General features: G+C 38.4%; 1 protein-coding gene, 1 long non-coding RNA gene and 2 pseudogenes across 3 annotated transcripts; 3 read left to right on the top strand and 1 right to left on the bottom strand.

The window, feature by feature from the left end:
* Positions 1 to 782: 782 nt before the first annotated feature.
* Positions 783 to 8,401, top strand: LOC111824420. Its single transcript, XR_002827502.1, has 3 exons — positions 783 to 821; positions 7,202 to 7,290; positions 8,347 to 8,401. It is a non-coding gene; the product is annotated as an uncharacterized LOC111824420 (long non-coding RNA).
* Positions 8,402 to 15,944: 7,543 nt separating this feature from the next.
* LOC102440168 lies at positions 15,945 to 17,991 on the top strand (annotated as a pseudogene).
* A 1,403-nt stretch (positions 17,992 to 19,394) lies between these two features.
* Positions 19,395 to 21,786, top strand: LOC102441405 (annotated as a pseudogene).
* An 8,976-nt stretch (positions 21,787 to 30,762) lies between these two features.
* On the bottom strand, positions 30,763 to 38,197 carry LOC106695496 (pyrin domain-containing protein 3-like). 2 transcript variants are annotated; one of them, XM_014449817.2, is made up of 3 exons: positions 38,149 to 38,197; positions 32,701 to 33,012; positions 30,763 to 31,175 (listed from the first exon to the last, which is right to left on the bottom strand). In XM_014449817.2, the coding sequence occupies exons 2-3, from the start codon at positions 32,959 to 32,961 to the stop codon at positions 31,131 to 31,133; spliced, it is 306 nt and encodes a 101-aa protein (XP_014305303.1). In that variant the 5' UTR covers positions 32,962 to 33,012; positions 38,149 to 38,197; the 3' UTR covers positions 30,763 to 31,130. The 2 variants fall into 2 exon arrangements, with proteins under 2 accessions (XP_014305303.1, XP_014305302.1); XM_014449816.2 differs by lacking the exon at positions 38,149 to 38,197 and having other exon boundaries at positions 32,701 to 33,077.
* Between the last annotated feature and the right edge of the window lie 20,523 nt (positions 38,198 to 58,720).

The following is a 58,720-nucleotide window of genomic DNA, read 5'->3' as shown; positions in this document are numbered from 1 at the left end:
CAGGTGGATGGAACATCGCCTTATATACCATAAGGCTGAGTGTTTGATTCCAAGTCAGGGCACATATCTAGGTTGTGGGTTCGATATTTTCATATTTCTCCCTCACACTAATGTTTCTGTCTCTCTCTTTCTCCCTCTCTTGCTAATAAATAGATAAATAAATAAATAAATAAATAAATAAAATCAGTAAACATATCCTCGGGTGAAGATATTAAAAAACAAATGAAATGAAATAAGAAGTGGACTAAATCGTCAAATAAAAAAGGCAGACAATGTATGACTGGATTAAAAGACTTATTGAGATGCTTAGTACCAAAAAAAAAAACAACCAACCATCTAATTTTATTTTAGTTTTTTAAAGGATAGTTCTGAATATATTAAGTGAATTAATTCTTCATAAATAGGCCCCCTTTTTCTTTCTTTAATCTTTATTGTTTCGAGTATTACAGATGTCCCCCTTATCCCCACCTCACTTTTATATATATATGTTTTTATTGATTTCAGAGAGGAAGGGAGAGGGAGAGAGAGATAGAAACATCAATGATGAGAGAAAATCATTGATTGTCTGCCTCCTGCATGCCCCACGCTGGGTATCGAGCCCGCAACCAGGGCATGTTCCCCGACTGGAAATCAAACCTAGGACCTCCTGGTTCATAGATCAACAATGTTCAATCACCGAGCCATGCCAGCTGGCCCCTGCTGTTGTAAATGTTTCCCTCCACATCCCTCGTGGTTCAGGGTTCAGGATCTGGAAGAGGAGCCACACACAAATAAAAGAGAAAAGACAAGAGATAATTTGGGAATATTGGGGGGCCAGGCAGGTAAGTCCAACTCAAGAGGAAGGACTTCCACTGGTGCTCAGGCAGTACCACCATTTTATAGTCAGAGGTAAACAAGGTAGTGCTTACCATAGTTACACTGTTCTTGTGAATTTCACTTGTTTTGACCATAGTTATACTTCCTGCACTTCCCTCAGCCCATTAGCTTCCCAGATAAGATCTAGGGAGTGTTATAAGGTCAAGCCTAATTATGCTAAGAGGACTGTGCCCTCTAAGCTGGGACTTGTTTGTGACTTTGCCAACAGGTCAGTCCGAGGCTTAACCCTATATCAGCTCCCCACATCTCACCCTTCTTTTATTATTAAGCTATTATAATGAAAATAAAACTTAAACATCAAGAACAAGAAGCTACCATAATAAAAGTAAAACTTAAGCATCAAGAACAAAAATGTTTAAGTCTCAATTTCGATATCCAACAGTTCTGAGTCCAAGTTTCAATGTCCGACAGTTCCTTATGTGTAGATGTCAGCAATGTTATTTCATTTCTGGATGGTGGACAAATGGTGGCAATGCAGGTCTGACCCTCTCTGGTTTGATCCTGGGCAACCTGCAGCGACACACAGCTGCTGACTGCTAGCATGGCAAAGCGTCGTGAGTGTCTTCCATCTCTGAATTGTTTTTCCTCTTGTCTTCATGGCTGGAGAATTCCTGATAATTCCTCCCTGTTGCAGGAATTCACATGGTCTTGTAGTTGTTTTCTGAAAATATACAAACATATTCTCGACCAAAAGTTAATAAAGGGAGTTTTACTTGGGATCCTTTTTATATTTGCCCAAATAATTTTCCTTTGGCTTATTTTGACACCGTGTATGTTTTTCATGGGTGTCTTGCTGTTAGCATTACAAATGAAAAAATTTTTTCTAGATGTGATTTAGTTACAGGATATATTTCCTTACATGGTATTTTTCCACTATCCCCCCTTTTTTATTTAATTATTGGAGGCTTTTGGAAAATTTTTATAATGTAGTCTAGATAACTTTAAATTTTTAATTTTTTGCACAAAAATATGACTCCTTTAGGTTCATTGCATGTTAAGCAATTTTACCATGAAATGAAAATTTTGGTTAATACTACTTATTTCAATTAAACTCGTTACTGTCAAATTTAATTCTCTAACAAGAATCTTAGTTACACTGTAAATATTAATGGAAAGGATTATTTTGCATCCTTGAGAAGGCCCTGAGCATTCCTGGTGTTAGGCTGGATTTAGATATAGGGTAGCTGCTGTCAGCCAAGTCTCTGTTGTTTCAGTCCCGATCTGAGCTGGGCTAAGTCTCTTTCTGTTATCTGGGTCTGGATCTGAGCTGGGCATGGGAAGCGGGAAGCAGCCATGGGGACAGGAGACCTCCCTCAGAAGGGGCAAGTGTTCAAGCCCCTGCATAGTTGGGGGGGTGAGGATCTGTGCCCCACCTCTGTTGACCCCCAAGTTCTCTCCTGATGGCCCCTCTGCGACTGTGCCTGTCTTAGGTTGTTCCTTCCTGGAGGAATCTTACCCATCTCTGGCTAGCCAGCCATCCTCCAGGGCCAAGCAGGGTGATGTAAGGTTCAGTTCTGTTTCCTTGGTAGCCTATGCCCCTGTGGCCTCCACACCCAGCAACTGCCTTGGGATCCCCACCCTGCTGGCGGGGCCCCGGCATTGATCACATATCTTGGGGAACCCAGGTTTCTTCTCCAGGGAGGGCCCAGCTCACACCATTGGGCGAGAGACAGATCCATGGTACCAGCCACCATGAGGCTTCAACCTCAGCATGAACAGAGAGCTCAGGCAACAGCTGTGGGCAATTGGATTGTAAGAAGAGGGACCCTCTTGGCAAAAAGGGCAAGAGAGGTCAATACAGAATGCTCAAGTGCCTTCCCAGGGGGCCTTCCACACAGTGGAAGGGATTAAATCCTTTCATGTCCTTATTAAATTGCTGCCAAACATTCAGAGAATTAGTTTGTTTGTTTGTTTGGGATAAATGTACAATATGCTGTTGTAAAATCTCAAAAATTATTAATGACATTGTAGAATAATATCATGTAAGGATATTCTTTTCTCTAGGCCATGGCAATTCAATTTTAAACTGGAAATGACATTAATTAAATTTCTTCAATTAGTCTTTCAGTAACTTTACACTAGCTACATTCAGGAAGGCAAAAACCCAAATTATTTACCTTTCTATATTAAACCTAGTACATTTAATTACAGTCCTCCAGATGTTTGAAGGAAAAACATCTTTCTATTATTTTCTTGCAGAGTAATTTCCAATCAGTATCCTCGTCCTCTCACAGCTGGGTTACACTTGGAGAATTTCAATGTAAAAAAGAAAAATCTTTTTCTTTTACACCAAGTAACCTACAGGGTTACTTCTTGGATGTTGACTGATAGTGCCGCAAGGTCATGTATTTCAAGTCAAAGTCATTAAATTTGGTTGAATTAAAAAATCCTTTAAAAAGAGAGAATAAACTTTTGAAAACATTTCAGGGCCTGTGAAATGTCCCAAAGTCATTCCTTGGTTATAGTTTTGAAATCCAACTTGAACGATCATCAAATATATATGTGTATATAAGATTTAAAGATTATATTCAATTCTGTCCTCTAGATTTCGTACGAGGCACACTCAGATCAATATTTCAGCATTATTTCACTTCAAAATACCTAGGTATAAGTTTTTGTCATTTGATTCCATAAACTCCAAGGTCCCAAGTTCCCAGCGGTTCTGGAAAACCACGCTTGAGGCTGGCAAACAGGCCTGGCCCAGCCCTTGACTTTAAAACGACCATATTTTTTTCTGGGGAAAGTCAAGAAGCAAACTTGTAGCTACATTGTTTCCTGCTGGTTGCTTGCCGGTGAGAAATTTCAAAATTGGCCACGAGATCGCAGCCACGGAAACTGTTTTCTGCTGGCGAAACAAGTTTGGTCTAACCTGGTCCATTTAAATGTCAGAGCTAAGCTAGTTTCTTCCTGGGCCATTGGACCTTCATAATTAATATATTACATATGTTTTAAACGTGGTTCACTAGCATCCCAAAACTACTCTTTATCATAGAAAACCCAATCCCACCGCTAGAACCTGCCTGCACTTCTTCCTTGGGTCAAATTGGCCTTTTTCTTAGGAAATAATCAGTCTTGGGTTTTATTTTGTACATTTGCAAAGAGATTCCAGCTCAAAACTCTATCTAAATGTCCAAAAACAGGACAGTTGTGCGCATTAGTTTTAAACCTGCTTTTCTCTTTACACATGCACAGAAATCCCAGACGCATTTTTAAATTTTGTAAAACTTTTCAATTACGAGAAGGAGACTAAATTAGAATACTTGGGGAGGGGGTGTCCATATTGGATCGCCATGTGCTCCCTTCTTCCCTTCCCCGCTTTGGGGGAAGTTTCAGCAAGTGACTCAGATGGCGTATTTTTTTTTTCCCCCAAAGTCATGCTTAATAGAAAAAGACATTTTAAATTTTTTCCTATTTCGCTTTCCAAAGTAATAGCTAGCACCCAAGGTTATCTTAGCCAAAATTTAGTCATCATAAGATGTTCTCCGCTAATTTTTAAACAAAGCTAGTCTTTTTCGGGCGAGCCGATAGCTCTGCCCTCTCCTGCCACCTTTGAATCTCTCCGCACCAGAGGTAGATTCGGCAGCAGGGTTTCATTTATTATTACAGATTTCAGATTCCAAATACATATTAAGATTTTAATTTGGACAAGAAACCATATTAAGATGACCATGGCACTCTTTTTTCAGCCTGATTTAAAGAGTAACTTTTAATATTACAATTTCTTTATAATTTGGCCTTTTTCACAGGTGGTTCTATTAACGGAGAATTAAATATTTCAGGATTAGGATATGGAGGTGGAGGGAGCCATGAAGGCCATTCCTCTCATTTTTTCTTTTCTTTCTGCTTCTCTTTAGGGGCGGAGAGTGCAAGGAGAGGAGATTTATCCTCCTTGGCCTCTCTTAAAGGCTCTAGCAAATGAAATACCGTGTTCCACAAGGGAAAACAGTTTTTGGAGGCAAGTTTTTTCCTGCTGATGAGCAAGTTCTGAGTAACTTTTTGCCAAACATTCAAGATCTAATGTACCTTCTTCAAGAAACCAAGGGTTATGTTCTATAACATCAAGCAAAAATTATAAGAGATTACTTTCTGAAGCTTTAAATTCTTAAGCATGCAAATCAAAAATCTATAATAAAGTTTCTTACTTTTTACGCTGAATCCTGCCCCATTAGCCTGGCTAAGAAAACGTTCCCACCCTACTTACAGATCGCGACTTCTGCAGCTGATCGTGGGCTTTGCATGCGGTGAATTCTTTCCCACCTTTACGGTGAATTCTTCGTTTTTTTGCTCTAGGTGAAGCCTTCACTTCCAGATTTCCCGTCGGGTGCCAGATGTTGTAAATGTTTCCCTCCACATTCCACGTGGTTCAGGGTTCAGGATCTGGAAGAGGAGCCACACACAAATAAAAGAGAAAAGACAAGAGATAATTTGGGAATATTGGGGGGCCAGGCGGGTAAGTCCAACTCAAGAGGAAGGACTTCTACTGGTGCTCAAGCCGCACCAACCATTTTATAGTCAGAGGTAAACAAAGTAGTGGTTACCATAGTTACACTGTTCTTGTGAGTTTCACTTGTTTTGACCATAGTTACACTTCCTGCACTTCCCTCAGCCCATTAGCTTCCCAGATAAGATCTAGGGAGTGTTATAAGGTCAAGCCTAATTATGCTAAGAGGACTGTGCCCTCTAAGCTGGGACTTGTTTGTGACTTTGCCAACAGGTCAGTCTGAGGCTTAATCCTATATCAGCTCCCCACACCCTGCTCCCCAAATTTTAATTGTAAAGTTATAAAGGGACCAAGAGGTGTGCAAGTAAAATGATTTCTTTAAAATGACATAAAAATTCTTATAAGAAAGCTGTGGTGACTACATTAATATAAGAAAAGTGAAGTGGTTATATAAATTAACATTAAAGAAATCTTAGAACAATGAAAATCATCAGTGTTAAAAAGTGCGATTCCATAATAATGAAAAAGATCATTTCAACAAGAAGATACTCCTAAATATGTATGATTAAATAATATAACTTCAAAATACTCAAAACTGACAAAATTGAAAGAAGCAATAGACAATTCTAGAAAACCTTGAGATTTTAACACTCTCCTCTCAAGAGTGTTAGAATTTGATAGAACAAATTAGAAAAAAAACTCAACATGGATATAGAATATCTGAGCCTGAGAGTTATGGTTTATTACTTGATTTAAGTTTGTCATTTATAGAAACCTCTATCCAACAACAGTAGAGAGCATTTTCCACCCAAATGTATTGGGAATATTCACCAACATAGACTACATTCTAGGCCACAAAAATGTCTCAGTGGAAAAGAATTGTACGTTCTTTCATACAAAATATGAAAGTTTAGAATTAGAATTCAGTCAAAAAATAGCTGGGAATAAAACTACAATATTCTACATCAGGGTTGGGGAAGGTCTGGCCTGTGGGCCTTTGTAAGGCCTGAGAAATCACTGGGTCTGCCCCTGCATGGCATTAGGGGAGGTTAATTCAATGTGTGACCAAATATAACAGGCTAATTTTTAAGTTCATAACTTTGTAAGTTAAAAATATCCAAATGGCCCTCAGTATAAAAGGGTCAAAGACAAAAAATCACAAGAAAAATTAGACTATATTTGGAACTGAATATAAACACAACCCATTAAAATTTGTGGAATGAAATTAGGTAACTAAGAAAAATGTTGTTATATTAGATGCAAAGAAAAGCATAAAGTCAGTAGCCCTAACTGCCACCTTAAGATAGAAAAACGAGCAAACTAGGCCCAAGGTATATAGCTGAAAAAGTTAAAGACATGAGTACTTGTGAAAGAGTAAATAAACTAACACTATACAAATGTACTGAAACCAAATATTGTTTATTGGAAAAAAATCAATAAATGTTATCCAACCCTAACTAGACTAATCAGAAAGAAAAAGAGAAAACACAAGTTACCAATTTAGGTTTGAAGTAAGTGACATAAATAGTTTCCTAATACTAGACGCCACAACTTAGAAAAATTGTACAAATTCCCTGACATTCCCAAAGTGCAGAAACTGCCTGAAGAAGGAAGAGAAGGAAGCAGCATGGCTGGGACCTGAGGGGAGAGGGGAGCAGGGGAGGAGCTGAGGGTGGGGGGAGGTGGGCTGGCTATGGGGTTGTGGTCGGGATGAGAGCTGGTGCCACAGTGAGGCCAGCTTTCTCTGCTCACTTTTGTCACTTGGAGTTTTGTTTCTCCGGGAGCCACAGAGCCCCTAGGCTCCTGTCTAGAGAGCAATGTGCCCTGCTGGCTCTCTCCTGTTCCTTCTTCTGTGCTAAGCTACTTTTGTTTTGCTCTCCCCAGCTTTACAAAAGCAATGATGTGTGTTAGCTACGGAGATACCTGTGTAGAGCTGCCGGTCGGCTGGACTGTCCTCCTGTGCACATCAAAGGGTGAGGCTGGGATCCCAGCAACCAACCCATGTTTCTCTGTCACATGGATGTTTCTCTGTCTGTCTCCCCTTTCTCTCTCTCTATAATTAGTGATGATTAAGTGCAGACACACACATATATAGGCAGTTTAAGCTTGGGGAAAAAAACATGAAGAAATATCATGTGAGGAGGTAGAAAAATTCTCTCTTATTTTTGAGTTTTTTAATGATTAAATAAAGTGGAACAACTTTCTTCGGATTTAAAATGAGGTCAGGGTCTGGACGCATGGTGTTCTAGAAACCAGAAGTTTATGTTAATGAAATTGTGTCCCCTGTAGGTAATCTGAGAACGTCACAATATGACAAATGTTACAATTTCAAAGAGAAAAGCTTTTGATGGCAAATTCTGGAAACTAAAAAATCAAGCTCATTGATTCTTAGTTACAGTGTAGAACAGTCCTTAAAGAGTGAGCATTTGAAAAGAACAGCAACAATCTCCAGGTGCCTGCAGTTTCTCCCAGGGGGTCATGTTCTTGGCAGGGAGCACCTGAGTTTCCTCTCTGACCCACATGGCACTTGTGCGGTCAGCCTGTGGTGCTGGCGTCCAGTGACTGTCCTGCAGCTCAGCCGGGCCAGGAATCGAGCCCGAGACACTTCTCCTGCCTCAGGTGGCGCCATGTTGCTGAGCCTCAGCAGACATGTAGAGGCATCTCCATAGGCCCTGGGGCGTCTCCACAAACCTGAGGAAAGATGAGGCAGGAAGATTGTCTGCCTACAGAGGGCCAGCAGGGGGTGGCTGGTGTGGGAAATGGTGTGTGTGTTAGTGTATTGTGTGCTGTGATATAGAGAGTTTGGGTGAGGAGTGGGGTTACTGAACATAGATTTATTCATGCTTTGCTTTGAAGTATGGTAGCAATCATCGCAGGTAGAAACTGTAGTTTAACTCTAACCCTGCTGTTTGGCTTAACAATAGAAAAGTTATTTTGATTTTCTGAATTATATAAATCATCCCATTTGATTGAATGCCTTATTGATTGTAATGTGAATATCCCATTGATTGTGATCTTACTGGTTTTAGAAAGCAAATTCCTCTGTACCTGGGAACCAGGACAGCACAATTATCCCAAGACCTGAGGGTTCCGGATAATGTTTCCCTGTCAACTCAGTGGTCCCAAGACCCGAGGGCTCTAGATAACGTGTTCCTGTCAACTCAGTGATCTGGAGACCCAAAAGTATAATGAACATGCTTAATTCTGCTTCTGTAAACTGCTTTTTTGCGAACCAGGTTCCTCATTACAAACCCTGGTATGTAATCAATACCTTTGTGATTTTTGCCTATATAAATCTGGTGTTGCAGCTGGGAGGACACTGCGAGATTTGGGAGAGTGAAATGCCCCCTCGTAGTCCCGGATTTGCAATAAATATGACTCCTTAATTCGACTTCTTGAGGTGTGATTCACGGGTACACTATAACAGCTTCATCTTATAGAGGAACTAAAGACATTGGGACTTCAGTGGAGCCTTGACTTATGAGTTTAATTCGTTCTGTAACGGAGCTCGTAACTCAAATTACTCGTATGTCAAATCAACAGTGAATGAATGAGACACGTGATGCTGGGCTGATGTTGTGGCATTCACTGTGACGTTCGCTGCGCCAACTAGCGGTGGGGTATCTGATCTGGCTCATAACCTGAATTTTAGCTAGCAACTCAAAGCAAAAAATCGGCCGAGAGAGAGCTCATATCTCGAAAAACTCGTTAGTCGGGACACTCGTAAGTCAAGGCCACACTATTAGCAAACATGTCCTGTGGAACATAAAAAATTGTACTATGAGAAAGTTTATTCTAGAAAGGAGTTTGTTCATGCATTTACCAATCTAAAGAATACTGGTGTCACAAACAATTCACATTGCTTATGAAGGGATCAAAATTCTGCCACCCTGATGTCAATAATTGGAATCTTGATCTTAAGCTGTTTGTGGAGGAGCAGGACTCAGAAAGAACCTGTGGCCCCGCCCTTTTCCTGCCCAAGGAAATGCTCTTCTCTGCTGCCCCCTAGTGTACACATTAGAGATAGCATCTCCTAAAGCATCTGCTCATCATTTTGCAAGGACTGGAAGGCCCCAAGCTCCGAATGCCTTGTGTACCCACGTTTTCTTTTTGATTCAGCCTCTCCTGCAGGCAGGGTCTCTGACTCCTCATGTATGTGAGGGGCCTATCCACACGTGTGTCTTACAGGTGGTTATTTTCTGTTGCTAATCTGTGTCATATCTATTTGATTATTAGACCAGAAAAGAACCTTGAGTTTAGAGGGAAGTTTGTTTCTCCCCCACATAAGCCAGTAACCTGATATTTCATAGAGTGTAAACTTTGGAAGTACATCTACTTCACCCTGTCCTGAACTAAGATTTATCAAGTTATCTAAAGAAACATTTTTGGGACTGGATGATTTTATCAATGAAATTTGGAACAATCTACTAATTTAGTTTCTGAATGTAAAGCTTTTATTTACCGTCCAAAGGTGGGAATAAAGAGGACACAGCCTTGCATTGTGCATGTTGATTTTAAATTGTCAGGTAAGTTAAGAAAGAACCTGTAGTTCTCCCCCATTTCTTCCTAAGAGGTTTCCATGATGATACCTGGTTCCAGGAGGGAACATCAGCCTATTTGCCTCAGCTTTAGGCCTTAAGGCTCCAAACAGGAGCCTGTTGACCACCCCCACCTGTACATGTCCTGTTGTTTTGGGGTTGTCTTAGAAACATAACCTGCCAAGTGTGCTGCGCTTTTCCTAAATATCACCTTGCTCCACCATTTCCCAAAGTGTTTTATATACCAAATATTACCTCATTGTTCTTCACATTCATTTGAATGCAAATTAACTGAACAGAATAGAAGGTTTAGTAAGTTACTAAAATCCATCCATAAATTTTGTAAGATAAAGATGTCTCCTTAGATCAGTTGTGAAAATGTGCCTTATAAAATAAACTAGAGGCCTGGTGCACAAAAATTTGTGCACCCAGGGGGATCCCTCAGCCTGGCCTGTGCCCTCTTGCAGTCTGGGACCCCTCGGGGGATGACCACCTGCTGGCTTAGGCCCGCTCCCGCCTAAGCTGGCAGTCAGACATCCCTCTGGCAGTCCGGGAGCCCTTGGGGGATGTCCACTTGCAAGCGGGGAGCAGGCCTAAGCTGCAGTCGGACATCCTTAGTGCTGCTGAGGAGGTGAGAGAGGCTCCCACCACCACCGCTGTACTGGCAGCTGTCAGCCTGGCTTGTGGCTGAGAAGAGTTCCCCCTATGGGAGCGCACTGACCACCAAGGGGCAGCTCCTCATTGAGCATCTGCCCCTTGGTGGTCAGTGTGTGTCATAGTGACCAGTTATTCCCAGTCATTCTGCTGTTAGGGTCCATTTGCATATTACCCTTTTATTATATAGGAGTGCCTGGCCAGCCTGGGTGAGGGGCTGATGGCTGTTTGCAGGCTGGCCACAGCCCCTTCAGGGTGGGAGTCCCCCATGGGGTTCCTGGCCAGCCTGGGGAGGGGCTGAGGGCTGTTTTCAGGCTGGCCATGGCCCCCAGCCACCAAAGCTCCAAGTGGAGGCTTGCCAGCCTGGGTGAGGGGCTGATGGCTGTCTGCAGGCTGGCCACAGCCCCTTCAGATTGGGAGTCCCCCATGGGGTGCCTGGCCAGCCTGGGGAGGGGCTGAGGGCCGTTTTCAGGCTGGCCATGGCCCCCAGCCACCCAAGCTTCCAGTGGAGGCTTGCTGGAAGCAGGTATCTGGGATTTATTTAGCTTCTATAATTGAAACTTTGTTGCCTTTTGCAGAGGCCACAGCCAGCTCAGGGCACGCGGGAAGCTTGGCTTCCTCCTTTGCCTGGGCAACCAAGCCTCCTGCTTGCTCCAGCTTCGTGGCTGCCGGCTGCCATCTTGGTTGGGTTAATTTGCATATAGTCGCTCTGATTGGCTGGTGGGCGTGGCTTATGGCTTAGCAAAGGTACTGTCAATTAGCATCTTTGTCTTTTATTAATGTAGATGGTGTTGGGACATGGGGCAAACAGTAGGTCACAGATACAGGACGACTAGCAGGATTTTTCCTGATTCGAGAGGCAGGTGGACATTAGTGAACATTTCCTGTGGGACCACTTTTCATGAGCATGTCCTGCAGCTGACCACCAGCATCTGGAGTGCACTGCTTCCCTGTCAGTCTAGTGAGCTGCGTGGTCCCATCTTATAGTCTCTCTGGAGGCAGAGGGAAGGCACTGAGGCTCAGTCTGTCAGCAATAAATGTTCTAAGCTATAACACAGGAGAATTTGGCCTGGCTGGTATTGTTCAGTGGTTAGAGGGTCAGCCCGCATGGGAAGAGTCGCAGGTTTGATTCCCAGTCAAGGGCATATACCTGAGTTGTAGGTTTGATCCCCCATGAGTACAGGAGGCAAATAATCGATGTGTCTCCCTCACATTGACTTTTCTCTCTTTTTCCTGCTCCCTTCCTCCCTTCCACTCTTTAAAGATTAATGGAGAAAATATTCTCAGGTGAGGACTAGCCAAAAAGAAAAAAAGGATTTTTTCCAAGTTACAAAATGAAAACCCTGAGAAATCTGTTCTGTGTTCAAAAGAACATTGCTTATAAATGTTAGAACCAGGCTCAGGTAGATTCCAGGGACTCCAAGCTTTAGGGGTTCCCTTTCTCAGAACTGCTGGGATTGCACATGAAGAGGTGCAGATTATGAAAGGAGCCACTTTGGGCTAAACAATTAGGAAGAATTTTTATTCTCTTTAGACTAAGAGACCAGGCTTGGTGAGCAAAGAAAAAACTTGTGTTGCCATCACAACAGTCTAGCTTATCATTTATAAACTAGAGGTCATGCATGAAATTTGTGGGGGGGGGGGTGTCCCCTCAGCCCAGCCTGCTCCCTCTTGCAGTCCGGGAACCCTCCGGGGATGTCCTACTGAGGGGCCTAAGCTGTCAGTTGGACATCCTTAGCACTACTGTGGAGGTGGGAGAGGCTCCCGCCACCACTGCTGCACTCAGTGGTGAGCCCATCTTCTGGTTGAGCAGCTTGCCCCCTGTGGGAGCACACTGACCACCAGGGGGCAGCTCCTTCATTGAGCATCTGTCCCCTGGTGGTCAGTGCATATCATAGCAACCAGTTGTTCTGCCATTTGGTCAGTTTGCATATTAACCTTTTATTATAGGACTAGAAGCCCGTTGCACAAAGATTCGCACAATAGGCCTTCCTTCCCTTGGCTGCCAGCACCGGTTTTCCTCCGGCACCCAGGACCCAGGCCTTTGGTCCGGCTGCAGATAGGCTTGGCTTCTCTGCTGCGGCTGCGTCTTCGCTCCACACCTGCGTATGCAAATTAACTGCCATATTTGTTGGGTTAATTTGCATAGTTGATCTGATTGGCGGGTGGGTGTAGCGGAGTGACACCAATTTGCATGTTTCTCTTTTATTAGTGTAGATTATCCCATGTTTTCCTCTAGAACATTTTTCCTAAAATGAAAATAGCTTTGTGTGTGCAGTTTACTTAAGCAATAAAATATAGAGTTAATTCAAAATTCTACCCTAAGAGTTAAAAAAACTGCTATCATTTTAAGTATATCCCCCTTCAGACATCTCTACTTGTGCACATTTTCTTTCTTCTCTTTTCTCTCTATTTAATTTACTATTTTAGATTTTAATATGGCTGCAAGAAATGTAAATTTTCAACTTTTATTCCTAATATGTGCATTTATGAGTGCACATTTTTTCATAAGTTTTGGTATGTGGTATTATCATTCAGTTTGACTTATTTTTTAACTTGAATTGTGATGTATTTTTTGGGTTAGACGTGTATTTCACAACTTTTAAATATAAGGAGTTTCTAGGTACCTCTGTTCCTGATTTCTGGATTAACTACAATGACAACAAGAAACATTTTGTATATAATTTCAATTCTTTGAAGTTAGTTGAAACCTGCTTCATAGTCCAGCAGGTTCATGTAAAAAATAATTGAAGTGCTCCTCCCCTGCCGTCTCATGTGCATCTTGGGAGTAGCACCTCAGTGCAGGTCAGCAGGACAAGGGGGTGGCTATAGTGGAGCATCTCTAAGTGCTGAATGAAATGCTATTTAGGAGTGTGTTTCAGAACTTTTAAAACTAAGAACTTTCCTATCATCAACAAACGACAAGTGCTGGCAAGGATGTGGAGAAAAAGGAACCCTTGTGCACTGCTGGTGGGAATGCAGCCGCTGTGGAAAACAGTATGGAGTTTCCTCAAAAACTTAAATATGGAACTCCCATTTGACCCAGTAATCTCACTTCTAGGACTATATCCCAATAAATCAGAAACACCAAGCAGAAAAATTATATGCACCCAGCACAATTTACAATAGCTAAGATTTGGCAACAGCTAAGTGCCCATCAGCAGATGAATGGATTAAAAAACTATGGTACATTTACATAATGGAATACTATGCAGCTGTAAAAAAGAAATAACTCTTACTATTCACAATAGCATGGAGGGACCTGAAGAGGGGCCAGTCAGAGAAAGACAAATATCACGTGATCTCACTCATTTGTGGAATCTAATGAACAAAATAAATTGATGAACAAAAATAAATCCAGAGACAGAGAAGCATCAAACAGACCATCAAACCTCAGAGGGAAGACCAGGGAGGGTGGGGGCAAGAGAGAGATCAACCAAAGGACTTGTATGCATGTGCAGCTTGGGAATAACATCTTCATGCCTTTAGCAGGAAAGGTTGTTGGGTGCAGTGGGTTATCTGAATGTTGAATGCAGTTTGCTGCTCAGGTTGTTGAAGTGTTTTACATCTTCACTGAATTCTTTGTGTGAGGCTATTGGTTCTGAAAGAGGTATGCTCTGTCTCCGAAGGAGAGAGGTGTATTAAATTTATTATGATTATAAATGTATCTAGTTTCCCTTGTAGCTCTCTTGTATGTACTTTGATTTCATGTTATGAAGTGCTTGTGAATTTGGATATTTCTGGTAAAATGAAATTATTGATATGAAGTGCTCTTTATTTATAGTAATGCTTTTTGCCTTTGAGTGTTCTGTGTTATCATATACTTTTTATTTGGCTTATGTTTGCTTAATATATTTTTTCCATTCTTTCACTTTTGATATCTTTGTACCCTTGGGTTTTCAGTAGCTTTCAGTTTTTATATTAGTTATGAGTAAAATGAGTTTATTTTGGTTCAGTATTTTTCTCCATTCAGTTCTTCTAACATTCTATTATATAATGCATATTTTCCCACTGATCTAAGGAGATATTTTTATTTTACCAAATTTCCATATGTATTTGAGTCTATTACTGGACTTTGTTTTCTGTTCCATCAGTTTATCTATTTACAGGACATTGCCCAAGTTTTTAAATTACTGTAGTTTATAACACAATACATTGTTCTATCTGGTTGGGGTAGCTTTTATTCATTTATTTGTTTTTCTCAGAATTCTATTTAAAAATATGTTTATTAATTTCAGAGAGGAAGGGAGAGGGAGACAGAAGCATCAATGATGAGAGAGCTGTCTCCTGTACGCTCCCCACTGGGGAGATCAAGCCTGCAACCAGGGCATGTGCCCTGACCAGAACTGTAACCTCCTGATACATGGGTCAACCACAGCTATGCTGCCTACGCCAGAATTTTCTTTTACATTTTTCATTTTAACATGTGAACTTAAATGAGCTTGTTTTGGTCTTTAAAATCTTGCTGATATTTTAATCAAATCATAATAAATTTATAATCAACATTGGGAGATTTACATCATTATGATTTTTCTTCCCAAGAATATGATGTTACTGTCCAGTTGTTCAAGGTCTGTTATTGGGTAGCATTTTAAAGTTTTATTTATACAGATTGTGGATCATTCCTAGGCATCTTATGTGTTTTGTTGCCATTGTACATTTTCTTTGATTATATATTTTATGTACTGTTTTAAATGATATGTATTTATATGCATGTTATCTCTCCCTTCCTTTCTGAAATAAATAAAAAAGATATTAGATAAGTAAGATTATTGATTGTTAGTAAAAAAATCGATATGAACTTTTGTTTCTTCACCATATAAGCAAGTATTCAGACATTTTGGAAGTACGTGTCCATCACCATTTTCTGAACTAAGATTTTAAAAAATATATGGTAATATTGATTTTCAGAGAGAGAGGAAGGGAAAGGGAGAGAGAGACTAAAACATCGATGAGGTAGAGCTATCACTTCAATTGGCAGCCTCCTGCATGCCCCCTTCTGGGGATTGAGCCCACAACCCTGGCATGTGCCCTGACCAGGAATCAAACCAGCGACCTCTTGGTGCCTGAGAGAATACTAAATCCACTGAGCCACACCAACCAGGCTGAACTAAGATTTAACAATTAAACTAAAGTAACTTATTCTCAACTGAATGATTATGTCAATGAATGTGGAACAATCTACTAATTTATCTGTGGATGTAAAACTTTTATTTAAAGTTTCAAAGGTGGGAGCGCAGCGTTGGACCTGTAAGGATATAAGCCGTTTGAGGAAGGGGGTGGGCAGACCACCTTGGACAGCGCCAAAAGTGGTGGTGCTGAGTAGAGGTAAGAAAGAGGCGGCCAGCCAGTTCATTTGGCTGCAGCTGGCCGCCAGGTAAGATGCGTTCTCATCCCTCTCTGAGAGGCGGCCCATTCTATCCAGTTCGGTCAACATGGATTTCAGGGAAATTCTCATGATAGCTTCGAAAGGACAAGGAACCAACAGCACACTGAAAAGGTATAGTTTGGCAGTGGGTCCTGCCAAAAAGACCCAAAAGTTAAGGGTGTCCAATCAGCAGTGTGCAAGCTTTTCTCAAAAGAAAAGAGGAGGAGCTCAGAAGAAAAGCCATACAGGAAAAGGAGAAAAGAAGAACTACTCAAAAAGCGAATTGAGCTAAAACATGACAAGAAAGCAAGAGCTATGGCCAAGAGGACAAAGGACAATTTCCATGGTTAAATGGGATTCCTGTTGAGGAAAAATCAAAGAAAAGACAGGCAATGGAAAGCCACACTAGTCAGGGAACAGACCAAGAGTATGACATGGAAGAAGAGGAAGAATTCTTAGAACACAATCAGGCAGCATCAGAGCAGGAGTATGAAGAAGAGCAAGAACCTCCTCCCAAAGTTGAAAATAAACCAAAGGTCCCCCTTAAAAGTGCCCCACCATCATGACTTCACTGACCTACTCAGGCTGGCTGAGAAAAAGCAGTACAAACCAGTGGAAATCAAGGTAGTGAAAAAAACTAGAAAAGTGGCCTATGACTGCACAAGAACTTAGAGAGGGAAGGAAGACATATGAAAAAGGAACCTGAGGCAGATGCAGGACTGCCTCTGACCAAAAAGGTGCCCTCTCAGACAAAGTATGGGCACGAAACCTAGCAGAGTTTCTGGGGACAAGCATCCTTCTCCCAAGGGCACTGCCCTTCCTCACGCTGAAAAGAAATCTAGACCCAGCGCAGCTAATAAGAAACATTTAGGTTTGTTTTCATCCAAATCTATGCCAGGAGAGAGGCCCAAAGTAGGATCTAGCAACTGCTCCCAACCCTCGTTTCGGGAGGACCATGACAGGCCTGTTTTCAATGGGCCTGGAAAGACCCACTCGAGCACCTATTCACCAAGTGTTCCAAAGGCTTCTGCTAAAAGGACTCAGAAATCTGTTACTGAGCACAAAGCCAAAAATCTCCTCCCCATCCTAGCCATTCCATACCTGGACCCATGGTCACTCCACATAAGGCTAAGAGTCCAGGTGTCAGGCAGCCAGGCAGCTCCAGCCCAGCTCCTGGGCAGCCCAGCACAGAGAGTGTTTGGCCTACAGTTAGTTCTGGCTCCATGCCCAGGTGCCAGAATGGCAGCCTCAGCTCAGGACCTGAGCGATCAATCAGTGGGACCAAGAGGCCAGCCAGTGACTCAAATCCTCCTGGAAGACAGTCAGTAGTACAGGGGGCTCTGGATGACCCATCAGTGGCTCAGGTGGTTCTGGGAAGTCAGAGGTCAGTCCTGGTGGCCCTGGGTGGCCTGTGCACAGTCCACATGACCGATGACCAGTGAGTGGCTCAATGCCCCCCCCCTGGGAGGTCAGTCAGTGGCCCTGGGGGATCAGTAAGTGGCTCAGTTCCAGCTGGATGGCCTATCAGCAGTTCAGGCCCTAGAAGACCAGTGAGCAGCTTGGGACCTGGGTGAAGAGTTAGTAGCTCAGATCCTCCCCATAAGCCCAAATGCACTTTTGTCTCAGAAACAGTATCTTCTAAGAATATCATTACCAGCCCAGCAATGGACAGATGAATGGAATGAAGCCTTCCTTAGCTGGCTACAGATCTGCCCAAGGTCCTGAAAAGTTTCCCTTCCCTAGAGGTTACAAAAGACTCTGAGAATGTGAAGAGGAGGAACATGAAGACTATGACTCCGAAATGGAAGATTTTATCGAAGATGAAGGAGAATCTCAGGAAAAAATATCCATTGGCTATGACCGAAAAAAATACAAAGATAAAAATACAAAGATGAAAGTGATTATGCCTTATGTTACATAGAGAGTAGTTGGAGAGAACTGCAGAAGGAAGAAGCAAAGAGCAAGAGGACTTTGAGGGAATGAGACAGGAGGAAGAAGCAACGAAATGCAGAGAGGTCAAGAAGCTGAAAAGACGTTAGCTGCTGCTTTTATTTATTTTTGTGAAACTCTGGAGACACTCTACTGCAAAGAAGTCCTGCCTTCGGACTGAAGAAGCCCATTATCACTTTAGATTTATACTTGGGACCTCACGGACAAGGAATGGATACATATATTTTGAGCGTAAAGTATTTTCAAATACCTTCCAGGGTAAAAGCTGTAGTGCAGATGACATAACTGCTCACAGGTGCTGGCCCTGATCCTGATGAGCTATGCACTCTAACATGGGGCCCACTCAACAGTCAGCCAATCTTCTTTTGTTCCTTTGCTATTTTAAAAAGGAAAAAAGATTGCCTCTTGACTTCCATAATTCTGTTGATGGGTGAGTACGACAATGGCCGGCTCCCAATCAAACTTATTTTGTCTTTTTATGAGGAATCTGGCCCTTCCATGAATGTTGCCAGGAATAAAGTCACCTGTTCTAATCTATATGTTTGGATTGAGAACTTAAAAATATAGAGTAGGCTTTATAATTATATGGATGTCATCTCTGTGGCTTTGAAGTAAAAAGTAGAATAAATTATATTGTATTCTATATTCATGGATTGGATGCTGAGAATTCTTATTCACTGATTTAGGTGTTTAGGCAATTAACCCAAAAATTTTAAGTTAAAAAACAAGTTATTCCATTTGGTGTAAGAATATTCTTTTCCAAATTTTTCTTTCAGATTTATTGTAAAATAGATAATGTTACGGTGCTGATTTTATTTAAAAAGTCATTTTATATTGTAGAAAAAATATATTATTCAAAGATTAGAGTTGAAAGAGTAATAGTTTAAAAAATAAGCAAGTGACACGTGAGGCTTCTCTTACTCCCCCACTATAAAGATATTTTGGAATCCAAAGTGCCCTTGTATCTCGTGATGTTAATGACTTCGCATTTTTATCTTAAAATTCCTTAGCAATTAATGACAAAACCCAAAAACTAAATTCATGTGTATCAAGAGGAAATAAATATATAAAGTTTAAAAGGTGGGAATGAAGAGTACCAAAATTTTGCATTGGACATACTGATTTTGAGCTCATCGTTAAGAAATAAAAATGAGAAAGACCCTACAGTTGTCTCCAATTCCTTTCTAAAAGATTTAGTTGGAAAAAAACTGGTGTAGGAAGAGAACTTTACCAGGAGTTTCTCTAATTTTTAAAAATTCTTTATTGTTTAAAGTATTACATATGTCTTCTTTTTCCCCCATTGAACTCTCCCCGGCTGCTCCCACCACCAAGCACATGCCCTCACTCCCTACTGTCTGTGTTCATTGGTTATGCTTATATGCATACATACAAGTTCTTTGGTTGATCTCTTACCCCACCCTCGCACGCTCCCCTGCCTTCCCTCTGAGGTTGGTTTATTCATCAGTTTATGTTGTTCATTATCTTCCACAAATGAGTTAGATCATGTGATATTTATCTTTCTCTAACTGACTTATTTCGCTTAGCATAATGCTCTTCAGGACCATCCATGCTGTTGCGAATGGTAGGAGTTACTTTTTACATCAGTGTAGATGTACCATTGTGTAGATGTACCACAGTTTTTTAATCCACTCATCTGCTGATGGGCATTTAGGCTGTTTCCAATTCTTAGCTATTGTAAATTGTGCTACTATGAACATAGGGGTGCATACATCCTTTCTGATTAGTGTTTCTAGTTTCTTGGGATATATTCCTAGAAGTGGGATTACTGGGTCAAATGGGAGTTCCATATTTAGTTTTTTGAGAAAACTCCATACTGTTCTTTACAGTGGCTGCACCAGTCTGCATTCCCACCAGCAATGCACGAGGGTTCCTTTTTCTCCGCATCCTCTCCAGCACTTGTCATTTGTTGATTTGTTGATAGCCATTCTGACAGGTGTGAGATGGTACCACATTGTTGTTTTGATTTGCATCTCTCAGATAATAGTGACTTTGAGCATGTTGTCATATGTCTCTTGGCCTTCCTTATGTTCTCTTTCAAAAAATATCTATTTAGGTCCTGTGCCCATTTTTTGATTGGGTTGTTTATCTTCCTTTTGTTAAGTTGTATGAATTCCCTATAAATGTTGGAGATTAGTCCCTTATCGGATGTAACATTGGCGAATATGTTCTTCCATGCAGTGGGCTTTCTTGTTGTTTTGTTGATGGTTTCTTTTGCTGTGCAGAAGCTTTTTATTTTGATGTAGTCCCATTTGTCTATTTTCTCTTTAGTTTCCATTGCCCTAGGAGTTGTATCAGTGAAAATATTGCTTCGGCACATGTCTGAAATTTTGCTACCTATGGGTTCTTCTAAGATTTTTATAGTTTCCAGTCTCCCATTTAAGTCCTTTATCCATTTTCAGTTTATTTTTGTGTATGGTGTAAGTTGGTGGTCTAGTTTCATTTTTTTTCATGTATCTGTCTAATTTTCCCAACACCATTTATTGAAGAGACTTTCTTGACTTCATTGTTTGCTCTTGCCTCCTTTGTCAAATATTAATTAAGCATAGTGGTTTGGGTCAATTTCTGGGTTCTCTATTCTATTCCATTAATTGATATGTCTGTTCTTGTGCCAATACCAGGCAGTTTTGAGAACAGTGGCTTTGTAATACAGCTTGATATCTGGTATTGAGATCTCTTCTACTTTGTTCTTCTTTCTCAGGATTGCCACAGCTATTTGGGATCTTTTTTTATTCCAAATAAATTTTTGGAGAGTTTGTTCTAGGTCTTTGAAATATACTGTTGGTATTTTAATGGAGAGTGCATTGAATCTATAGATTGCTTTGGGTAGTATGGACATTTTAATGATGTTGATTCTACCAATCTATGAACATGGTATGTTCTCCCATCTGTTTATGTCTTTCTTTATCTATCTTTTTTTTTCAACATTCTGTAGTTTTATGAATAGAGTTCTTTTACCTCCTTAGTTAAGTTTATTCCTAGTATCTTAATTTTTTTGTGTGCAATAGTAAATGGGATTGTTTTTTTAATCTCTCTTTCTGTAAGTTCACTATTGGTGTATAGAAATGCCATAGAATAGTGCTCAGTGTGCCTTCGAGCCCAGTGACTTCCCAGCATTCAGATCCTCGGACTTTCCTCACAGCATAGCCCCCAAACATCAGTCCCTCACTCCCATCTCAAATGAAGAAACCAAAACTGCCTCCAGCCCCCAAGCCAGAGAAGAAGCCGACCCTTAGGATGTGCCAAAGGGAGAAAAAGAACAGCAAGATGCAATTGAACATATTGATGAAGTATAAAATGAAATAGACTTAATGAATAAGCCAGTGAGGAGATTTTGAAAGTAGAACAGAAATATAACAACTCTGCCAACATTTTTTCAGAAGAGGTCAGAATTGATTGTCAAAATCCCACATTTTGGGATAACAACAGTTGTCAACCATCCACAAGTGTCTGCACTGCTTGGGGAAGAGGATGAAGAGGCACTGCATTATTTGACAAGAGTTGAAGTGACAGAATTTGAAGATATTAAATCAGGTTACAGAATAGATTTTTATTTTGATGAAAATCCTTACTTTGAAAATAAAGTTTGCTCCAAAGAGTTTCATCTGAGTGAGAGTGGTGATCCACCTTCAAAGTTCACTGAAATCAAATGGAAATCTGGAAAGGATTTGATGAAACATTCAAGTCAAACACAGAATAAAGCCAGCAGGAAGAGACAGCATGAGGAACCAGAAATCTTCTTTACCTGGTTACTGACCATTCTGATGCAGGTGCAGATGAGTTAGGAGAAGTCATCAAAGATGACATTTGGCCAAATCCATTACAGTACTACTTGGTTCCTGACATAGATGATGAAGAAGGGGAAGGGGAAGAAGAAGATGATGATGATGAGGGGGAAGAAGGAGAGGAAGATGAAGGAGAAGATGACTAATGAACACTGATGGGTCCCAACCTTTTTAAATTTTTTCCAGTCCCTGGGAGCAAGTCGCAGTCTATTTATTCTTTTCCTTCTCCTGCCCCTTGTGCTCAGTCGCCCTGTTTTTGAGGTCTCTTTTCTCTCCTTTAGACCATCTTTACACCATGGTTCTCACCTTCTTTGGGGGGAGGGTGTACCTTGAGCAGAATACAGTGGGAAAAGAATCTGTGCCCCTTTCTGTTCCAAATTCATTTTTATCCCTTCCTGTCTCAAGAAAAACTTAATGGAATCAACACCACCGTGCTCTGTGGGAAAAAAGGAAAACCTTCGCTCCCTTAGCTCTGCTGGGAGCTGGAGGTTGCTAGGCCCCTGTGTAGTATTGCATAGAATTCTAGCTTTTTTCCCTCCCTTCTCTGTATATTGGACTCAGAGATTACACTGTGTCTCTGTAAATATGGACAGTTAGCATTTACCAACATGTATCTGTCTACTTTCTCTTGTTTAAAAAAAGAGAAAAAACTTTAAAAGGGGGGGGTTCAGCAAAGGGGGATTTGAGATGTTTGGGTGGGTTAAGTGGGCATTTTGAAAACATGGCTTCTACTTTGGCATGTTTAATTGTGATGTCAAACAGGCATCATTGCAGTCTAAGATGACACTTTTAAAATAGAATTCTCTTCTAATGATTACTTGAACCCTGCCACTCGATGGGAGAATAAGCAGAACCTGTAGGATCTTATTCGGAATTGACATTTCTCTATTGTAATTTTGTTCCTGTTTATTTATTTATTTTTAATATATTTTATTGACTTTCCACAGAGAAGAAGGGAGAGGTATAGAGAGTCAGAAACATCGATGAGAGAGAAACATCGATCAGCTGCCTCCTGCACACCCCCCACTGGGGACGTACCCGCAACCAAGGTACGTGCCCTTGGCCAGAATTGAACCCGGGACCCTTTAGTCCGCAGGCCGACGCTCTATCCACTGAGCCAAACCAGTCAGGGCTGTTCCTGTTTATTTTTAAATTTTCTTTTTGTTTCACTGGAAAGGAAAGATAATGCTCAATTTTAAACATTAAAAGTTGGCCCTGACCGGTTTGGCTCAGTGGATAGAGCGTTGGTCTGTGGACTGAAAGCTTCCAGGTTCAATTCCCGTCAAGGGCATGGACCTTGGTTGTGGGCACATCCAGTAGGAGGTGTGCAGGAGGCAGCTGATTGATGTTTCTTTCTCATCGACATGTCTAACTCGCTATCCTCCCTTTCTCTCTGTAAAAAATCAATAAAATATATTTTTAAAAAGTTTACAGGTTGCTTTGTTACAATAAAACTAAATGTGTACAAAAATGCCATAGATTTCCTGGCATTAATTTTGTATCCTACTACATTGCCGAATTTATTTATTAAGTCTAATAATTTTTTGATGGAGTCTTTAGGTTTTCTATGTACAGTATCATGCCATCTGCAAATAATGACAATTTTACTTCTGGTTTTCCAATTTGAATGCTATTTACTTCTTCTTGTCTGATCGCTGTGGCTAGCACTTCCAGTACTATGTCGAACAGGAGTGGTGAAAGTGGGCATCCCTGTCTTGTTCCTGTTCTTAGAGAAAATGGTTTTAGTTTTTGCCCATTGAGTGTGATGTTGTCTGTAGGTTTGTCATATAAGGCTTTTATTATGTTGAGGTATGATCCTTCTACTCCCACTTTGCTGAGCATTTTTATCAGAAAAGGGTGTTGGACTTGTCAAATGCCTTTTTTGCATCAATTGATATGATTATGTGATTTTTTGTCTCTCAATTTATAAACAAATTGATGTATCACGTTTACTGATTTGTGGATATTGTACCATCCTTGCATCCCTGGAATAAATCCCACTTGGTCATGATCTTTCTAATGTAATGCTAGATCCAGTTTGCTAGAATTTTGTTGAGGATTTTAGCATCTATATTCATTAGGGATATTGGCCTGTAATTCTCTTTCTTTGTGGTGTCTTTATTTGGGTTTGGGATTAGGGTAATGCTGGCTTCATAGAAAGAGCTTGGACGTGTGCCTTCCTCTTGAATTTTTTGGAATAGTCTGAGGAGGATTGGTTTTAGTTCTTCTTTGAATGTTCGGTAAAACTTTCCTGTGAAGCCATCTGGTCCAGGGCTTTTGTTTGCTGGAAGCTTTTTGATTACTGTTTCAATATCATCAGTAGTTATAGGCCTATTCAGGTTTTTTTGTTCTTCCTTATTGAGTTTTGGAAGCTTGTATTTTTCTAGGAATGTGTCCATTTCATCGAGGTTGTCCAGTTTGTTGGAGTAGAGTTGTTCATAGTATTTTTTCACAATCCTTTGTATATCTGTGCGGTCAGTTGTTACTTCACCTCTTTTATTTCTGATTTTTGTTTATTTGTGTCCTCTCTTTTTATTTCTTGGTGAGCCTGGCTAGAGGTTTATCAATCTTATTTATCCTTTCAAAGAACCAGCTCTTGGTTTCATGAATCTTTTGTATTGTTTTTGTTTGTTTGTTTGTTTTTCTGCTCTGATCTTTATTATCTCCTTCCCTCTGGTTACTGTGGGTTTTTCCTGTTGCTCTCTTTCTAATTCTTTTTTCCTGTTGCTCTCTTTCTAATTCTTTAAATTGCAAGGTTAGATAATTTATTATCATTTTCCCTCACAGGACTACTTTGATTGTGTACCATAGATTTTGGATTGTTGTGTTTTCATTGTCATTTGTTTCAGGATGCTTTTTATTTCTTCTTTGATCTTTTTGGTAACCCAATCATTGTTTAATAGCATGCTATTTAACCTCCAAGTGTTTGATTTTTTTCATTGTTTTTATTGTAGTTGATTTCTAGTTATATGCCACTGTGATCTGAGAAGATGCTTGTTATGATTTCTATTTTCTTGAATTTGAAGAGACTTTGCCTGTGTCCAAATATGTGGTCTATCTTTGAAAATTTCCTGTTGTGCTCTTGAGAAGAATGTATATTTTGTAGTTTTGGGATGAAATGTTCTAAAGATGTCAATTAAGTCCATCTGATCTAGTGAGTCATTTAGGATTGCTGTTTCTTTGCTGATTTTTTGTTTAGAGTATGTATCCAGTAGTGTTAGTGGGGTATTAAAGTCCCCTACTATGACTGCATTCCTATCAAACTCTCCTTTGATATATTCCAAAACTTGTTTTAAGTATTTGGGTGCTCCTGTATTGGATACATATATGTTTACCAGAGTTATAGACTCTTGTTGAATTGCTCCCTTTAGCATGAAAAGAATGTGGTTAACTAAGTTGAAATTCACTATGATAGACCAGTGAAATAGTAAGGAATGTACATGAACCATTGAGATACATATAAATAGAGCCATAATATCTGTAAGGAGTGTAAGATCACTGAGAATTCACATACAAACAGCTGTGAAATGAGTAGAATAGTGTTAACATTCAAAATTCCCACTCAATTAACGGCATTTTTGAAAAAAGGTGGTATAATCTTTTAGAATTTATGATTATAGAGCTCAGAAAACTCTCCAAAAGTCGTTAAAACAATTAGAATTCACAATGATAGACCAGTGAAATAGTAAGGAATGTGTATGAAACACTTGGAATACATGTAAATAGAGCCTTCATAGGTGCAGGGCAATATTAAATCAATGAGAATTAGTGTTCCAACAGCTTTGAAATGGGTTGGTAAGTGTTTAAATTCATAATTCCACCTGAATGAGTTAGCGTTTTGGGAAGAACGTGTTCTAAAAATTAAAAATTTCCTGTGTTTAAAACCAATAATATATTAAAGAAGTGTTTCCAACAGAATTCACAAAGATAGATGAGGGAAATAATAAGAAAAGTGATTTAAAAACCTAGCATAAATGAAAATAGAGCCTTGATATCTGTAAAGTACTGTTAAAACATTAGGATTTTGCCTTCAAATGGTTGTGCAATGGCTGGGATAGTATTTTACGTTCCTAATTCCGGATCAATGAGTTGAGAGTTTTGGAAGAATGTGGGGAAAATAACTTCAAATACACTATGGTACACGAGTGAAATAGTAAGGAATGTGTCTGAACCATTTGGAATACATGTAAATAGAGCATTCATATATGCAGGGCAATATTAAATCAATGAGAATTAGCATTCCCACAGCTTTGAAATGGGTTGGAGAGTGTTTACATTCCTAATTCCAACTGAAGGAGTTAGCATTTGGGAAGAATGTGTTTTATAAATTTCAAATATTCCTGTTTTTAAAACTAAGAAAACTGTAAAGAAGTGTTTCCAACAGAATTCACAAGGATAAATTAGAGAAATGATTAGAAAAGTGATTGAAAAACCTAGCATGAACGTAAATAGACCCTTAATATCTGTAAGGTCGTGTTAAAACATTAGGATTTTGCCTTCAAACAGTGGTGCAATGGGTAGGATAGTGTTCTATATACATAATTCCGGCTCAATGAGTTGGCGTTTTTGGAAGAATGTGGTGAAAATAACTTGAAATTCACTATAACAGACCAGTGAAATAGTATGAATGTGTATGAACCACTTGGAATACATACAAATAGAGCCTCAATATCTGAAGGGCAGTGTACAATACCTGAGAATTCATGTTAAAACAGCTGTGAAATGAGTAGAATAATGTTAACATTCATAATTCCCACACAAGTAATGGGCATTTTTTAAAAAACGTGGTTTAATCTTTTAAATTTATGATTATAAGCGCAGAGAACTGCCCGAAGGTCTTTAAATTGATTAGAATTCACAATGATAGACCAGTGAATTAGTAATGAATGTGTATGAACCACTTGGAATACATGTAAATAGAGCCTTCATATGTGCAGGGCAGTATTAAATCAATGGGAATTAGCATTCCAACAGCTTTGAAATGGGTTGCAGAGTGTTTACATTCGTAATTCCACATGAATAAGTTAGAGTTTTGGGAAGTATGTGTTTTAAAAATTTCAAATATTCCTGTTTTTAAAACCAAGAAAAATGTAAAGAATTGTTTTCAACAGAATTCACAAGGATAGACGAGAGAAATGATTAGAAAAGTGATTGAAAAACATAGCATAAATGTCAATACAGCCTGCATATCTGTAAGATCATGTTAAAACATTTAGGATTTTGCCTTCAAATGGTGCTGCAATGGGTAGGATAGTGTTTTACATACATAATTCCGGCTCAATGATTTGGAATTTTTAGAATAATGTGGGTAAAATAACTTTAAGTTCACTATAATAAACCAGTGAAATAGTATGAATGTGTATGAACCACTTGTTATACATATAAATAGAGCCTTAATATCTGCAGGAAAGTGTAAAATCACTGAGAATTCAGGTCAAACAGCTGTGAAATGAGTAGAATAGTGTTAACATTCATAATTCCCGCTCAGTGAATTGGCATTTTTTGAGAAAGGTGGTGTAATCTTTTAAAATTTATGATTATAAGCTCAGAGAACTGCCCTAAGTTTTTAAATCGATTAGAATTCACAGGGATAGACCAGTGAATTAGTACTGAATGCATATGAACTACTTGGAATACATGTAAATAGAGCCTTCATATGTGCAGGGCAGTATTAAATCAATGAGAATTAGCGTTCCAAATCTTTGAATTGAGTTTGAGAGTGTTTACATTCGTAATTCCATGTGAATGAGTTACGTTTGGGGAAGAATGTTTTTTAAAAATGTAAAATTTCCTGTTTTTAAAGCCACGAAAATATTAAAGAAGTGTTTCCAAAAGAATTCACAAAGATAGATGAGGGACATGATTAGAAAAGTGATTGAAAAACCTAGCATAAATGAAAATAGAGCATTGATACCTGTAAGGTAGTGTTAAAACATTAGGATTTTGCCTTCAAATGGTTGTGCAATGGGTAGGATAGTGTTTTACATACCTAATTCTGGCTCAATGAGTTGGCGTATTTGGAAGAATGCAGTGAAAATAATTTGAAATACTCTATGATACACCAGTGCAATAGTAAGGAATATGTATGAAAAATTGGGGATACATGTAATTTATGCCTTCATATGTGCAGGGCAGTATTAAATCAATGAGAATTAGCATTCCAACAGCTTTGAAATGGGTAGGAGAGTGTTTACATTTGTAATTCCAACTGAATGCGTTAGCGTTTTGGGAAGTATGTGGTTTACAAATTTCAAAAATTCCTGTTTTTAAAACCAAGAAAACTGTAAAGAAGTGTTTTCAACAGAATTCACAAGGATAGATGAGGGAAATGAATAGAAAGGTGATTGAAAAACCTAGCATAAATGTCAATAGAGCCTTAATATCTTTTAGGTCATTTTAAAACATTATGATTTTGCCTTCAAGCGGTTATGCAATGGGTAAGATAGTGTTTTACATTCCTAATTCTGGCTCCATGAGTTGGCGTTTTTGGAAGAGTGTGGTTAAAATAACTTGAAATTCACTATAATAGACGAGGAAATAGTATGAATGTGTATAAAATACTTGGAATAGATATAAATAGAGCCTTAATATCTGTAGGGCAGTGTACAATCACTGAGAATTCACGTTCAAACAGCTGTGAAATGAGTAGAATAGTGTTACCATTCATAATTCCCAGTCAGTTAATTGGCATTTTTGAATAAAGGTGGTTTAATCTTTTTTTAAAAAATATATTTCATTGATTTTAGAGAGGAAGAGAAAGGGAGAGAGAGATAGAATCAACAATGATGAGAATCATTGATCGGATGCCTCCTGCATGCCCCTTATAGGGGATTGAGTCTGCAACCCAGGCATGTGCCCTAGGCTGGAATCGAACCCTTGACCCTTTAGTCTACAGACCGAAGCTCTATCCATTGAGCCAAAAAGCTAGGGCTAATCTTTTAAAATTTATGATTATAAGCTAAGAAATCTGCGGGAAAGTCATTAAATCTATTAAAATTCATAAGGATAGAGTAGTGAATTAGTAAGGAATTTTTATAAACCACTTGAAATACATGTAAATAGAGCCTTCATATGTGCAGGACAGTATTAATAAATGAGAATTAGCATTCCAAAATCTTTGGAATGGGTTGGAGAGTGTTTACACTAGGAATTCCACATGAACGAGTTAGCGTTTTGGTAAGAATGTGTTTTAATAATTTAAAATAATCTTTTTAAAACAAATAATACATTACAGAAGTGTTTCCAACAGAATTCACAATGATAGGAAGGAAATGATTAAAAACGTGATTGAAAACCCTAGCCTAAACGCAAATAGAGCCTTAATATCAGTAAGGTCGTGTTAAAACATTAGGATTTTGCCTTCAATCCGTGGTGCAATGGATAGGATAGTGTTTGACATACATAATTCAGGCTCAGTGAGTGGGCATTTGTGGAAAAATGTGGTTAAAATAACTTGAAATTCAGTATAATAACCAGTAAAATGGTATGACTGTGTGAACCATTTGGAATACATACAAATAGAGCCTTAATATCTGAAGTACAGTGTAAAGTCACTTAGAATTCACGTTCAAACTGCTGTCAAATGAGTAGAATAGTGTTAACATTCATAATTCCCGCTCAGTTAATTGGCATTTTTTAAAAAAGTTGGTTTAATCTTTTAAATTTATGATTATAAGTGCAGAAAACTGCCTGAAAGCCATTAAATCGATGAGAATTAACAAGGATAGACTAGTGAATTAGTAATGAATGTGTATGAACCACTTGGAATACTTGTAAATAGAGCCTTCATATGTGCAGGGCATTATTCAATCAATGAGAATTAGCATTCCAACAGCTTTGAAATGGATTGGAGAGTGTTTACATTCGTATTTCCACCAGAATGAGATAGCGTTTTGGGAAGAATGTGTTTTATAAATTTCAAAAAATCCTGTTTTTAAAACCAAGAAAAGTGTGAAGAAGTGTTTCCAACAAAATTCACAAGGATAGACGAGAGAAATGTTTAGAAAAGTGATGGAAAAACCCAGCATAAATGTCAATATAGCCTGCATATCTGTAAGGTCGTGTTAAAACATCAGGATTTTGCCTTCAAACGGTTGTGAAATGGGTAGGATAGTATTTTACATTCCTAATTCTGGCTGAATTAGTTGGCGTTTATGGAAGAATGTGGATAAAATAAGTTTAAGTTCACTATAATAGAAGAGTGAAATAGTATGAATGTGTATGAACCACTTTTTATACATATAAATAGAGCCTTAATATCTGTAGAAAAGTGTAAAATCACTAAGAATTCAGGTTCAAACAGCTGTGAAATGAGTAGAATAGTGTTAACATTCATAATTCCCACTCAGTTAATAGGCATTCTTAAAAAGGTTTTTAAATCTTTTAAAATTTATGATTATAAGCTCAGAGAATTGTCTGAAAGTCATTAAATTGATTAGAATTCAAAAGGATATACAGTAAATTAGTAAGGCATGTGTATTAACCAGTTGGAATACATGTAAATAGAGCCTACATATGTGCAGGGCAGTATTAAATCCATGAAAATTAGCGTTCCAACAGATTTGAAATGGGTTGGAGAGTGTTTATATGCGTAATTGCACCTGAATGAGTTAACATTTTGGGAAGAATGTGTTTTACAAATTTAAAATTTCCTAATTCATGCTCAATGAGTTGACGTTTTTGGAAGAATGAGGTGAAAATAACTTGAAATTCACTATAATAAACCAGTGAAATAGTATGAATGTTTATGAAGCACTTGTTATACATATAAATAGAGCCTTAGTATCTGTAGGAAAGTGTAAAATCACTGAGAATTCACGTTTAAACAGCTGTGAAATGAGCAGAATAGTGTTAATATTCATCATTCCCACACATTTAATGGGCAATTTTTTAAAAAGGGAGTTTATCTTTTAAAATTTATGATTATAAGTTCAGAGAACTGCCCGAAAATCTTTAAGTCAATTAGGATTCACCATGATAGACTGTGGTGAGCTATTTCTGTTTCCCGCGACCCGCACGGGAAAACGACAGGTTCTTGAGCAGAGGAGCTGGGGATTAAGAAAATAAAGAAAAAACGAGACCAGACACAGAAATAGAGAAAAGCTGGGGCCAGGTGGAGGGCTGCCACTCTGATGGAGAGACAGTCACACCCACCACAGACAACACAGCGCATTTATTTACTTCCAAAGGGGAGGTTTAAGGTCAAAGGAATTTTGGGTGTACCCAGGTCCTATTCATTCCTCATTCCTGGCACAAGGACAGGATTTAGCATATCAAGACCTGGGTGGGTCAATTCATTCCTTATTCCCAGCACATGGATAAAGATAAGATATCAGTACTGATAACAGTCTCCGACATTTTGGGAGGCTGTTTTTCCGGGAGACGGCCCTGCCAGTCACCTCGGACTCAGCTGACATTAATTTAAAGGTCATCCATGTGCATTCCCAGGGGGCCCTCTACATCTCCCCCATTTTTAATTTTTAAATGCAGCTTGTGGACATCTAGTTGGATCCTTCGGATTTGAGATCGCAGGAGCTTGCTGATGACTGAAAAAGAGCAGGATAAGATTAGTAGTACACAAAGGAATCCAATTAGGTATGAGGCGATATTTTTTAATATTTCCCAAGGATTAAATTTTTTAAAATCATCCAGCAATTCTTTTGCCAATTTTGCCGGAGATATAATTTCATCTTGACTATTCTGAATGGCTTGCACATGTTTGTGTAGCCGCGCCAGGTCTATACTGATATTATTATGATTCCATATTCCCTGTAGGTGCATCTTGATTTTATTCCAATCCCACAGAGAACTGTTATAGCGGGCTGAAGTCACACAAATATATCTAAAAGCAGCATGGCATTGCAGCTGCTGTCTCAACTTGATACTTTCCAATTGACTACCTAGTCCTATCACTACAGCTTCCAAAGCATTTAGCTTTGTTTCCAGCCTTTTGTCTATATCTTCTTGATCATGGAATGTAGTTGAGGTGTTCTGAGCCAATTCATTGACAAACTTTGCATTCTGGATGCTTTGGGTCAATGCAAGAGAAGCAGTTACAGCAGATGCAATAACAGTAACTAGAGTGACAATACCAAAAATAATAAGTCCCAAAGCACGCTTTTCCCTGGACAGCTGATTGTGTAATTCCTGCAATGCTTGAAGGCCTACATCATGATACCATTTTCCTGTTATATTGGTAGGAAGCATAATAAAAGAAGGCTGCTTTAAAATTAATATATCTTCATTCAGGTTATGCCTGGAGACACAGCTGGTAAGGTTACAGTGATGGCATTGGACAGCATAATGGGTGTCCAGTCTAGTGATATTCACATTTCCAGTCACCAATACATATGGGCGCTGGACACAGGCTCGTAAGCCATAACAAGGGTTTAAAGTACATGCTCCTTTAGTGTTAGCTGAAAAGGAGCCAGTAAAATTAAGAAAATCAAGAGCAGCAGCTAAACGCCACAGATCTTTCTGTAAATTTCCTGAGTTTGTGGTTAGGGCATTACCTACAAACCCTCCTGGTGACATAGGCTCGTGGTAGGGATATTTAGCATCAAGCCTGTGGGACCAATCCAATACATACAAGTCAGAGCCAGAAATATTATGCCTCACTGGTACAGGGTTGGCACAATCTTGCCATAGAGGAAATGCTCCCAGCTCAGAAGTAGTACTATTAGGGCAGGAGGGGAGCAGGGGATATTTATCAGACAGCCATCGGGTGGCCTTAGGAAATCCTAGTTTAGTGACTGTCTGAACATATTTTCCCATATCCCAGGGGCCTTCAATGTTAGCAATGTTTGTGCCACCATAAGATGTCTTACTCTCTTGGCCGAGTTGTAAACATCCTGAAGTTCCCCTTTTTGACAAGCAAATAGGGAGCTCCCCACTAAAGCCATTATAAGTATAATCACCTTGGGAAGGAGTTATATGCTTGTCGGAGCTACCCCCAACCATATTGGTGTTATTAGTAAATACTGGCACTGAATCTCCAGTCCAGGTGGCTGGATTGACCATGGGGGGATCTGGAACATAAGTCCAGTAAATTTCTGCTGCAGCCATACTTACCTGGCAGCTGACAAGTGTCACCATAGCAAGAAAAAGGTTGGAGGGGGTTACCTGAACCCCCTGTTTCTCCACTACTTGCTGAGCATCGGAGGTCAGCTTCTTCAGTTGACCCCATGTGGGGACACTAGCTTCTCGGGTGGTCTTAGCCTGCTGCCTTACTCTTCTCTCCTTCTTTGGGGCCGATGGCTGAACTGGCGTCATCGCCGGAGATGTGATCTTCAGCTTCTTGAAAGGTGGGATGAGTTGTTCTCCCAGGTCCATGGTGATGACGCACTGCTCGTTCTGGCACCCAGATAGGGTTAGAAGCTCCTTCTGGAAAGATACAAACGTGGCCTCTTCCCCACTTCATTACTGGGTCTGGCCCTCTCCACTGTCCTGTTTGCAAATCCTTCCATCTTGCCATACCGGCAGATGCCACGACACCAGGAGTTTGGTGCCTCTCGGCTGCTGTGTGACCTTCATCGTCACAATTTAAAAAATTTAAAGTGTAAAGGGCATGATTTAACTGATTCTGTGGAGTAGGATTATACCTCTCTCCCCCTTTTTGTTTTTGTAATTGAGTTTTTAAGGTTCTATTAGCTCTTTCTACAATTGCCTGTCCCTGGGGATTATAGGGAATTCCTGTTTTATGCACAATTTGGTATTGCTTACAAAACTTCTGAAAGGAGGAACTAGCATATGCAGGTCCATTATCTGTTTTTATCTCTAGGGGCCGTACCATTACTGGAAAAGCCGCTAGGCAGTGGTTAATTACATGCTTTGCACTTTCCCCTGTTCGGGGAGTAGCAAAAATGAAACGTGAGCATGTGTCTATAGAGACATGGACCCACCGAAATCTGCCAAATTCAGGCACATGAGTAACATCCATTTGCCAGATTTGATTAGGTTTAAGACCTCGGGGATTCACCCCTAATGCTGGCACAGGGAGGTGAATAACACACTGAGGACATTGTTTGACAATTTGGCGAGCCTGCTCTCGGGAAATATGGAATTCCTTGCGCAAGGCAGAGGCATTTTGATGATGCAGGGCATGCGAGGCCTGTGCCATGGAAAATGGGGTGGTCTCCTCTACTGAGGCAACGAGACGATCTACTTCCTCATTACCTGCAGCCAAAGGACCTGGAAGACCAGAATGGGATCTAATATGGCCAATAAAACATGGGAACTGCCGTTTTTGAATAACTCTTTGCAAGGTGATAAATAGATGGAATAACTCTTCAGAGTTTGTATATCCAATGGTAGCAGTTTCAATAATTGTAGCCATTCCAACTACATAAGCACTGTCGCTATAGATGTTGACAGGTTCAAAGGCAAAGCTTTTTAAAGCATAAACGAGAGCTTGGATTTCTACTCGTTGCGCAGAGGAGTAATTTGTCTGAATTACTTTTGAACCCTTTACACTATGAAATCCAGCTTTCCCTGAGCTGGACCCGTCAGTGAAGACGGTTAGTGCTTGGGGGAGAGGTTGCTGTTTAACTATTTTTGGAAAAATAAAAGTTGTTAAAGACAAGAACCGTAAAATTTTGTTAGCAGGATAATGACTTCCAATTTGACCAGGATAGTTAGCAAGAGCCGTTTGCCAATTTATAGAATTTTGCCACAGCAAACTTTGCTGCGCTGTGGTAAATGGTACTATAATGAGGGAAGGTTCTTGCCCTACCAATTGAACTAGTCTGTACCGTGCCTTTGCTATGAGCTGAGAAACCAAATCATGAAAAGGTGTTAATACTTTGGTTGGAGAATGGGCCAGATAGAGCCATTCTATTACTCCTGAGTCCTGCCAAATGACTCCCGTGGGAGTGTGAGTAGTAGGGAAAATTAATACCTGAAGGGGTTTAGTTAAATCTACTCTTGTAAGCTGAGCAGCTTGAAGAGCAGCTTCTACTTTGGTTAAAGCAGCACCAGCTTCAGCAGTTAATTGTCTAGGAGAAGATGGTGAGGAATCCCCTCGAAGAATATCATACAAAGGAGCTAAATCTGCAGTAGTCAATTTTAATGAAGGACGGACCCAATTAATGTTCCCAAGTAACTTTTGAAAATCATTTAATGTTACCAATGAATCCGTCCGAATTTGTAAGCGTTGAGGACGTACGGTACGTCCCTCAATTAAACTGCCTAGATATTGAAAAGGAGAACTTTTCTGTATCTTTTCTGGTGCAATACACAGTCCCATAGTTAAAAGAGAGTGTTGTAAATCTGCAAAAACTTTATGAAGAGTGTCCACATTCTCATGAGCCAACAAGATGTCATCCATATAATGGATGATGTATGCCTGGGGGTGCTGCTGCCTTATGGGGTGGATAGCTGCATCTACAAAATCCTGGCATAGCGTAGGACTGTTAGCCATTCCTTGCAGCAGCACTTTCCAGGAGTATCTCTTCGCTGGCTCTTTAAAGTTTATTGCAGGGACACTAAAAGCAAATCGTTTACAGTCATCCGGATGCAAAGGTATAGTGAAAAAACAATCCTTTAAATCTAAAATGAGTAGTTCATAATTAAGAGGAATAGCAGTAGGTGAGGGCAGCCCTGATTGAAGGGGGCCCATAACCTCCATGGTCTTATTTATTGCTCTGAGATCTTGCAAAAGTCTCCACCCGCCTGATTTTTTCTTAATTACGAAAATAGGTGTATTCCATGGACTATAAGTGGGTTCAATGTGACCAGCTTCAAGCTGTTCTTGTACTAGAAGCTGTGCTGCTTGAAGCTTCTCTCCAGTTAAGGGCCATTGGTCAACCCAAATAGGGTCGTTAGACAGCCATGTGATTTTTGCAGCAGTCTTTTTCTGGGTCAGAGAGACGACCAAGGCCCTTAATGAAAAGGCTGCGGCTCTCCGTATCCTAACCCACTTCTCCCTTGCTGGGTGGACGTGGGGATAGGAGATAGTCTGCCTTGCTGCCCTTTTCCTAATCCTTTAACGGGATAAAATTCTTGATTTAACATTTGAGCTGTAACCGCAGCATTGGGACTCATTAGTAATACTCCCATTTGCTCTAGAATGTCTCTTCCCCAGAGGTTAATAGGTAAATGATCAAGTACATAAGGTGTAAAATATCCTGTATTTCCCTCTGAATCTTCCCATTTGATGAGCTGCGCACTCTGCTGAGGCTGAGAGACTTGGCCGATGCCTTGCAAATTGGCAGTGGCTGTATTAAGAGGCCATGCAGGGGGCCAGTGCCTGGAGGCAATCACAGAAACATCTGCCCCCGTATCTATTATTCCTAGGAAAACTTTACCATTCAATTTTAATTCTAGCTCTGGGCGCCCTCGTTTAACCAGCTGCGCCCAGCACGTTTGATTAGAGGACCCAAATCCTCTTTCTCCCCGAAGCTCTGTGGAGAGAAGTTTCCCTGCTCTATAATAGGGTAAAATTATAATCTGGGCTATCCTAGTCTCTGGAAAAATTTGAATTATGGTATTTGTTGTCTGTGCCATAACTTTAATTTCATCAGTATAGTCTTGATCTATCACACCTGGTAAAACTTGAAATCCTTTCATAGTTAAGCTATTTTTTCCTAAAATAAGTCCCATGGTGCCCTCAGGTAATGGTCCATAAATCCCTGTAGGGATTGCTTGTGGACCCATATCAGGAGTTAATACATATCCGGCGGTGGGACAGAGGTCCAATCCTGCACTTCCTGGGGTGGCGTGGTAGAGTTTCCTGACGGTAGGCCTTCCGCAGGCAGTAGTGCCCCTACTGTTTGCAACAGTGCCCCTATTGTTTGGTGGGGCCGGGGCCGGCCCCACTTGCCGTTTCCCTGACGTGAGTCAAGAGGCTGGCCATTAATGTCCGTCTGGGAGCGGCAGCCATTGGCCCAATGTTTTCCCCTGCGGCAGCGAGGGCAAAGATCTGGCTGCCTAGCAGGGAGACTAGGAGCAGAACTTCCCTGTCCCCCTGAGGCAACTTGTTGCCTGCAATTCCTAGCAAGGTGACCTGGCCTTCCGCAATTGAAACAAGTTCTCTTTTCTGAATGGTCCTTCTGCAGAGACTCTTTCAATGCAGCAGCCAAAGTCACTCCCTGAACATAGGAAGGCCCAATATCAGCACAAATACGGATGAACTCAGGAATTGACCCCTTTTTTCTGTAGGGGCGTAGAGCCTCCTGACATGTTCTATTGGCATTCTCAAAAGCCAGTTGCTTCACTAGTAGAGATCCCGAATCGGGATCTCCAATCACTCTGTCTACTGCCTGAAGCAACCGTGCCACAAAGTCTTGATAGGGCTCCTCTGGCCCCTGTATAATTTTAGCAATGTCCATGGTTTTTTCTCCCTTAGTGGGCAGCTCCCTCCAAGCCTTAGTACCACAAATACTTATCTGCTGATAAGCTTGCAAAGGGAACATCATCTGAGCCTGTAAGCTGTGATATGCCCCCGTTCCTGTTAACATTTCAAGAGTGATAGGCACACCATGTTGTTGATTTCTAGCCGCCTGCTCTGTACTAAGTTCAGTCCAATTGGATTTCCACATTAAATAATCTCCAGGGGAGAGACATGCCTTAGCCAGTGTTTGCCAGTCCAGAGGAAGCAGAGCTTCACTAGTCACAGTGTCAAGCAAGCTTAAGACAAATGGAGAAGTGGGGCCATACATGGAGACAGAGCTTTTAAACTCCTTGAGGATTTTAAAAGGAATAGGCTCGTGCACTCTCAGTACCTGCCCTGGATTGGTAGGGTCTGGCCTTTCTACGACAGGATACATTGAAAATCCTGTAACATCCTCTCCAGCTCGTCTGGCCTCCCGTAAGGTCTGCTGTAAAGGGGACAGTACCTGTGCAGGAGTTGAAATTACTTTCACATTTGGCTGTGCATCAGCTTGTAGCCGTAAAGGCCGGGTGGCTAGGGCCATTTTTGCAAAACTGTGAGCAAGATCTTTCTCATCATCTGAATCATCCCACTCACGGTGATGCTTGCCTCTCTTTTCCTCAATCTCTGGCTCCCGCTCATATTTTGGAGGCAAATCTTTGTTAGGCGGACTCTTAACTACAGATGGCAGAGCAGCAGCAGGAGCAGCGGGGGGAGGTGGAGGAGGCGCAGAGGGTAGAGGTGATATTTTTAAAGATTCGCCCTCCTCAACTGCAGGCTGTAAAGTCTTAGCTACATCCCGCTTAGGCATTCTTGAACTCGCCTGTGCTGGATCAAGACAATCACGAATCAATGGCCACAGTGTAAACGTGGGAATAGGAATCTTCTCTGGACCTTCTGCTGTGTATCGGTCACGCAACTGCTTTCCAACCTTTTCCCACATTTGAATATCCACGGTTCCCTCTTCAGGAAACCAGGGGCATGTTTCATTAATAAAATTTAAAAATTCAAGAATCTGACTACGCTTAACAGAACATCCTCGAGCTTTAAGCATACTTTTAAGTATTTGAGAGTAGAGATCTCTTTCCCGAGACCCTGAATTACCCATATTTTACACCCGGTTGATTCAATTCACACAATACACTCCTTACCTTCAATCTGACGCGTGCGCACTTCTAGGAGCGATCCCCTCGCTTTCTTCTCTTGCCTCCTTACTCAGTCCCTGTTCGGGCGCCAATTGTGGTGAGCTGTTTCTGTTTCCCGGGACCCGCACGGGAAAAACGACAGGTTCTTGAGCGGAGGAGCTGGGGATTAAGAAAATAAAGAAAAAACGAGACCAGACACAGAAATAGAGAAAAGCTGGGGCCAGGTGGGGGGCTGCCACTCTGATGGAGAGACAGTCACACCCACCACAGACAACACAGCGCATTTATTTACTTCCAAAGGGGAGGTTTAAGGTCAAAGGAATTTTGGGTGTACCCAGGTCCTATTCATTCCTCATTCCTGGCACAAGGACAGGATTTAGCATATCAAGACCTGGGTGGGTCAATTCATTCCTTATTCCCAGCACATGGATAAAGATAAGATATCAGTACTGATAACAGTCTCCGACATTTTGGGAGGCTGTTTTTCCGGGAGACGGCCCTGCCAGTCACCTCGGACTCAGCTGACATTAATTTAAAGGTCATCCATGTGCATTCCCAGGGGGCCCTCTACAATAGACCAGGGAATTAGTAACGAATGTGTATGAACCACTTGTAATACATGTAAATAGAGCCTTCATATGTGCAGGGCAGTATTAAATCAATGAGAATTAGCGTTCCAACAGCTTTGAAATGGGTTGGAGAGTGTTTACATGCGGAATTGCACCTGAATGAGTTAGCGTTTTGGGAAGAAGGTGTTTTAAAAATTTACAATTTCCTGTTCTTAAAACTAAATAAACTGTAAAGAAGTGATTCCAACAGATTTTACAAGGATAGACGAGAAAAATGATTAGAAAAGTGATTGAAAAACCTAGCATAAATGTAAATAGAGCCTTAATGCCTGGAAGGGAGTGTTAAAACATTAGGATTTTGCCTTGAAACGGTTGTGCAATGGGTAGGATAGCGTTTTAAATTCCTAATCCCTGCTCAATGAGTTGACGTTTTTGCAAGAGTGTGGTGAAAATAACTTGAAATTCACTATAATAAACCAATGAAATAGTATGAATGTGTATGAACCACTTGGTATACATATATAGAGAGCCTTACTATCTGTAGGAAAGTGTAAAATCAATGAGAATTCACGTTCAAACAGCTGTGAAATGAGTAGAATAGTGTTAACATTCATCATTCCTTCACATTTAATTGCCAATTTTTTAAAAAGGTGTTTTAATCTTTTGAAATTTATGATTATAAGTGTAGAGAACTGCCCTAAAGTCTTCAAATGAAGTAGAATTCACCATGGTAGACTAGTGAATTAGTAACGCATGTGTATGAACCACTTGGAATACATGTAAATAGAGCCTTCATATGTGTAGAACAGTATTAAGTCAATGAGAATTAGCATTCCAACAGCTTTGAAAGAGTTGGAAAGTGTTTACATTTGTAATTCCACCTGCATGAGTTTGCATTTGGAAAGTATGAGTTTGCATTTGGAAAGTATGTGTTTTTAATACCAAAAATCTGTAAACCAAAGTTTCCAACCAAAATGAGAAGCATAGATGAGGGTTATGAGTAGAAAAGTGATTGAAAATCCTAGCATACATGTTAATCGAGTCTTGATATCTGTAGGTTTGTGTTAAAACAGTAGAATTATGCCTTTAAACGATTTTGTAATGGGTAGGATTGTGTTTTACATTCCTAATTCTGGCTCAATGAGTTGGTGTTATTGGAAGAGTGTGGTTAAAATAACTTGAAATTCACTATACTAAACCAGTGAAATAGTATGAATGTTTATGAAACACTAGTTATACATAGAAATAGAGCCATAATATCTGTAGGAAAGTGTAAAATCACGGAAAATTCACGTACAAACAGCTGTGAAATAAGTAGAATAGTGTTGACATTCATAATTCCCAATCAGTTAAATGGCATTTTTCAGAAGGTGGTTAAATCTTGTAATATTTATGATTATAAGCTCAGAGAAATGTCTGAAAGTCGTTATGATGATTAGAATTCACAAGGATAGATAGTAAATTAGGAAGGCATGTTCAGGAACCACTTGGAATACATGTAAATAGAGACTAATTCTCTGTGCGGCCATGTTCAAACACTGTAAAATGACTTTAAACAGCTATGAAATGAGGAATATACTGTACACATTTATAATTCTGGTTCAAACAGTTAGCTTTTTAAAAGAAAACTACTTAAAACCCTTGAAAAATCAAATCTGTAGACATCATAACAGTGTAACTTAGACTGAAGCTCTCAGAAATCAAAATGATAGAACGCGGAATTGTACTGGAAGGTATCTGAAACGCCAGGAATACATGTAAATAGAGCCTTACTCTCTGTGGGGCCGAGTTCAAACTCTGAAGGCTCTCATAGATACAGCTGTATAGTCATGAGGATACTGATTACATTTCTATTTCCGGTCCAAAAACTTGGCGTTTTTAAAAAACCCGGCAAAAAAACTTCAATTCAAGTCTATAGAGTTCGGAACATGATGTTGGTTAGATTAAATCTCTAAGAAGTCAAAAAATAGAACCTGGAATTGAATGGGAATGTATCTGAAACGCTAGCATTACGTGTAAATATAGACTTATTGTCGACAGGGCCATGTTCTAACACTGAAAAAAGACTTTCAAACAGCTGTGAAATGAACAATATATGGTTTCCTTTTATAATTCCTGTTCAATCTGTTAGATATTTAAAAGAAACCAGGTTACAACACTTTAAAATTCAAATCTATAGTCCTCAGAACACTATGTGAGTTAGACTGAACCTTTAAGAAATCAAAATGATAGAACCTGGTTTTGTATAGGAAGGTATCTGAAACGCTAGGAAAACATGTAAATAGAGCCTTACTCTCTGTGGGGCCATGTTCAAACACTGAAAGCTCTCATAGAAACAGCTGTTTAGTCACGAGGATACTGATTACATTTGTATTTACAGTACAAAAACTTGGCGTTTTTAAAAATCCCGGCACAAAAAAGTTCAAAATTCAAGTCTGTAGAGTTCAGAACACGATGTTAGTTAGAATCAATCTCTAAGAAATCGACAAAATAGAACGTGGAATTGTATGGGAATGTATCTGAAACGCTAGGGTTACATGTAAATACAGCCTTACTGTAACGGGGCCGTGTTTTAACAGTGAAAACTGACTTTCAAACAGTTCTGAAATGACGAATATACGGTTTCCATTTATAATTCCTGTTCAGTCTGTTAGATATTTAAAAGAAACCTGTTTACAACCCTTTAAAATTCATATCTGTAGACCTCAGAACACTATAGAAGTTGGACAGAACCTTTAAGAAATCAAATAATAGAACTTGGTTTTGTATAGGAAGGTATCTGAAAAGCTCAGAAAAAAAAATTAGAGCCTTACTCTCTGTGGGACCGTGGTCTAAAACTGAAAGATCCCATAGAAACAGCTGTTTAGTCACGAGGATACTGATTACATTTGTATTGCCGATAAAATCTTGGCGTTTTTAAAAAACCCGGCATAAAAATCTTCAAAATTCAAGCCTGTAGAGTTCAGAAAATGATGTTAGTTAGATCGAATCTCTAAGAAGTCAAAAAAATAGACCCTGGAATTGTATGGGAATATATCTGAACCGCTAGGGTTCCATGTAAATACAGCCTTACTGTCGACGGGGCCGTGGTCTAACAGTGAAAACTGACTTTCAAACAGTTCTGAAATGATGAATATACAGTTTCCATTTATAATTCCTGTTCAGTCTGTTAGATATTTAAAAGAAACCTGGTTACAACCCTTTAAAATTCAAATCTATAGACCTTAGAACACTAAGTGAGTTGGACAGAACCTTTAAGAAAGCAAAATGATAGAACATGTTTTTGTATAGGAAGGTATCTGAAAAGCTCGGAAAACAAGTAAATAGAGCCTTACTCTCTGTGGGGCCGTGTTCAAACACTGAAAGCCGTCATAGAAACAGCTGTTTAGTCACGAGGATACTGATTACATTTGTATTTCCGGTAAAAAACTTAACGATTTTAAAAAACCCGGCATAAATAAACTTCAAAATTCAAGCCTGTAGACTTCAGAAGACGATATTAGTTAGATTAAATCTCTAAGAAGTCAATAAAATAGAACCTGGAATTGTATGGGAATATATCTGAAATGCTAGGGTTCCATGTAAATACAGCCTTCCAGTAACGGGACTGTGTTCTAACAGTGAAAACTGTCTTTCAAACTGTTCTGAAATGACGAATATACGGTTGCCATTTATAATTCCTGTTCAATCTGTTAGATATCCAAAAGGAACCTGTTTACAACCCTTTAAAATTCAAATCTATAGACCTTAGAACAGTATGTGAGTTGGACAGAACCTTTAAGAAATCAAAATAATAGAACCTGGTTTTGTATAGGAAGGTATCTGAAAAGCTCGGAAAACAAGTAAATAGAGCCTGACTCTCTGTGGGGCCATGTTCAAACACTGAAAGCTCTCATAGAAACAGCTGTTTAGTCATGAGGATACTGATTGCATTTGTATTTCCGGTAAAAAAAGTCTTTTTTATAAAACCCCGCATAAAAAACTTCAAAATTCAAGCCTGTAGAGTTCAGAACACGATGTTAGTTTGATTAAATCTCTAAGAAGTCAATAAAATAGAACCTGGAATTGTATGGGAATGTTTCAGAAACGCTAGGGTTACATGTAAATACAGACTTACCATCGACGGGGCCGTGTTTTAACAGTGAAAACTGACTTTCAAACAGTTCTAAAATGACGAATATACGGTTTCCATTTATAATTCCTGTTCATTCTGTTAGATATTTAAAAGAAACCTGGTTACAACCCTTTAAAATTCAAATCTATAGACCTCAGAACACTATGTGAGTTGGACAGAACATTTAAGAAATCAAAATAATAGAACCTGATCTTATATAGGAAGGTATCTGAAAAGCTCAGAAAACAAGTAAATAGAGCCTTACTCTCTTTGGGTCGTGTTCAAACACTGAAAGCTCTCATAGAAACAGCTGTTTAGTCACGAGGATACTGATAACATTTGTATTTCTGGGAAAAAACTTGGCGTTTTTAAAAAACCCGGCATAAAAATCTTCAAAATTCAAGCCTGTAGAGTTCAGAACACGATGTTAGTTAGATTAAATCTCTAAGAAGTCAATAAAATAGAACCTGGAATTGTATGGGAATATATCTGAAACGCTAGGGTTCCATGTAAATACAGCCTTACTGTAACGGGGCCGTGTGCTAACAGTGAAAACAGACTTTCAAACAGTTCTGAAATGACAAATATACAGTTTCCATTTATAATTCCTGTTCAATCTGTTAGATATTTAAAAGAAACCTGGTTACAACCCTTTAAAATTCAATCTATAGACCTTAGAGCACTATGTGAGTTGGAAAGAACCTTTAAGAAATCAAACTAATAGAACCTTGTTTTGTGTAGGAAGGTATCTGAAAAGCTCAGAAAACAAGTAAATAGAGCCTTACTCTCTGTGGGGCCGTGTTCAAACACTGAAAGCCATCACACAAACAGCTGTTTAGTCACGAGGATACTGATTACATTTTTATTTCCGGTAAAAAACTTGGCGTTTTTAAATAACCCGGCATAAAAATCTTTAAAATTCCAGCCTGTAGTGTTCAGAAAACGATGTTAGTTAGATTAAATCTCTAAGAAGTCAATAAAATAGAACCTGGAATTGTATGGGAATATATCTGAAACGCTAGGGTTCCATGTAAATACAGCCTTACTGTAACGGGGCCGTGTGCTAACAGTGAAAACAGACTTTCAAACAGTTCTGAAATGACAAATATACAGTTTCCATTTATAATTCCTGTTCAATCTGTTAGAGATTTAAAAGAAAACTGGTTACAACCCTTTAAAATTCAATCTATAGACCTTAGAACACTATGTGAGTTGGATAGAACCTTTAAGAAATCAAACTAATAGAACCTTGTTTTGTGTAGGAAGGTATCTGAAAAGCTCAGAAAACAAGTAAATAGAGCCTTACTCTCTGTGGGGCCGTGTTCAAACACTAAAAGCCGTCACAGAAACTGCTGTTTAGTCACTAGGATACTGATTACATTCATATTTCCGGGAAAAAACTTGGCTTTTTTAAAAAAACCGGCATAAAATTCTTTAAAATTGAAGCCTGTAGAGTTCAGAACACGATGTTAGTTAGATAAAATCTCTAAGAAGTCAATAAAATAGAACCTGGAATTGTATGGGAATATATCTGAAACGCTAGGGTTCCATGTAAATACAGACTTACTGTAAAGGGGCCGTGTTCTAGCAGTGAAAACTGTAGGAAAACTGTCTAATTTTGGTGAAACTTTTAAATACACAATAATAGTCCAGCGAAATGATTAGAAATGTGTAAGAAACACTTGAAGTACTAGTAAATAGAGCCATACTATCGGTATGGTCGTGTTCAATCACTGAGATTAGAGGTATAAAGCTGTGAAATGACCAGAATAGTGTTAATGTTTACAATTCTGGCTAATTTACCTGGCGTTTTTCAGAAGAAAGTTCTTTCAAACATTAAGAATTGCAGTATATAGAGCTCAGAATTTGTATATAAAGCCTTTAAATGAAGAGAATACTGTTCCTATTTACAATTGAGGCTGAATAGGCAGGAGTTTTTTGAATGAAACAGTTTAAACCCTGAAGATTCATGTATATATTGCTAAGAAAACTGCCTCATTTTGGTAAAATTCTTAAAATACACAATGACAGTACATGGAAATGATTAGGAACCTGTAGGAAACACTTGAATTATAAGTAAATAGACCCATACCATCTTTAAGGCCGTGTTCAATTACTGAGATTAGAGGTAGAAAGCTGTGAATTGATGAGAATACTGATAATGTTTACAATTCCGGCTAATATTCTTGGCTTTTTTCCAAAGAAAGTTCTTTCAAACATTAAAAGTTACTATTTATTCAGCTCAGGTTTTGTGTAAAAAGCTTTTAAATGAAGAGAATACTGTTTCTCTTTACAGTTGAGTCAGATTTCTCTGGCGTTTTAGGAATGAAATAGTTTAAATCCTGAAGATTCATGTATATACCTGTAGGAAAACTGTATAATTTTGGTGAAACTTTTAATACACAATAATAGTCCAGCGAAATGATTAGAAATGTGTAAGAAACACTTGAAGTACTAGTAAATAGAGCCATATATCGTTATTGCCATGTTCAATCACTGAGATTAGAGGTAGAAAGCTGTGAAATGACCAGAATACTGTTAATGTTTACAATTCCGGCTAATTTACTTGGCGTTTTTCTGAAGAAAGTTCTTTCAAACATTAAGAATTGCAGTTTATAGAGCTCAGTATTTGTAAATAAAGCTTTAAAATGAAGAGAATACTGTTCATATTTACAATTGAGGCTGAATTGGCGGGAGTTTTTTGAATGAAACAGTTAAACCCTGAAGATTCATATATGTATTTCTAAGAAAACTGTCTCATTTTGTAAAAACTTAAAATACACAACGTTTGTACATGGAAATGATTAGGAACCTGTAGGAAACACTTGAAATATAAGTAAATAGACCCATACTATCTTTATGGCCATGTTCAATTACCGAGATTAGAGGTAGAAAGCTGTGAATTGACGAGAATACTGATAATGTTTACAATTCCGGCTAATTTTCTTGGCTTTTTTCCAAAGAAAGTTCTTTCAAACATTAAAAGTTACTATTTATTCAGCTCAGGTTTTGTGTAAAAAGCTTTTAAATGAAGAGAATACTGTTTCTCTTTACAGTTGAGTCAGATATCTCTGGCGTTTTAGGAATGAAAAATTTTAAATCCTGAAGATTCATGTATATACCTGTAGGAAAACTGTCTATTTTTGGTAAAACATTTGAATACACAGTAATAGTCCTGTGAAATGATAAGAAATGCGTAACAAACACTTGAAAATACTAGTAAAAAGAGCCATACTATCGTTATGGCCATGTTCAATCACCGAGATTAGAGGTAGAAAGCTGTGAAATGACGAGAACACTGATAATGTTTACAATTCCGGCTAATTTACTTGGCGTTTTTCTGATGAAAGTTCTTTCAAACATTAAGAATTGCAGATTATAGAGCTCAGTATTTGTAAATAAAGCTTTAAAATGAAGAAAATACTGTTCATATTTAAAATTGAGGCTGAATTGGTGGGAGTTTTTTGAATGAAACAGTTTAAACCCATAAGATTCATGTATATATTTCTAAGAAAACTGTCTCATTTTGTAAAAACTCTTAAAATACACAACGTTTGTACATGGAAATGATTAGGAACCTGTAGGAAACACTTGAAATAAAGTAAATAGACCCATACTATCTTTATGGCCGTGTTCAATTACCGAGATTAGTGGTAGAAAGCTGTAAATTAACGAGAATACTGATAATGTTTACAATTCCGGCTAATTTTCTTGGCTTTTTTCCAAAGAAAGTTCTTTCGAATATTAAAAGTTACTATTTATTCAGCTCAGGTTTTGTGTAAAAAGCTTTTAAATGAAGAGAATACTGTTTCTCTTTACAATTGAGTCAGATTTCTCTGGCGTTTTAGGAATGAAAAAATTTAAATCCTGAAGATTCATGTATATAACTGTAGGAAAACTGTCTATTTTTGGTAAAACTTTTAAATACACAGTAATAGTCCGTGAAATGATTAGAAATGCGTAACAAACACTTGAAATACTAGTAAATAGAGCCATACTATCGTTATGGCCATGTTCAATCACCGAGATTAGAGGTAGAAAGCTGTGAAATGACGAGAACACTGATAATGTTTACAATTCCGGATAATTTACTTGGCGTTTTTCTGAAGAAAGTTCTTTCAAACATTAAGAATTGCAGTTTATAGAGCTCAGTATTTGTAAATAAAGCTTTAAAATGAAGAGAATACTGTTCATATTTACAATTGAGGCTGAATTGGCGGGAGTTTTTTTGAATGAAACAGTTTAAACCCTGAAGATTCATGTATATATTTCTAAGAAAACTGTCTCATTTTGTAAAAACTTGAAAATACACAATGTTTGTACATGGAAATGATTAGGAACCTGTAGGAAACACTTAAAATATAAGTAAATAGACCCATATTATCTTTATGGCCGTGTTCAATTACCGAGATTAGAGGTAGAAAGCTGTGAATTGACGAGAATACTAATAATGTTTACAATTCCGGCTAATTTTCTTGGCTTTTTTCCGAAGAAAGTTCTTTCAAGCATTAAGTTTTTCTTACACGTTTGTAATCATTTCCCGAGACGATATTGTGTATTTTTACAGTTTTACCAAAAGTAGACAGTTTTCCTAGAAGGATATACATGAATCTTCAGGATTTAAACTGTGTCATTCAGAAAACGCCAGTCAAATCAGAATCACCTGTAAATATAAACAGTGTTCTCTCCATTTATCAGCTTCATAAATTCTGAGCTTTAGAAACAGCAATTCTTAATGTTTGAAAGCAGTTTCATCTGAAAAACACCATCTAGAGTAGCCGGAATTGTAAACATTATTATTACTCTGCTCATTTGCGAGTTTTCTACTTCTAATCTCGGTGATTGAACACGGCCTTAAAGATAGAACGGCTCTATTTACTATCATTTTAAGTGATTCTTACACGTTTGTAATCATTTCCGGAGACTATCATTGTGTATTTTAAAAGTTTTAACAAAAGTAGACAGTTTTCCTAGAAGTATATAGATGAATCTTCAGGATTTAAAATGTGTCATTCACAAAACTCCAGTCAAATCAAAATCACCTGTAAATATAAACAGTATTCTCTCCATTTGTCAGCTTCATAATGAATTCTGAGCTTTATAAACAGCAATTCTTAATGTTTGAAAGCACTTTCTTCGGAAAAACACCATCTAGAGTAGCCGGAACTGTAAACATTATCATTACTCTCCTCATTTGAGAGTTTTCTACCTCTCATCTCGGTGATTGAACAAGGCCATAAAGATAGAACGGCTCTATTGACCCGTATTTCAAGTGTTTCTTGCATGTGTCTAATCATTTCCCGGGACTATCCTTGTGTATTTTAAGAGTTTTACCAAAATTAGACAGTTTTCCTAGAGTATATACATGAATCTTCAAGATTTAAACTACGTCATTCAGAAAATCCCAGGATATTCAGCCTCAATTGTAAATATAAACAGTATTCTCTTCATTTATCGCCTTTATTCACAAATTCTGCGCTCTATAAACAGCAATTCTTAATGTTTGAAAACAGTTTCTTTGGAAAAACACCATCTAGAGTAGCCGGAATTGTAAACATTATCATTACTCTGCTCATTTGAGAGTTTTCTACTTCTAAGCTCGGTGATTGAACACGGCCATAAAGATACAACGGCTCTATTTACTAGCATTTTAAGTTTTTCTTACACGTTTGTAATCATTTCCGGAGACTATCATTGTGTATTTTAACAGTTTTACCAAAAGTAGACAGTTTTCCTAGAGTATATACATGAATCTTCAAGATTTAAACTACGTCATTCAGAAAATCCCAGTATATTCAGCCTCAATTGTAAATATAAACAGTATTCTCTTCATTTATCGCCATTATTTCCAAATTCTGCGCTCTATAAACAGCAATTCTTAATGTTTGAAACAGTTTCTTTGGAAAAACACCATCTAGAGTAGCCGGAATTGTAAACATTATCATTACTCTGCTCATTTGAGAGTTTTCTACTTCTAAGCTCGGTGATTGAACACGGCCATAAAGATAGAACGCCTCTATTTACTAGCATTTTCAGTTTTTCTTACACGTTTCTAATCATTTCCGGAGACTATCATTGTGTATTTTAACAGTTTTACCAAAAGTAGACAGTTTTCCTAGAAGTATATAGATGAATCTTCAGGATTTAAAATGTGTCATTCACAAAATGCCAGTCAAATCAGAATTACCTGTAAATATAAACAGTATTCTCTCCATTTGTCAGCTTCATAACGATTTCTGGGCTTTATAAATAGCAATTCTTAATGTTTGAAAGCACTTTCTTCGGAAAAACACCATCTAGAGTAGCCGGAACTGTAAACATTATCATTACTCTCCTCATTTGAGAGTTTTCTACCTCTAATCTCGGTGATTGAACTAGGCCATAAAGATAGAACGGCTCTATGGACCCGTATTTCAAGTGTTTCTTGCATGTGTCTAATCATTTCCCGGGACTATCCTTGTGTATTTTAAGAGTTTTACCAACATTAGACAGTTTTCCTAGAGTATATACATGAATCTTCAAGATTTAAACTACGTCATTCAGAAAATCCCAGGATATTCAGCCTCAATTGTAAATATAAACAGTATTCTCTTCATTTATCGCCTTTATTCACAAATTCTGCGCTCTATAAACAGCAATTCTTAATGTTTGAAAACAGTTTCTTTGGAAAAACACCATCTAGAGTAGCCGGAATTGTAAACATTATCATTACTCTGCTCATTTCAGAGTTTTCTACTTCTAATCTCGGTGATTGAACACGGCCATAAAGATAGAACGCCTCTATTTACTAGAATTTTCAGTTTTTCTTACACGTTTCTAATCATTTCCGGAGACTATCATTGTGTATTTTAACAGTTTTACCAAAAGTAGACAGTTTTCCTCGAAGGATATACATGAATCTTAAGGATTTAAACTGTGTCATTCACAAAATGCCAGTCAAATCAGAATTACCTGTAAATATAAACAGTATTCTCTCCATTTGTCAGCTTCATAACGAATTCTGGGCTTTATAAATAGCAATTCTTAATGTTTGAAAGCACTTTCTTCGGAAAAACACCATCTAGAGTAGCCGGAACTGTAAACATTATCATTACTCTCCTCATTTGAGAGTTTTCTACCTCTAATCTCGGTGATTGAACTAGGCCATAAAGATAGAACGGCTCTATTTGCCAGCATTTCAAGTGTTTCTTACATGTGTCTAATCATTTCCCGGGACTATCCTTGTGTATTTTAACAGTTTTACCAAAATTAGACAGTTTTCCTAGAAGGATGTACATGAATCTTCAGGATTTAAACTGTCATTCAGAAAATGCCAGGATATTCAGCCTCAATTGTAAATATAAACAGTATTCTCTTCATTTATCGGCTTTATACACAAATTCTGTGCTCTATAAACAGCAATTCTTAATGTTTGAAAGCAGTTTCTTCTGAAAAACACCATCTAGATTCGCCGGAACTGTAAACATTATCATTACTCTCCTCATTTGAGAGTTTTCTACCTCTAATCTCGGTGATTGAACTAGGCCATAAACACTTGGAGTGCGGGTGAATTTCCCGCCAAAACATAAGATGGCTCTGTCTTTTGGTTTTGTTCCATCCACCAAAAGGGTGGATTACAAACAAATATTTGGTAATACGCAGTTACAATCGGCCCGAGTTTACACGTTTCCCGCACTCCACCGCAAATCTATATGAACCGAGTTAAAGACGGCTCCCGCGGAGTACGCGCAATTCACGCGAGCCGACTTAACTCGTTTCCCGCACTCCAAGTGTAAAGATAGAACGGCTCTATTGACCAGCATTTCAAGTGTTTCTTACATGTTTCTAATCATTTCCCGCGACTTTCCTTGTGTATTTTAAGAGTTTTACCAAAATTAGACAGTTTTCCTAGAAGTATATACATGATTGTTCATGATTCAAACTGTGTCATTCAGAAAATGCCAGGATATTCAGCCTCAATTGTAAATATAAACACTATTATCTTCATTTATCGGCTTTATACACAAATTCTGCGCTCTATAAACAGCATTTCTTAATGTTTGAAACAGTTTCTTCAGAAAAACACCATCTAGAGTAGCCGGAATTGTAAACATTATCGTTACTCAGCTCGTTTGTGAGTTTTCTACTTCTAATCTCGGTGATTGAACACGGCCATAAAGATAGAACGGCTCTATTTTCTAGCATTTTAAGTGTTTTTACACGTTTGTAATCATTTCCCGAGACTATCATTGTGTATTTTAACAGTTTTACTAAAAGTAGACAGTTTTCCTAGAGGATATAGATGATCTTCAGGATTTACACTTTGTCATTCAGAAAACGCCAGTCAAATCAGAATCACCTGTTAATACAAACAGTGTTCTCTCCATTTTTCAGCTTCATAACAAATTCTGAGTTTTAGAAACAGCAATTCTTAATGTTTGAAAGCAGTTTCTTCGGAAAAACACCATCTAGATTAGCCGGAACTGTAAACATTATCATTACTCTGCTCATTTGAGAGTTTTCTACTTCTAAGCTCGGTGATTGAACACGGCCATAAAGATAGAACGCCTCTATTTACTAGCATTTTCAGTTTTTCTTACACGTTTCTAATCATTTCCGGAGACTATCATTGTGTATTTTAACAGTTTTACCAAAAGTAGACAGTTTTCCTCGAAGGATATACATGAATCTTAAGGATTTAAACTGTGTCATTCACAAAATGCCAGTCAAATCAGAATTACCTGTAAATATAAACAGTATTCTCTCCATTTGTCAGCTTCATAACGAATTCTGGGCTTTATAAATAGCAATTCTTAATGTTTGAAAGCACTTTCTTCAGAAAAACACCATCTAGAATAGCCGGAACTGTAAACATTATCATTACTCTCCTCATTTGAGAGTTTTCTACCTCTAATCTCGGTGATTGAACTAGGCCATAAAGATAGAACGGCTCTATTGACCAGCATTTCAAGTGTTTCTTACATGTTTCTAATCATTTCCCGGGACTATCCTTGTGTATTTTAAGAGTTTTACCAAAATTAGACAGTTTTCCTAGAAGAATATACATGAATCTTCAAGATTTAAACTGTGTCCTTCAGAAAATGCCAGGATATTCAGCCTCAATTGTAAATATAAACACTATTATCTTCATTTATCGGCTTTATACACAAATTCTGCTCTCTATAAACAGCATTTCTTAATGTTTGAAAACAGTTTCTTCAGAAAAACACCATCTAGAGTAGCCGGAATTGTAAACATTATCGTTACTCTGCTCGTTTGCGAGTTTTCTACTTCTAATCTCAGTGATAGAACACGGCAATAAGATAGAACGGCTCTATTTACTAGCATTTTAAGTGTTTCTTACACGTTTGTAATCATTTCCCGAGACTCTCATTGTGTATTTTAACAGTTTTACTAAAAGTAGACAGTTTTCCTAGAAGGATATAGATGATCTTCAGGATTTACAGTTTGTCAATCAGAAAACGCGAGTCAAATCAGAATCACCTGTTAATACAAACAGTGTTCTCTCCATTTTTAAGCTTCATAACAAATTCTGAGTTTTAGAAACAGCAATTCTTAATGTTTGAAAGCAGTTTCTTCGGAAAAACACCATCTAGATTAGCCGGAACTGTAAACATTATCATTACTCTGCTCATTTGAGAGTTTTCTACTTCTAAGCTCGGTGATTGAACACGGCCATAAAGATAGAACGCCTCTATTTACTAGCATTTTCAGTTTTTCTTACACGTTTCTAATCATTTCCGGAGACTATCATTGTGTATTTTAACAGTTTTACCAAAATTAGACAGTTTTCCTAGAAGGATGTACATGAATCTTCAGGATTTAAACTGTCATTCAGAAAATGCCAGGATATTCAGCCTCAATTGTAAATATAAACAGTATTCTCTTCATTTATCGGCTTTATACACAAATTCTGTGCTCTATAAACAGCAATTCTTAATGTTTGAAAGCAGTTTCTTCTGAAAAACACCATCTAGATTAGCCGGAACTGTAAACATTATCATTACTCTCCTCATTTGAGAGTTTTCTACCTCTAATCTCGGTGATTGAACTAGGCCATAAACACTTGGAGTGTGGGTGAATTTCCCGCCGAAATATAAGATGGCTCTGTCTTTTGGTTTTGTTCCATCCACCAAAAGGGTGGATTACAAACAAATATTTGGTAATACGCAGTTACAATCGGCCCGAGTTTACACGTTTCCCGCACTCCACCGCAAATCTATATGAACCGAGTTAAAGACGGCTCCCGCGGAGTACGCGCAATTCACGCGAGCCGACTTAACTCGTTTCCCGCACTCCAAGTGTAAAGATAGAACGGCTCTATTGACCAGCATTTCAAGTGTTTCTTACATGTTTCTAATCATTTCCCGCGACTTTCCTTGTGTATTTTAAGAGTTTTACCAAAATTAGACAGTTTTCCTAGAAGTATATACATGATTGTTCATGATTCAAACTGTGTCATTCAGAAAATGCCAGGATATTCAGCCTCAATTGTAAATATAAACAGTATTCTCTTCATTTATCGGCTTTATACACAAATTCTGCGCTCTATAAACAGCATTTCTTAATGTTTGAAACAGTTTCTTCAGAAAAACACCATCTAGAGTAGCCGGAATTGTAAACATTATCGTTACTCAGCTCGTTTGTGAGTTTTCTACTTCTAATCTCGGTAATTGAACACGGCCATAAAGATAGAACGGCTCTATTTACTAGCATTTTAAGATTTTCTTACACGTTTGTAATCATTTCCCGAGACGATATTGTGTATTTTTACAGTTTTACCAAAAGTAGACAGTTTTCCTAGAAGGATATACATGAATCTTCAGGATTTAAACTGTGTCATTCAGAAAACGCCAGTCAAATCAGAATCACCTGTAAATATAAACAGTGTTCTCTCCATTTATCAGCTTCATAAATTCTGAGCTTTAGAAACAGCAATTCTTAATGTTTGAAAGCAGTTTCATCTGAAAAACACCATCTAGAGTAGCCGGAACTGTAAACATTATCATTACTCTGCTCATTTGAGAGTTTTCTACTTCTAAGCTCGGTGATTGAACACGGCCATATAGATAGAACGGCTCTATTGACCAGCATTCCAAGTTTTTCTTACACGTTTCTAATCATTTCCCGAGACTATCATTGAGTATTTTAACAGTTTTACCAAAAGTAGACAGTTTTCCTAGAAGGATATCGATGATCTTCAGGATTTCCACTTTGTCATTCAGAAAATGCCAGTCAAATAAGAATCACCTGTAAATATAAACAGTGTTCTCTCCATTTATCAGCTTCATAAATTCTGAGCTTTACAAACAGCAATTCTTAATGTTTGAAAGCAGTTTCTTCTGAAAAACACCATCTAGATTAGCCGGAACTGTAAACATTATCATTACTCTCCTCATTTGAGAGTTTTCTACCTCTAATCTCGGTGATTGAACTAGGCCATAAACACTTGGAGTGTGGGTGAATTTCCCGCCGAAATATAAGATGGCTCTGTCTTTTGGTTTTGTTCCATCCACCAAAAGGGTGGATTACAAACAAATATTTGGTAATACGCAGTTACAATCGGCCCGAGTTTACACGTTTCCCGCACTCCACCGCAAATCTATATGAACCGAGTTAAAGACGGCTCCCGCGGAGTACGCGCAATTCACGCGAGCCGACTTAACTCGTTTCCCGCACTCCAAGTGTAAAGATAGAACGGCTCTATTGACCAGCATTTCAAGTGTTTCTTACATGTTTCTAATCATTTCCCGCGACTTTCCTTGTGTATTTTAAGAGTTTTACCAAAATTAGACAGTTTTCCTAGAAGTATATACATGATTGTTCATGATTCAAACTGTGTCATTCAGAAAATGCCAGGATATTCAGCCTCAATTGTAAATATAAACACTATTATCTTCATTTATCGGCTTTATACACAAATTCTGCGCTCTATAAACAGCATTTCTTAATGTTTGAAACAGTTTCTTCAGAAAAACACCATCTAGAGTAGCCGGAATTGTAAACATTATCGTTACTCTGCTCGTTTGCGAGTTTTCTACTTCTAATCTCGGTGATTGAACACGGCCATAAAGATAGAACGGCTCTATTTTCTAGCATTTTAAGTGTTTTTACACGTTTGTAATCATTTCCCGAGACTATCATTGTGTATTTTAACAGTTTTACTAAAAGTAGACAGTTTTCCTAGAGGATATAGATGATCTTCAGGATTTACACTTTGTCATTCAGAAAACGCCAGTCAAATCAGAATCACCTGTTAATACAAACAGTGTTCTCTCCATTTTTCAGCTTCATAACAAATTCTGAGTTTTAGAAACAGCAATTCTTAATGTTTGAAAGCAGTTTCTTCGGAAAAACACCATCTAGATTAGCCGGAACTGTAAACATTATCATTACTCTCCTCATTTGAGAGTTTTCTACCTCTAATCTCGGTGATTGAACTAGGCCATAAAGATAGAACGGCTCTATTTGCCAGCATTTCAAGTGTTTCTTACATGTGTCTAATCATTTCCCGGGACTATCCTTGTGTATTTTAACAGTTTTACCAAAATTAGACAGTTTTCCTAGAAGGATGTACATGAATCTTCAGGATTTAAACTGTCATTCAGAAAATGCCAGGATATTCAGCCTCAATTGTAAATATAAACAGTATTCTCTTCATTTATCGGCTTTATACACAAATTCTGTGCTCTATAAACAGCAATTCTTAATGTTTGAAAGCAGTTTCTTCTGAAAAACACCATCTAGATTAGCCGGAACTGTAAACATTATCATTACTCTCCTCATTTGAGAGTTTTCTACCTCTAATCTCGGTGATTGAACTAGGCCATAAACACTTGGAGTGTGGGTGAATTTCCCGCCGAAATATAAGATGGCTCTGTCTTTTGGTTTTGTTCCATCCACCAAAAGGGTGGATTACAAACAAATATTTGGTAATACGCAGTTACAATCGGCCCGAGTTTACACGGTTCCCGCACTCCACCGCAAATCTATATGAACCGAGTTAAAGACGGCTCCCGCGGAGTACGCGCCAATTCACGCGAGCCGACTTAACTCGTTTCCCGCACTCCAAGTGTAAAGATAGAACGGCTCTATTGACCAGCATTTCAAGTGTTTCTTACATGTTTCTAATCATTTCCCGCGACTTTCCTTGTGTATTTTAAGAGTTTTACCAAAATTAGACAGTTTTCCTAGAAGTATATACATGATTGTTCATGATTCAAACTGTGTCATTCAGAAAATGCCAGGATATTCAGCCTCAATTGTAAATATAAACAGTATTCTCTTCATTTATCGGCTTTATACACAAATTCTGCGCTCTATAAACAGCATTTCTTAATGTTTGAAACAGTTTCTTCAGAAAAACACCATCTAGAGTAGCCAGAATTGTAAACATTATCGTTACTCAGCTCGTTTGTGAGTTTTCTACTTCTAATCTCGGTGATTGAACACGGCCATAAAGATAGAACGGCTCTATTTTCTAGCATTTTAAGTGTTTTTACACGTTTGTAATCATTTCCCGAGACTATCATTGTGTATTTTAACAGTTTTACCAAAAGTAGACAGTTTTCCTAGAAGGATATAGATGATCTTCAGGATTTACACTTTGTCATTCAGAAAACGCCAGTCAAATCAGAATCACCTGTAAATACAAACAGTGTTCTCTCCATTTTTCAGCTTCATAACAAATTCTGAGTTTTAGAAACATCCATTCTTAATATTTGAAAGCAGTTTCTTCGGAAAAACACCATCTAGATTAGCCGGAACTGTAAACATTATCATTACTCTCCTCATTTGAGAGTTTTCTACCTCTAATCTCGGTGATTGAACTAGGCCATAAAGATAGAACGGCTCTATTGACCAGCATTTCAAGTGTTTCTTACATGTTTCTAATCATTTCCCGGGACTATCCTTGTGTATTTTAAGAGTTTTACCAAAATTAGGCAGTTTTCCTAGAAGAATATACAGGAATCTTCAAGATTTAAACTGTGTCCTTCAGAAAATGCCGGGATATTCAGCCTCAATTGTAAATATAACAGTATTCTCTTCATTTATCGGCTTATACACAAATTCTGCGCTCTATAAACAACATTTCTTAATGTTTGAAAACAGTTTCTTCAGAAAAATCACCATCTAGAGTAGCCGGAATTGTAACATTACTGTTACTCTGCTCATTTGTGAGTTTTCTACTTCTAATCTCGGTGATTGAACTCGGCCATAAAGATAGAACGGCTGTTTTTTCTAGCGTTTTAAGTGTTTCTTACACGTTTGTAATCATTTCCCGAGACTATCATTGTGTATTTTAACAGTTTTACCAAAATTAGACAGTTTTCCTTGAAGGATATACATGAATCTTCATGACTTACACTTTGTCATTCAGAAAACGCCAGTAAAATCAGAATCACCTTAAATATAAACAGTATTCTCTTCATTTACAAGCTTCATAACAAATTCTGAGCTTTATAAACAGCAATTCCTAATGTTTCTAAGCAGTTTCTTCGTAAAAACACCATCTAGTGTAGCCGGAATTATAAATAATATCATTACTCTGCTCATTTGAGAGTTTTCTACTTCTAATCTCGGTGATTCAACACGGTCATAAAGATAGAACGGCTCTATTTACTAGCATTTTAAGTGATTCTTACACGTTTCTAATCATTTCCCGAGACTATCATTGTGTATTTTAACAGTTTTACCAAAAGTAGACAGTTTTCCTAGAAGGATATAGATGATCTTCAGGATTTCCACTTTGTCATTCAAAAAATGCCAGTCAAATAAGAATCACCTGTAAGTATCAACAGTATTTTCTTCAAATACTAATTAATAGAGCCGTTGAATCTTTATGTTCATGTACAATCACAGAGATTTGGGGTAGAATGCTATGAAATGACGAGAGTACTGATGATGTTTACAATTCTGACTACTGTAGGTGATGATTTTCTGAAGAAATTCCTTTCAAACATTAATAATTGCTCTTTATAATGCGCAGAATTTGTGTATGAGGTGATAAATGAAGAAATTCTGTTGATACTCACAGGTGATTCTGATTTGACTGGCGTTTTCTGAATGACACAGTTTAAATCTGAAGATTCATGTATATACTTCTAGGAAAACTGTCTACTTTTGGTAAAACTCTTAATATTCACGGTGATAGTCCCGGCAAATGATTAGAAACATGTAGGAAACACTTTAAATACTAATAAATAGAGCCTTTCTGTCTTTCTGTTCATGTTCAATCACGGAGATTAGAGGTAGAATGCTCTGAAATGGTAAGAGTTCTGATAATGATTACAATTCTGACTACTCTAGGTGATGATTTTCCCAAGAAAGTCCTTTCAAACATTAAGAATTGCTGTTTATAAAGAACAGAATTTGTGTATGAAGCTGATAAATGAAAATACTGTTGATATTTACAGGTGATTCTGATTTGACTGGCGTTTTCTTAATAACACAGTTTAAATCCTGAATATTCATGTATATACTTCTAGGAAAACTGTCTACTTTTGGTAAATCTCTTAAAATTCACGGTCATAGTCCAGGCAAATGATTAGAAACATGTAGGAAACACTTTCAATACTAATAAATAGAGCCGTTCAATCTTTCTGTTAATGTTCTATCACGGAGATTAGAGGTAGAATGCTGTGAAATGACGAGAGTACTGATAATGTTTACAATCCTGACTACACTACATGATGTGTTTCCGAAGAAAATTCTTTCCTACATTAAGAACTTCTCTTTTATAAAGCTCAGCATTTGTGAATGAAGCTGATAAATGAAGAGAATACTGTTTAATATTTTCAGGTGATTAAGCATTGACTGGCGTTTTCTGAATGACACTGTTAATTCCAGAAGCTTCATGTATATACTTCTAGGCAGAACTGATCTACTTTTGGTA

The sequence above is a fragment of the Myotis lucifugus genome, unplaced genomic scaffold, assembly GCF_000147115.1.
Source record: "Myotis lucifugus unplaced genomic scaffold, Myoluc2.0 scaffold_1436, whole genome shotgun sequence".
NCBI classification, from domain to species: domain Eukaryota; kingdom Metazoa; phylum Chordata; class Mammalia; order Chiroptera; family Vespertilionidae; genus Myotis; species Myotis lucifugus.
This window is presented reverse-complemented; position numbering and strand designations above follow the sequence as displayed.

Bases quoted from the DNA above. Each gene is read 5' to 3' on its own strand.
- LOC106695496 (XM_014449817.2), bottom strand. From the start codon at position 32,961: ATGGACCTGGGAGAACAACTCATCCCACCTTTCAAGAAGCTGAAGATC. The intron at 31,176-32,700 runs GTAAGTATGGCT...GCTCTTTTTCAG, and splicing joins TGACACTTGTCAGCTGCCAG to TCATCAGCAAGCTCCTGCGA.